Source organism: Homo sapiens, chromosome 1 (assembly GCF_000001405.40).
Source record: "Homo sapiens chromosome 1, GRCh38.p14 Primary Assembly".
NCBI classification, from domain to species: Eukaryota; Metazoa; Chordata; class Mammalia; order Primates; family Hominidae; genus Homo; species Homo sapiens.
In genome coordinates this window covers 59,131,675-59,203,763 of record NC_000001.11, presented here as the reverse complement: position 1 = coordinate 59,203,763, position 72,089 = coordinate 59,131,675, and the positions used below count along the sequence as shown (strand labels likewise).

Sequence of the window (72,089 nt, the reverse complement as noted above, 5' to 3'; positions counted from 1 at the left end):
TGTAAACCAAGCACAATGTCAAATCACCTATGTAGTTTATTTCATTTTATTCTCAGAACAGTCATATTAGATAGGTACCTTTTATTAATCCTGCTTTATAGATGAGGAAACTGAGAAAGGTCAAGGTCATACAGCTAGTCAGCCACAGGAGTTGAGATTTGAAGCCAGGTTTGCTTGGGTCAAGAGCGGAGACTGTTCTCATACAACACTCTTCCTTAGGGACCCTCTGTTCTCAGCCCCCTGAACAGTGAGGTTCAGAGAAGGGAGTGATTTGTCCAAGGTCAGCTCCTAGCAGGGCCTCTTTTCCAGGATTCCAGGACAGGGTTCTTTCTAATAGGTTACCCCAGTATGATCTGGAATTTTAAAAAGAAGTAAAAGCAGTTGAAGACCACCCACTTGCTATAATTTGAAAGGCTTGTTCTCCCCTCCCTTCATCTCTTTGAATCCTGCTTCACAGACATTGTTGTCTTTGGGACCAATACATTTCTTCTATCTGCATATCTGGGTAGAAGCTCTCATGGAAGAAAAAAGAAAAGCCCCATAGGTGAAGGGGAGTGTGCCTGCCAAGTTCCTTGTAATAACTTCACACGCAGAGTATTTTCTGAAATGGATCTGCTAGAGTCATCTCATGGAATCTTCTCATTCTTCTGGAGTCTCCTCATTTTACAGGTGAGTAAAGTGAAGTTCAGAGGCAATAAGTCATTTGTCCAAGGCAAACAGCTTAGAAAGTGGTAGGCTGGTCCTTGAATCCTAGTCATCTGGCTGCCCAGGGGAAGTGCAGAAAAATGGTGTATACCAGCTGGGCTTCTTCCTAGCCAGAGAACTCGCCTGGCCATCATTCTGCTTTTTCACCTTTTGAAAATGGGAAACTGTTGAAATTACTGATTTTGCTTTGAGGAAAAAGGGTGGGAAAAGGGAGATTCTCAAGTGCATTTTCTTGGTAGTAGGGGAAGGGGTGGTAGATGGGGAGGAAAGCAACCCAAAAAACAATCAGCAAAAACAACAAAAAATACTTTTCCTCTCAAGTCACTCTCTCATGGGACCTAGAGCACATATTTCCAAATAACCTTTCTAAAACCTGTGCCATGCACAGATGGGAGTAGTCTTCTTTCCAATGACTGGCCCCTTGTTGAGTTCAGGGGCAGATGTTAACATCTGCATGAAGAGTGGGATCAGCAATTAAAAGGGGTGGGTGAGTGGGTGGGTGGGGGACCAGGGAGTAATCCTTCCCTGCGCAGTGGATTAAGGAGGGCAGCTCCTTTGGGGGCTGGCCAGAGCCTGTCCATTGAGTAGCTAGTTTCCTTTTCCTCCCCCTATGGTTTCTGCCTCACTCTTGTTCTAATTACCCACTGTTTATGTCCTTCCCTCCAGGGCTGTTGTAGTTTTTGACAAGGTTCACAACTGGCTTATCAAAGGTAGTTATGATACCAGTTTAATGAGGATGAAAGGATTATAGTCAAAATTTTCTGTGCTCCCTTTAATTTTTCATTTCCTATGTATCCAATGGCAAAGAGTATGATCAGCACTCTCTTCCCAGCATAGTCATATAGCCATAGTCCTTTTGCTAAAACTAAGCCTCAATTTTCTCATCTATATAATAGTCATGATAATCTTTGCCTTTCCTATCTCATGTGCTATTGAAGATCAAAGAAACATGGAAACTAAAAATTCTAAAGTGTTAGATTATTGGGCAGACTATGATATATGGAAATTTTCTTTCCCTTCATGGAAAAAATCCTGAATATGAATTTGCTTAGAAAATTGTTTCTACCCAGGATCTCTGTTCTGCTTCTTAAAGAAGACCGTGAAGGTGGGTGTGGGGTTGATTGGTAGGAAGGTACTTCCCCAGTTGAATCAAAGCTCAATTTCGAATCTTCCAGCTGCCATTTGCTAGCTGTGTGATACAAAACAAACCACCCACTCTTTCTAAAGCTCAGTTTTCCAATCTGTAAAGTGGGACTCCAATGCCCACCTCACAGGGCTTTTGTGAAACTTAAAAAATAAAAATGGCTGCCAAAACTGAGCATTTGTTTTGTATCAGCTATTTGACCTCAGCACACACAGTGTCCTGGTAATCTATGTTTTATTAGACTTTCTTTAGAGTTAGAAAAATTGAGGCTAAGTGAAGTTAACCAACTTGCCTGAAATCATGAAGTAAAAAGAGCTAGAATTCTAATTCAAATCTATTCATTTCAAAATCTGGGAACTTTCCATTCTCTCACTTTACCTTTCAGTAGTATATGTGGAAATACTTTAAAACAGCAAAGAAATTGCAGAACTATTTGCTTCATGACCAAATACTTACTAAGAATATATTATGTTGAGGCCCTGGGATGCAGTCTAGTGACAGAGCCCATGGGTTCAGTATTTCCATCCTTTGGGCTCCAGTTTTCCCATCTGTAGAATAAGAAAAGACTCTCTTAGACCATTTTTAAAGTCCAATTTTGCTCAGCTTGAACTTTCTAAAAATACATATTTGAAGGTTTTTTAAAAGTAATGAGTTAAAGTAAAAATTGGGCAGAGTGAACTGATATTCATTGTGTGTATGGTATGCCATGTGCTTTGTGGTTGGTAGTATCCACAGATGACTGCTCCCAGTTCCTACATCAAGAGGTGAAGTTAACTTAAGTCTTCCCTTTGACTCTGGGCTGGCTTCAGTGACTTACCTGACCACCAGAACGTGGGAAAAATAATGATCTGTGAGCCAGGGCAAGCTCACAAGAAGCTGAAGCTTTCGTGTGGGTCTTTGTAATACTATTCCTTGGAACTCAGCCCCAGTGCTTTGGGCAACCCAATCCATGACACATAGAATGGCCATGTTTAAGTGCCTCAGTTCGTAGGCCTTGCTGATCTCCCGGCTGGCACCAACTGCCAGCCAGATGAGTGCACCATCTTGGACATGTAGCTCAGTTGAGCCTTCAGATGACTTCAGCCCCAGCCAACATCTGACTGCAACTACCTGAGAGACTCTAAGCAAGCACTGCCTGGCTGAGCTCAGCCAACCCACAAAACTGTGAGAGCTAATCATTCATTGTTGTTTTCAGCCACTAAATGTTAGGGTGGTTTGATAGGCAGCAGCAGATAATAGAAACATACATCACTTAATTACCACAATAAAATTTGTATTTTCAGCCTATTTTATGGAAAGAACACCTGAAAGTCAGAAAGGTTAGCTTGTCTCAAAGTCACATGGAAGGTGGCAAAACTGTATTCAGAAATTGAATCTATTTGATTCCAAATCCTGAATTTTTAACCTTCGTTACCAAAAGATCCTTTTGTTCATTTAGTTGTTTATTAGTAAAGCCATTAAATTGTGGTAGACAACTGAACCTAGACGCTGATATATATAATAATAACATTTGGGGGGAATTACAAAATCATAGCTCTAACTTTCCTTTATTCTGTGTTATCTACAAGATTTTAATGATATTTGATTATGACCTGTAAAGCTAGGATTATTATTCTACATTCAGTGCTATTTTGGCCAAATTGCTGGGCCAAGTCTTGTGAAGTATTTACACATCAATCAAAGTGCAAACTCCTTTCATCTCTCCCCAGTATGGTTGTCCCTGTCGCCAAACATGCAGATATCTCTGCCACCTGCTGCCTTCATTGCACCTGTTCCCTAAACCCTGAGAACTGGTCCTTTTATTCAAAACTCATTCCACAAATAACCAAGTATTGATTCTGGGCAGGCACTCTTCTTGGTACTGCAGACCCAGAAGCTGGAATCCAGACTATACACAAGTAAACAAACAGCCCTAACCCAAAGTAACGATGGAGAGGTGAGGCCTGGAGGTATTTGTTCATCTGCTCCTGATGACCTGTTGAAACACATTCCTTTCCATTTCCCTCCACTACACTGAGCAGACACTGAGCTACTTGTAAGTCTCTGACCATGCCATGCTGTTTCTCACCTTTGCCTTTGCTCATGCTATTTTTTTCCATGCTTCTTCACCTTGAAAGTCTCTATGTAGTTTTGCTACGCTTATCAGCAAACTTACCAAATTGCCCTGTGATTGTCTGCTACTTTGTGTATCTCGCCTCTTAGACTGAGTTCCTTCAAAGCAAGGATTATCTTTTTTCATTTTATTTTCCCTGCTACTTATTTTTAAAACAATAGATCAAATTTATAGCACGTAATGACCATGAATAAAAACAATAAAGCTAGATTAAAGAATACAAGACCTTTAGATCAGGTGTCACCCAGAGCACTCAATTTTCTTCTGCATTTTGTTTTGGTGGTTCAGTTTGAAAAACCTGAATTGCCCAGATGAGCAGTTACAAGACAGCTTTTAAAGAGCGGGCCTTTCAATCTCAGGAGAGTGCAGTTCACTGAGAGGGCAGGCAAATGCTCATTCAGAAGGTCGCATATAAACAACCTGGTAGCACATGAAATCATTAGATAACAATCATGCAATCAAAGAAATAAACAAGATAAGCACATGTTGTGTTTTATGTTGAAAAGGATAGAAAGAGGGTGGTGTTTTAGAGAGTAACTGGGACACAGAGAGAAAAGGAAGCTTTGGATAGGATACTGGGGAAAGCATCTTTGAAAAGGTGATATTTGAAGAGAAGAGTGTGAATAATTCAGGTATACAAAGGGCTGAAGGAAGAACATTCTGGGTAAGGTATGTGCAAAGGCCCCAGAGCAGAAAAGAGTATGGGATTCTATATGCACTTTCCCTTTAGAAAACCAAACCAGGGACTTCACATAAACCCAACTATCCTCAGTTGTCTCTTACAGATGCCTAACCTCTTTTCTCAAACAAGTGTCACTTGAGCAAAACTTGGGAGGTACTTGGCCCCATTTTATAGCTGAGGAATAGAATTAGAATGTGATGGTTACATGCAGCTGGTTATTGACAGGGCCATAATGAGGTCTCAGCAACACTCTGACTTCAAGTCCAAGAGTCCTAACCACTGCATGTCTGTACAACCCCATGCTGAGAAAGCAGAGTCATTCCTAAAACTAAACCTTCTTCCATAAGAAATCAGGGACTTCGTGCCAGGGCAGGATTTATGACCTAGTAACTGAGGACAGAAATAAGTGGTTGCATTACTGCCTGGCAACCTGAGTCTGGGCTCCACTCCGGAGGGGCGGCACAGATTGAAATAGCTGAGGCAAGTTTACTTTTCCCTGTCCAGGTGCTCTCCTGCCGCCAACACAGCCCTAATGAGCTCTGCATATTCAAAACACAAGTAATTGATAGTCCAATTTAAAGTGTGCAGAGGCCAAATTTCTTTCCAGACGCTGAAGGAAAAACACCAGCTGAGGAAGAATGAAGAACTGCCTGTTCTAAGTTATTCTCCTTCTGTGGTCATTCGAGCACCAGGAAGACCAGGTTTGCCCCATCAAGTACCTCAAGAAAGAAGTCAATTACCTAAAGAAGTCAAGCAAAGAGGAAAGGACAAAATGAAAATCATGTACCAGGGTACACGTCGAGGCTCCAAGCTGGAATGAATATGGCCTTCAACATACTCTTTATCATACAGAAGCTTGTGTTCAGGGCTTGGATTTTGAAGTCAGACAGACCTGGATTAAAAACCAATTCAACTACCTATTACATATGTGACCTAGGTAAGATCTAACCTCTCTGTGCCTCAGTCTACTCCTTTGCTAAATGGGCATTAGGAGCACAGATTTTGAGGCAGTCAGTGTTGGATTTCAACCTCAGCTCCACTACTGACTGTGTCAAAAGGGCAAGTTAATGAACCTCCAATGTTAATTTCTTCTTCTCTAGAGAGGAAGTGATTACATAGGTCCATTGAAGGACTGTTTGGGGGGCTGGTTGAGATAAGATATAAAATGCACATGCACAGTGCTCAGGAAAATTTTTGTGAACTTCTTACATATCTCCTCTTAAGCTCCAGGACAGTGGCTCTCAAAGTGTGGTCCCTGGACCAGCAGCATCAGCTTTATCTGGGGAACTGTGAGAAATGTAGATTCTCAGGTCCCACCCCAGACTCACTGAATCAGAAACTCTGAGGGTGGTCCCAGCACTCTGTTTTAACAAGCCCTCCAAGAGATTATGGTGGATGCTAAAATTTGAGAATCTCTGCTCTTGGGGCTAGTTCAGAATGCACCTGAGACTTGGCCGGGTGCGGTGGCTCATGCCTGTAATCCCAGCACTTTGGGAGGCCGAGGTGGGCGGATCACGAGATCAGGAGTTCGAGACCAGCCTGGCCAACATGATGAAACCCCGTCTCTACTAAAAATACAAAAATTAGCTGGGCATGGTGGAGGGCGCCTGTAGTCCCAGCTACTTGGGAGGCTGAGGCAGGAGAATCGCTTGAACCCAGGAGGTGGAGGTTGCAGTGAGCCGAGATCGTGCCATTGCACTCCAGCCTGGGGGACAAGAGCCAGACTCCGTCTCAAAAAATTAAAAAAAACAAAGAATGCACCTGAGACTTTCAGTCCACACACAACTGCTGTGGGTTCCCAAGAACCTGTTCAGTGCCATGATTCTTTGAAGTGAGTTCTCCGCTCATTGTTTTCTGCACCCAAACGGAAGAAATACTTCAATTCTCAGGATTTCCCTCTGACACTAGGTAACATCTTCTATATGCTTCCTTTACTCCAGGCATTCTGATAATAGTTTCACATAGATTATTTCAATTTATCTCTGCAGTAGCCCTCTATGATAGATACTATTATCACTGTTTTGCAGATAAGGAAACTAAAGCTTCATGAGGTGAAATCAATTGCCCAAAGATCTATAATTCTTAAGTGGTGAAGCCAGGATTCATGCCTCTAATATTAAGTCCCTTTCTGGAATCAATGTACTTTCTACCTCATCATACTACCTCTTTATACCAGGATGAATCAGGGATGTCTAGTTTGGTGAAGAGAAGCATCCAGGGAGCAAGTGAAAAGTGTCTTCATGTATTGTAGGGCTATTATGATCATAGGAGTCAACCAGTTTGATGTTCCAACTGCAGAATATAGAACCAGTGGGTGGAAACACAGGGAGACAGATTGTGGCTTGACAGAGAGAATAAGTCAGTAATAGTCTAAATTGCCCAGAACTGTCTTACCTTATGAGGTAGTAAGGTCTCTGTCACTGGGGATGTGAGCACAAGCTGGGTGAGAATCTGTCAAAATGTCATAGAAGAAGGATTGGTACCTTCCCTCTGATGATGCTTTAACTGAGTGGAAGTAAGTACGCAATCATCTCTCTTGGGTGGCTTTTTTTTTTTTTTTTTTTTTTGATGGAGTCTTGCTCTGTCACCCAGGCTGGACTGCACTGGCATGATCTCAGCTCACTGCAACCTCTGCCTTCAGGATTCAAGAGGTTCTCCTGCCTCAGCCTCTCGAGTAGCTGGGCTTACAGGCACCCGCCACCACATTCAGCTAATTTTTGTGTTATTAGTAGAGACAGTTTTGCCATCTTGGCCAGGCTGGTTTCAAACTCCTAACCTTAAGTGATCCTCCTGCCTTGACCTCCCAAAGTGCTGGGATTACAGGCATGAGCCACTGTGCCCAGCCTGACTTTTGATGTTTGTTAAGAAACCGGAGATATTTCACTTGCACGGAAAGAAGACTGAAGTGAGCTCTCTGGTTTAGGGAAGAGATAATCCACCTTACCATGGCCCCAGTGAGCTACATTAGGACCTTCCCTGGTCCTGTTAGCTGGAAGGGATTTTGCTTTCCTCTGCACACCCATATGATGTCATACTGATACCTCTCTTAACACTGAGCCCTGTCCCCACTCTAGGTAAGCTGTTTATAAATGGCTAGATTTCTTCTGCTAGGGAAGCAGCAAGACATGTATACATAGAGGCTAATAGACCCGAGGGATCATCCACAATACTGTTAACCTTTCTGGGTCTCAGTTTCCTTATCTATTTAAAAACTTCCTTATTGAGATTTGAAGCATTCAAGGAGCCTGGAATATGGCGTACCACATCCCCACCCCTCTCCAACCCTCTACAAATCGTAACATGTCTTTGGGGAGGGTGCATTTCTGATTAATCAAGATATCCTTTCTACTGCTCCCCACTAACCTCTAATCCCTGCCTTCCCATCAAAATGTAGATTTTCAGTATGTGGCACATGATTGGCTCTTATATTAGTCAAAAAATGAAAGGGAAAGAAAGAAGTGAAAAAAAGAAAGAGAAAAAGGAAGGAAGAAATGAAGGAAGGAAAGAAGGAAGAGAGGGAGGAAGGGAGAGAAGAAAGAAAGGGAGAAAGCAATTTAACACATGAATGCTCCATCCTACTTGCTACTGACAATCAGATAAGCACTCCATCTGGGTGGACATTTTTCTTGGACACACCATGGTTCGTGTGTGTGTGTGTGTGTGTGTGTGTGTGTATGTGTGCTTATGCACTTGGATGGAATTGTCCACAACATGCTATAGTATGAAGATATCTATGGGAGAAGAGAGTCAACAGGAAAGAATGACTTGAACTAATCTCTCTACAGGCAACTAATTGCAGTTCTGTGGCTATTTGGGGTCATTGTTCACTGTGGGATGAATGTGGCCTCCAGATGAATGTGAAACAAGCCTCATACTTGCTGATCTCCATCTTGAACCACTTTGATAGGAGCAGAATGTTTCAGGTGCAGATTCTAGAAGACTTAAAAGCAGGTCTGTTTTTAAATACACCACATATTGAACTTTCCCCACTATGGGAGGCAGGCCAAGTAGTGGGTTTTGAAGGTTTTAAAGGCTCACTGGCCCTTCAAAAAATGGCTGTTGTGGACATATGGTTTTAGAAGCTTTTAAAAAAGCCTTGTGGGCTTATTTTTAGAACAAACCTTAACCTTGTAAAGTTTCTTAAAGGAGTCACAGAGGACCCAATCACTTGCGCCCCCTCAGAGCACCAGGCAGCTGTTCCCAGAGGCTTCCAAAACAGCCTTTCCTTGTGCTTGATGTGACCCTATCTTAGCTCAGCCTAAGATATGCTACCTCATGAGAGGGTGTGTCTTTGGAGCGGGAAGAGCTGGGCCACAGGTGAGTCAGCCAAGGAGGCAGAGTTTGCTGGCCAGTGAGTGGAGACTAGAGGATCACAGACTAACAGAATTTCAAATACTCTTCTGAAGTAAAGGAACCTCAAAAGTCATCCAGTCAACCCTGATTGGATGCTAAAATCTCCCCTGAAACACACTTGTAAAGAGATGGGACCATTTGTGTTTGCACACCTCCAGCTATGAGAAGAACGCTGTCTAGGCATTCATTCATTCAACACATTTTTAGTTGATTGAATATACATTATGTGCTCAGCAGTATTCAAAATCCTGAGGATATAACAGTGAGTAAAAAATAGATGCAGTCTCAATACAGACTAAAAACTAGTAGGAAAAACAAATGGGTCAAATGATCACACCTATACCTAACTGTAAATGAAAAAAATATTATTAGAACAATCCAAAGATTTATGAAAGCCTCTGACAGGATCTGAAGGATGTGTGAATGTTAACAAGGCAAAAGGAAGTCAAGAGAGGACACAGAGGGCCAAGCAAACATCTCTGCAGAGGCCTTCAGGCAGGGAAAAGCGTGGCATTTTAGGATAAATAAAAGTAGTCCAAGTGTTGATAGAAAGTGAGGAAAGACCTTGTTTGAGACTAAGAGCATGCAAGGGGCAGAGCATGCATGACCTTGTTGGCCATGCTGAGGATTTTGATCTTTAACCTGACACATATTGGAAGCCTCTGACTCCTTCAAAGCGGAGGACAGGTAACTCATTACAGAGCTGCCAGTTCATTCTCATGTTGCGAAGTGTGGTGGTCTTAAATCAAGACCATAATTCTCCTCCTTTTAAAAGGCAAAACCTAGTTTCCCTCCCATGAATGTGGGTCAGACTTAGAGATTTATTTCTAATTAATAAAATGTGGTGGAAGTGATGCTATGTGACTTCTGAGGTTAGGTCATAAAAAGGATAGCTTCCACCTGGCACTGTTTCTCTTCAGTTGCTTGCTCTGGGGGAAGTCAGCCTCCATGCTGTGAGGAAACAAGTAAACTATGGAGAAGCCTACATGGAGAGGAACCAAGGCCTCCTTCCTACAACCAGCACCAAACTGCCAGCCATATCAATTGGAAGCAGATCCTCCAGCCCCAGTCAAGCCTTCAGATGACTGTAGACCTGACTGATATCTCAGCTGTCGCCTCATGACAAACCCCAAGCCAGAACCACCTGGCTAAGCTGCTCTTGAATTTCTGACTCACAGCAGCTGTGAGATAATAAATGTTTATGGTTGTTTTGAATTATTGACATTAGATAACTTGGTAAGCAGCTAAGGTACCTAACAAGGAATCGCAAGGTATGAGGGTAGGAAAGCTGGCACTTTGAGGTTGTAAAGACTTGTATTTGAAATCCAACTCTTCCATTGACTGGTTGTTAGACTGAAGCCATGTTCCTTTACCTCTTAGAGCTCCCATTTTTCATTTATAACATGACATCATGCCCACAGAACCTCCAAGATACAATAGTATATAGTAATTCTCAGTGTCTTTGTCTCCCTCTACTTTATATCAGTGGAGACATGCCATTTTCAAGGCTGAGAATAAAAGAAAAAACAGATTGTATTGACAACAGGTACTGCAGAGTTGGGTGTATTCATTGCCCTAGAAAGAGTCAGCCAGAGAGCTGTTAATCTGAGGTTGCCTGAGGCCATGTTTCATGGTAAGTACTACAGATTTTCAAGCCTATTCCTCACTTGGGTTAATTGGCTTTAAGAGTCCATCTCCTGCTGTGTAAACATAATTGCCTTTTATTTATTTGAAATTTACCTCTTCATAATTTCATGTCTTATTTTCTTCATTTGCAATGCAACAAGGAAATAGCTTTATGATGAGTATTCTTATGAAAGTGATTATTTAATTATCTCTTATTATGGGCCATATATATCATGAAGACATCTTAGTTTATTCTCAAAGCACCATCCCGGAATATCTATTATTTGTGACATTTTACTGATTAGAAAATAGATATAAATGCCAAGAATATTACTTTGCCACTTAGTATTATGTGACCTTGGCTTTTAGGTCCCTTTTACATCTTATTATTTTTACTATTTTTATTTTTTTGAGTTGGAGTCTCGCTATGTTGCCCAGGCTGGAGTGCAGTGGCACAATCTGGGCTCATTGCAACCTCCGCCTCCCAGGTTCAAGCAATTCTCCTGCCTCAGCCTCCTGAGTAGCTGATAATACAAGCATGCGCCACTATGCCCAGTTAATTTTTTTTTACATCCTATTATTAAACCTCCTTTACATTTTAGTTTCCTCAACTGCATAATGGAAGATAAGAATAAAACCTGTGCAAAATGAACTTGATGTGAATATTAAAGAAGTCAACATGAATGAAATACTTAAAACAGTGTCTGGTATATTCTGATAAATTACTGGTTAGTTTCTATCATTATTTTTCTAATCAGCATTTAAAAAGTTTAGAGCAAAATTTCTCTCTTGGCCATTTTGTTCCATCCATGGTATCTCTTTCCTGCAATAATATTCCATTTTACAGCATTTCCCACATCCATTTGATGCTTTCAACAATCCTGTAACTCAGCATCACTATTGTAATTTTTCAGGTGAACAAACTAATGCTCAGAAAGGTGAACGTGAATTGCGCCAAGTTCCTTTGGTTGCAAGCAACAGAAACCAACTAATGCTAGTATAAACTAAATAGAGAAATTCATCATAAGATATAAGTGTGACTTATCAAAATGAAGTTCATGAATGAGTTACAGGGAAGAGCCCTGAAAATGACAACAACTGCAACAAAGAAAGCCATAGGGAACCCAAGCAATGTGGCCTCTCTTCTTTCTCCCCTTTTCTCTACTTAGCTTTAGTTATTTTTCTCTGCAGATTGGCTTTCTCAGCTACTCAGTACATATAGTTGGAGAAATGGCAGGCTCCCAAATTCATATGTTATTATGCCAACCACAGGGTAGATTGAACTTGTACCTCTCTTTTTGGATTCTGCATTGCCACAGATGGAACTCTGGTTTGACTAGCCTGGGTCAAGAGCCTTCCCCTAATCCAATCAATCATTGTCAAGAAGTGGGGTCACAATGTACTAACATTGCTGCTGGGAACTCACTCCTGTAGATTCTTGTAGGAAGGCCATGGGCAAGTGAAAGACACTCCAGAGGAGGCCCAGAATATGAAATGATTTTCCTAAGCCATTTCAAATGTTGGAGTGGCTGAGGCAGGATTCTCTTTCAGATATTCTTTTCCCATGAGATCAGCACTTTTCCCACAAGCCTTCAGTTTCTTCCTTTCAGGAGGTCAGCACCTCCTCAAGTTCCTGCTGGAGGAGATCTGGGTACTCTTCTAACTGTAGCCCTTCTGCAGATGGAGCTAGCCTCACACACAGGCAGTGTGTCCATAGTGATTGGATATTATTCTTTACTCCTCCTCCTGGTAAAAGAATTTTGCATCCTAAACTTGACCCTGTGACTTTCAGTGTTTCTCTGGAGGAGGGATGTACTTCTCCATATTACTGACACCAGACTTGGGTATATGACTTGTTTTAGCCAATGGTACCTAAATGGGAATGATTTAGGCCAAGTACAAGCAGAAACATTAAGAACCATTTGCAAGGTTCAGCCATGTCTTTTTTTTTCTCTTCCACAATAATAGCATGTCCCAAATATGGGCTGTTCCTTCAACCTGGGTCTTGGAATGAAGAAGATATATGGAGTAGAGCCATGAACACACTGTTGCTGCCTCTGACAACAACACAAGAGAGAAATGAACCTTTGAAAAATAACATATCTGAGTTCAATGTTGAGCATGCTGAGTTGAGGTGCATAGGGGATAAATTCAGTAGGATATATTAGTTTGAATTTTAGGAAAGAGAGCTAGATGAGAGTTACATATTGTTGTTCATCTGGCCACAGATGGTACTTGAAGCTTCGAGATTCATTGAAATCCCAGGGAGAATAGCAGCATAAAAGAGGGAGGGAATAAACATTGACTCAACAACATTAAAGTGATGGTAGAGGAAGAGAAGTGTGGGGGAGGTTGGGAAGGACGGGCAGGGGAAATGGAAGCCACATTAGCTATAAAGAAAAGTGAGTTATCTTCAGCTTCAGCACTGGAATTGCTCTTGAGAAAGAAATGCCTTTGTTCTTGTCTTTCAGTAATATCACTTCATGTGAGCTTGAAAACAGCCTTGTGAGGTGTAGTTAGAGGAGAATAGACACATTCGTCTCCAAGGTAGAAGTGAGGAAACTAAGACTCAAAGGAATAAACACCTTGCCCAAGTTTTTTTAAAAATTTAATTTGAAATTGTGGTGAACAAAACCCACATAATATAAAATTTACCATCTTACCCACTTCTAAGTATATGGTTCAGTAGTGTATAATATATTCACATTGTTGTGCAACCAATCTCCAGAACTTCTACATCTTGCAAAATTGAAAATCAGTACCAATTAAACATTAACTCCCCATTCTCCTCACCCCACATCCCTGGGAAACCACCATTCTACTTTCTGTCTCTATGGATTTGTCCACTCCAGGTACCTCATATAAGTGGAATCCTATAATATTTGTCCTTTTGTGTGTGGCTTATTTCACTTAGCGTAGTGTGCTCAAGGTTCATTCATGCTGTAGGATGTGTCAGAATTTCTTTCCTTTTTAAGGCTGAATAATACTCCTTTGTGTATACAGACCTCATTTTGTTTGTTCATTCATTGTCAATGGACACTCCAGCTGCTTCCACCTCTTGGCCCCTGTGAATCATGCCTCAGAGCATGGGTGTGAGGCATTGTCTTTTTGAGGCAAAGAGGACAGAAGGGGGACCCTGAGAGCATGTTGTAAAGACAATAAAAAAGATTTCATTACTGCCCTGTATGAGGAAATGAGGGGAGTTTTGCTCCTGAAGGAGTCAGGGAAAGAAGAATGGAGAGGGGCCAAAAAGGAGAGGTGGTGAGAGATGATCCAGGGAGGTGGGGAAGGGTAGGGATTATCTGGGGTGAAGGGGCCAGTGAAAATTGTCTATTGTTTTGTGGTCAAAGAACAGAGGTATTTTGTGTTCAATATAAAGTGGTTAAAGTGCATATTTTGTTTCACTCTTCCTTCTTAGCACATTTTAGGAAAATCTCCTATACATAAATGCTCTGTATGAGTTGGTTTTTGGTGGTAACTGAAGAAGAGGTTAGTTTTCCATCCAGGTTGACATGGAATAGACAGAGCAAGTGAATGGGGAGGGCAACACAAGCTGTACACTGTCCCATGCAGAGAGGCAGTTGTTTCCAGAGGCAACTACAAGACTGCAAGCCCCCTGGGAGTTCACAGACATTTGGGGGAGGGATCTGGACTTCCATGGAACCCACTTTAGGGCTTTGAACTTCCATGGAACACAGTTGGGAGCTTTGAGTCAATCTTGTCTAGATCGTGCTTCTTAAACTTGAGTGTGCCCAAGCATCGCCTGGGGGTCTTGATCAGGTGCAGATTTTGATTGCGTTAGCTGCTGTGGGGCTTGGGATTCTGCACTCCAAATGATCTCAAGCACATAGGTGATGGTGGTGCTGCTGGTCTGTGGACCACACTTTGGGTTGACCAAACCTACAACCCGAAAGATCTTAAAAGTTTGAGAGAGTCCTGGTGGCAATCATAGCATCCCCCTTCCCCCATCATGCCCCAACATACCATTTCCTGGGAAAATAGGGCTCTCCTACCCTCTCAGAGCAAGGCTGTGACACAGAAGTTCATGAAGAGCCTCTGTTCTCTTGTTAATCATTCCATACCCCAGTCCCTCCTCCATCCCCCACTCCTACAGGGTGGAGGTCACACTGGGGTGCATTGAGTAGCCCATTCTGCATGCTTTGGCCCAGGTTATTAGAACAACAAACAGCAGGGGGGACACCAAAGACTCTTTCTCCATGATTGGCCTCAGGAGTCCTTCTCTCAGAAAGATGGACAGAGGTGAAGAAAAATTAAACACTGGTATTTTTCTTCAGAAAAGTCGCTCTGGGTAGCCAAGCATTAATTGAGTACTTGGTTGTGAGAGGGCTGTGTGGTAAACTCCCTTGTTTTCAACAGATGTTGAAGGAGTCTGAGCCAGAGTTCAGGAAAAATGTTCTCTCTACATATCCACCCCAGCCCCTGAGCTGTGATAAAGTTGGCTAAACTACATTCAGGTCAAGTCAGGCTCTGGTAACCTCACAGAAACATGAGAATTTACTGAATGTGAAGTGGAAACGTGAAGTGGCTGGAGAGCATCCAATGAGAGGAAGAGGAGGGGACCTCACTGAACTGGGCACCTGTCCTGATTCCAGCCCTGTGCTAGGAGCTTCAGGGTCTAAGAACTTCAGGTCCTGTATACATGATGAATGAATCCCCCTGCTGCTTTCCTTTGCTGGGGAGGTAGGGACAGCCCAGCTCACTCAAGATGGTCTCACTGTGGCAAGACCATCTTCACTTATATCTGAAATCTGCCCTTCTAAAATATCCATGCTATAGGCTTCTGTGCTAATGCTGCCCTTCATAGCCACAGTAAGCAGGACAGCATCACATCTCGGCAATACATTTCACAGTTAACAAAGTACATCATGGTCATATCCATTGGCCTATCTCATTTTAGAACTACCTGGGAGAAAACAGGGGGCAAGTATTCTCCAGGGCTTGGATCAGGACATGGAAACCTTAAGATGCTGCTTGGACTCGTGGTAAAGTCACAGGCACTAGAGTCTGACTGCCTAGGTTCAAAGCCCAGCTGCTCATTAGCTGCGTGTCTTTGGACAAGCCCCTCAAGCCCTGTAAGCCTGGGTTTTCTCATCTGTAAAATGGGGTTAATGATATTACATACTGGAGAGGGCTATTGTAATGACTAAACAAAAGTAAAGTGTCTTACCTCTGGGTTATAGAAACTTCTTTCTGCTATTGAGGAGGGAGAGAAGAAAATGATGGAGGTTGAGTGACTTGCTCAATGCCACAAAATGGCGGCATCATATGAAGAACGCAGATATTCTGATGTTAACTCCAAAACACTTTCCATGAAATTCAATATCTTGCATTACTAGGTGTTTCAGAGACTGAAACTCCCCAGTGATCCCATGTTGGCAGGATTTAGCCCCACACTGTACTGCTCACAATAGGTGATTACACTGTGGTATGGTCAGGGAGTAGCGGCCTTCCTTGAGTCCCCTGCAGCATGAAATTGTTTTGTTAACACTTCATGCCTAGGAGTTAGGCTGCCCTTTTCCCTTCAGTGTCTTTTAAAATGCAAACACCCTAGCAGGGTTGGGGGCTAAAGAAGGGAACCCACATTGACTGAAAGCCTGTCATGGTTCAACCATTCCACAGAAGTCAGCTCCCTGCATGCTCACAATATTTGTGCAAAGCACGGTGTTATTCCTGCTTCATATGTGAAGAGAAAAATGAAAGCCCAGAGAGATTAAGTAACTTACCTGAGGTCACACAACTAGCATTGGATGGGATAAGGATTTGAACCACAGAAGTCTGACTCCGGGGTCTACACTCCTAATCACTAGGATGCAGCCCCTAATCGGATGCTACTTCTATCTTATAGGAAGAGGAGAAGATTAGTATTTACAGAGGACTTCTCCTGCATAGCACAGTTTATAGCTGTTTTGCCCTCCCTTGCTCATTCTCTATTCCATATCAACACAGATGTGAAACTTAATCCCTTTTTCATTTCCCACCCCCTCAAAAAAAAAATACTGCATACAGAGCATTTGTGTGTAGGAGATCTTCCCCAAATATGCCTTTACACGTAAATATACATTGTCTCATCTGACCCTTCCACCAACACTACAAGATGAACACCAATTGCCCTTAGTTTTGCAGCTGGTGAAGCTCAGAGAGGTTAAGTAACTTGCTGAGTAACTATCTATTGAGTGGGAACTCAGCTAGCTCATCCTCTAGGCCACACTGCCTCCAAGCTTGCAGGCAGTGTCTAACATACACCCCGGGGGCCTTAGTCAGATTCTTTTAGGATGTCATAACAGGCAGCTGGGGCTGGGCAGGCCCAAAGTTCAGCCCCTCCAGAAAGAATTCTCATTCACCAGGGTGGGGAGGTCACTGGGGAGTAATGAGGGGTGGTGGTGGGGGTATCCAACACAGCGGGTGGAGTAGGTTTGCAGAGAGTTTGGGATGGGAAGGAACGAATGCTACAGGCAGGCTGTCAGTGTCAGGAATTTCAGCTATTTTCCAGAAGATAAGTCTGACCCACTGTGGATCTTGGAATCCAGCTATGTGTGTACCCAAGCAAGCCAGAGATTCAACAGCATATGGTCCACAATAGGCAGGTGTGCCCCACCAAGGGCAGATGATAAGGGCTCACAGATGGAATGAGGCCAAGAAAGAATCAAGCAGGACCCCTCTTGGGGTAACTGCAGAGGTCCGGGGTATCATAGTGGTTAAGAGAGAAGATTTCTGAGGCCACATCACCTGGGTTCCAACCTGAGCTTCTCAGGTTTTAGCTGTGTGTCCTTGGCAAGTAACTTAAGTCCTCCGTGTCTCATGTTCCTCACCTATCTAATGGAAATATTAATAGAATTGAACCCATAAATGCGTTATGGAGATTAAATAAATGAGAAAGAGAAAAGCACTCCCTGACTTCTCACAGGACTATGAACTGACCGAGCACTGAAAGCTAGGCCTCCATGTTGGGTGCTGGCCTGGCACTCATGGCTAGGTTGAGGTGTTCTCCCATGGAACATGAATAATCTCACAAGTGATACAAAATTTTTAAAAAGACTATTTTATAATTTTTTGCCAAGCACAGACAAAAACAGGGTCACTGTGCAAACCACAAAAATACCAAATATCTGCATCTCCCAACTAATATGAGTGATTGCTGCTTCTTTACTAAGGACTTCTTAGGCCTCCTTCTAGTCTTCTCTCCCTCTAGATAAGATTCATTAAAATACTCAATCATAGGATCATCCCCATTTTCTGGCAGCACCCAATACAGAGCAAACCCCCACTTCCGTAAACTCTCTCCATTATCACCTAACTCAAGCTCACAGCATGTAAGTGCTTTCTAATACCCTCTACTGAGGCACCCCATGAATCTCTATGACGTGATTTCTCCCTCATTGCAACACATCAATAAGCTCAATTTTGTTCAACTACAGTTGTGTTCCTGGTGGTTTTTGGCTGGAGGGCATGGACGTAAGTTAATAACTGGAAAGCGTGTAGAACAGTTCCTGGCACAGGAAAAGTACCATGTAAGGGAGGCCATCATAATTGCTGGGTAGGTTACCAAGGCAGACTCAGGTACAGGAGGGAAAGCAACAGGCAGGACAGAGGCCAAGTGGAATAGTGGATTTAAGGCCAGGGGACTTCAATTTACATCCCTTCCTACTACTCATAGCAGTAACTAACATGCTATTAAGCACTTCAGAAGGGCCAGGCAAGATATTGAGTATTTAATGTGGATGATCTCATCTATTTACTGTGTTACCAGAGGCAAGTTGCTTAACCTCTCTGAGCCTTAGTTTCTCCATCTGTAAAAAAATGGGAAAAAGAAAAATACTTACCTCATAGGTTTGTCCTAAGACAACAATGAGAATGTAAGTGTGCTGCAGGCTAGGAAATTATATAAAAATATGACTTCAATGGGCAAAATCTGGGCTACAGGCATAAGGCTGCCTGGTTATGCCAACTTAAATCCAAAGTTGGCAAGGGAGAGAGAGCTAGGCTGATTTAAAGTAAGGTCACTTAAATTCCTGTATCATTTTACATTAGTATTGTTGAGGCTGTTTGACTGTGAACTTTGTTGCTTTGCAACAAGAGGGGAAGGGCATCACTCTCAGGATTCCCTTCATGTAGCCTCACGCTGCCACGGAGCTCCTTGTTTGGGGAGACCAGGAGTGATGCAAGCTTTGTTTCATGTCCCTTACTCACATAAGCAAGAAACTTGTTCAAGAACTGGTTTCTTGGACAAAATGAGAATATAGTTAATTTTTACTCTATATATTTGTGATGAGGATCAAAGAAGAAGGTGGGTATGAGACTGTTGTAAGCTATGATGGGGACGTTATCAGTCCCTCTGAGGCTGCTTCCTGCAGAGCAGTCTCTCACTTGGGAATTCAATTGGCTGTTGAGGACTGAGTTCTTGCCCAAGGTGCTTGTTCGTGTATTGGTGTGAATTAACGCCCGCCCTGTAAAGCCACAAGCATTAGGTAGGGTACAGGGTAAGTGTACCAGGGATCCCTACACTGGACTTACGTGAAATAGAACTTTATTTCTCTCTTACCTAATAGTCCAGAGGAATGTAGTCAGGTGAGTGGGGTGGCTCTGCTCCACAGGGCACCCCATGTGACTTCCAACTTGTTTTTGCACCATTCCTACAGTGTTGGCTTCATCTCTGGTTGAGGCTGGGTTACTGTCTTATTCCATTTCCAGCCTGCAGGGAGAAAAAGAAGCAAGTCCAGCATAAGGGACTTTGTTTTTAAAGAGGGTGACCTGGAGGTTTCAGGCATCACTTACCCTACCTCACATCCCCACACTGCAAGGAAAGATGAAAAATGGAGTCTCCAGTTGGGTGACCATGTGCCCAGCTTCCATTTGGTAGTTTTATTATTCTAAGTTCAGAAGCAGAAATAGCAGAAGCAAGGAGAGCATTACAGGAAGGAATGCTAATCAGTTCACCCACTGGATCACTGAGCCAGAGCTAGTATCTGTACTGAGTAAATATATGGGTGAAAATCAGACAGAGAGTTTATTCAGATGTTTGAATTACACAACGCCAAAAGTCAAATATTTCGAGCCATTCTAGCAAATCTTTACATTTTTTTGTTTCCCTGTAGATCTTGGCACTGGGCCGGCAGAGCCTAGTTTACATAATTTACTATGTGAGCACTCATATACACCCACACACCTATAAGCAGGTATGTACATACATACATAATATATACATATACATACATGCACATATAGATTTAATATGCATAGATCTTAATCATGTACTAAAGGAATGTAAAACATTACTTACTCTCCCTCTTTTTAGCATAATAATGAAATTGTTGAAAAAAATGAAGTCTTAGGAACCAGAGATAGGGGCTCAAGTGTAGCCTATGACATTGGTACATGTTGTAACTCTGGGAAGTTATTCAATTTCTCTTGACTTCAGCTTCCACATTTGTAAAATGAGTATGATATTACCTGTTTGAAAAATTGTTTTGAAATTAAATAAAATGCCATACTTATTTGCCAGACATAATGCTTTAAGTATAGTTGGTACATAATACATATTAACTTATTTTATTATTATTATTATTGGGCAAGTGAGGCCCAAGCAAGTTAATAGTAAACTAGGAATTTTTCATCCCCTACTTCCTTCCTCAATATAAAGCAAGACCCTTTTGAAACATGTGCTGCTCTCAGGTACACTTATTTCTTTTTAAAACTTGGTAAGATTTTTAAAGTAAATTGTTTATTGAAGTATAATATCCATACTGAAAAGTACACAAATCCTAAGTGTATAGTTCACTGATTTTTTTCAAATGAGAATCTGTCTCCAGGCTATTAGCAGTTAAAAAACAAAAAACAAAAAACAGAAGATTCTCAGAGCCTAGAAACCCCTTTCATTATATCCCCTAAGTATAATTGGTATTTTACATTATAGACTAATTTTGCTGTTTTATACTTTATACAAGTAGAATCACAAATAGATATTCTTCATAACTGGCTTTTTTTTCACTCTATGCACTATTTGAGACATTTATCCATATTGTTTTTTGTAGTTATAGCTTGCTTGCTTCTTCTCAATTCTATACAGTGTTTTCATGAATACACTACAATGTATTTATCCATTCTACTGTTGATGGACATCTGGGTTGTTCCTGGGTTTTGGCTATTATCAATAATCCTGTTAACAAACATTCTTGCATGTGTCTTTGGTGAACCCATTTCCACTGGGTACATACCTGCAAGTGGAATTTCTGAGTGTTAGGATTTGTACATGTTTACCTCCTGTGGATACTGCCATGCAGTTTAACCAAGTGGTTGAAGGATCTCCTACTTTTAACTTGTGGGGACATGAGAGGCTTTGATAGTTCCATCTGCTCCCAATCTCTCCCTCACTGGACCTATGCTTCCTGGAATCCAGGAATTTTACTATTTGGACTCAGTAGCATCAGGGTAACCCAATATATTAGTTATTTATTGCTATGCCACAAATCCCCTCCAAACACAGTGGCCTTAAACAAAAATACGTATTTATTATTTCTGTTTCTGTAGCTCAAGAATTTGGGAGTGGCTTGGCTGGTGGTTTAAGCTTGAAGTCTCTAATAAGATTGAATCCGGTGTTGGACTGGGCTATAGTCATCTGAAGGGTTGCCTGAATCTAGAGGATCGACTTCCATGGTGGTTCTCTCATATGACTGGCAAGTTGGTACTGGCTGTTGGCAGGAGGCCTTAATTTTTCTGTGTATTAATCTATCTACAGGGTTGCTTGGGTGTCCTCACAACATGGTGGCTGGCTTCCCCCAGTGGGAGCAATCCTAGATCCCAAGGTGAAAGCAGCAATGTATTTTATGACATTGCCTCGACATCACACACTGTCATTTTCTGAGTATTTTATTGGCCATAAAGTAATCCTTATTCAATATGAGAGGGGACTATAGAAGGGCATAAACTCCAGAAAGTGATGCTCATTAGGATCCCTCTTGGAGGCTGGCTACCACATCATTAAGCCCTTCCTAACACCAAATAAAGATGTTTCTTTGTGATAATTGGAGCTATAAGTGATTAGCACAGGAAACAGGTAAATTGTGATAGACATGGAGAGAGAAAGAAGAGGAAATATAGAGAATAAGTTAAGTCCAGGGAGAAAGACAGGCTTGAATAAAGCATCCAAGAGGCAGCTGAGTATCTGGGCAGGAGTGAATGAAAAAATAAAGTATATGTGTGTGGTGGGGTTGGGGGATGGGGACTGTAAGTAGAGGCCATAAAGTGCTTTCATTTACTTACTAATTAGATTAGGATTTTCACTGATGAAGACTCAAATCTGATATTGTTTGGATAAAAGTATTAACCCAAAGTATTAGCAATTTTTCTCATAGGCCATGTAATTTACCTTCCATCCATTAATTTATCCATCTCGAATTAAGCATGCAGAAAAATGCCAGGAGCTATTCTAGAGGGTGATGGGGGATGCAGAATTGAGCAAATATACAAACCCTGACACGGGGGGTGAGAGAGGGAACTAATATGTATTGAGAATCTGTTGTGTTCTAGGACATTCACATTTATTGTCTTAATTCTCATAACTACTCTAGACGTTGGTATTATGGTTCCCATCATGCAGATGAACAAACTGAGGCTTGAGAGTTTAACTGACCTACTGAGAGTTAGAGCTGAAAAGTAGTGAAGCTGAGTGCACTTGTACAAAGTAGAAAGTGAGTAAGTGCCAGAGAAAAGTACAGATACAGTACAATGGCATTCAGGCAATGGCGTAAGTTCTGTTGCTTGGGGAGGTAAGAGGGAGCTTCATGAGATGGTAGCATTTTAGCTGAGTCTTAGTAGATGAGTAGGAGATGATGGAGAAAGGCCATGTGTCAGGAGTAAAGTGTATCAAAAACAAAAGCATAAAGGGAGAAATGGATAATTTTAAATAAAATTTATAGGAGGCCATTGATTTGGACTGAGCTCCTGTACCAGGTCCAAAAGACCAAACCAAAATGGAATCATTCATGTTAAATTTCCACATCACCAAGCTGAGACAAAATTGTTTATCTGACTTTCTGATAAATCAACAGAGAGAGAAATAATAGCCAAAACCTCAAACAAGCTAGTTTTAGCTGGCCTTTATAAGGCCAGCTTTGACCTTTATAAGGAAAGTAACTTTGAAACAACCAATCTGCTTTTTATTTTCTGTTTCTGCTTTCCTTGGCCCCTTTCTGTTTATAAAACCATCTTCTGCTCGGCTTATGGGAACACTGAAACTACTTTGTAGAATGAGGTGTTGCCCAATTCTGGAAACAAACGAAAGTCAATTAGGATCTCTAAATTTGTTGTAATTTTGTCTTTTGACAATATTAATATGCACAGAGAAACACACATAGATATATACAATGTGCCTGTAATGAAACATGCATAAAGAAAAGAAGTGGCTCATATGGGTGAATAAAATGGGTTCAGGCCACACAAATACTGGACAGATGCCAGACGTAGTAGTTCTTTAAAACAGCAGAGAGTCAGAGAAGGCTAGATCATTATTTTTACAACCATGAACTCCCTTTCGTCTGTTTGGATAACATCTTCTTCAAGGTTTTTCAAAATTAAATTATGAGTGCACCTCTGCATACACACAGCAAAAATCGTAAATTGACAAACTGTGTGAGATTGTCCACATTACTGAATACAAAATGAGAAATACCATTGATCAATGACAATGCCAACAAGTGTACTTTTATTAACTAAGTTGTGAAATCTTGGGCAATGAGAACCCCAGAGCGAGGAGGCCAAGAAAGGGGTAGGATATAAGTTTTAGACATAAAACAGATTAGCAAAAGAAAGAGCAAGGTATTCTAGTGGTCAGGTTGCTGCTAGTTAGAGATGAGAGAACTCCTAGAAAAGACAGCATGCCTTGGGACACTGATTTCCAGAAAAATGCAAGGATCTCAGATCTAAGAAAGGCTCAAGGAATTATTTACTCTACCTTTGTGATTTAAATATGAGAAAACTGAGGCAAAGAAATAGGAGTCACTTGTCCTTTTAGAGCAGAGCTCCTTCTAAGATACCCCAGCCTCATGAGAATAGGATGTAATCCTTAACCTCAAGAAGGCTGTGAGAGTGGACAGCTCTTTGAAAATTGCCAGGTGTAAATCATGACTGTTATGAGTAGGTGTGTGTCCTGTCCAAATTTAGAATTTGAAGACCTAACCTCCAGTACCTTACAATGTAACTTTATTTGGAAATAGGGTCAGTGCAGATGTAATGAGTTAAGATGAGGTCATAATGGAATAGGGTTGGCCCTGATCCAATATGACTGTTGTCGTTATTAAAAGAGAAAATTTAGACATGCACACAGGGAGAATGCCACATGAACATGAAGGAAGGCAGAGATTGGAAAGATGCATCAATAAGCCAAGGAATGCCAAAGGTTGCCAGCAAACCACCAGAAGCTAGGAGGCAGGCCTGGAACAGATGCTCCCTCATAACCCTCAGAAGGAATCAGCCCCATGGACACCTTGACCTTGGACTTCTCATCTCCAGGACTATAGACAATACATGCCTGTTCTTTAAGCCAATCTTCTTTGTGGTACTTTGTCATGGCATCTCTAGGAAACTAATACAATAGCTGTAAGAAAGAAAGATTACATAGGAGCCACAGGAAGTTGGCAGTGTGAAGGAAGGAACACTACATTAATAAAATGTTAAGCCATGCATTAATTCATTCAAACACTGGGTGTGTACAAGGCACCTAGCTTGGTCCTAAAGCACATACATGTAGAATTAGAATCAGACCCTTCCTGCCTTTGAGAAGCCCAAAGTGAGGCCCAGTGAGGCACATAACACAAGTAAATGTTATGGGGTCCTAAAGGCATGAGATGGAAAAGGTTTGAATGTAGAAGATGACATCTGAGCCAGGCTTTGAAGAATGAGTGTGTTTGCTTGCTGGTTGCTTAATAGAGCTGATTGTTTCTGCCACCAGAAAGGGCCTCCTAAAATCTCCTGTCTGGTCCACATAGATTTTGCCATCTAAAGGGCAAAATCACAGACATGCTAAGTTTGTTCAATCCAGCAGGTCAAACAAACAACTCCAACAACCCAGGCCAATTGCCTTGCTCCCCTGCCCTAGTTGGACTGCCATTTATAGGAAAAATGGAAACAGAGATGCTGACCTCTGGCTGCTCGGGCCTGAGTCCCCCTGGAGCTTCAGGCTCGTGCAAGAACTGGCTTCAGAAATTCACCCCTGTGGGGGGTCTTCCTATTCTGGCTGCTCAGACCTCTCTGCTGTGCTAAAAAGTCAGATTGTGTTATTTATGTATTAAAAACAACAACAAAAATAACCTTTTCTTTCCAAATGTCCCATGTATGGAAAGCCAAGCCTTCAGCAGCTCATTAATATGTTGATGTTTTAAAGGACTAAGCTTCCAGGCCCTGAAACAGGAGCCAGGCCTGCTGGCCTTGGCCTTGAGATCTCTTGGCTCTCCCTATTAAGGCCCCCCAGGCTCCTCAACTTTAGCTCCTGGCGGTCACTGCTCTGAGCAATGCTGCTAGGGAACACAGTGAAGAGCAGAGCCAATTGCAACTGGAGCCACGTCTGCCTCTGTGATGATGTCAAATGTGCTGAGGAGAGGGAGGCCTCTCTTGACTCAAATTACCTCTCCAGTGGTCTGACATATTCCTTGAAATTCCATTAAGATGATGGAACCTATCCTCTATGTTCTTCTTTTTCTTTTTTCTTTTTTTTTTTCCTTTTTTTTTTGTTGTTGTTGAGACAGAGTTTTGCTCTTGTTGCCCAGGCTGGAGTGCAATGGCACCATCTCAGCTTACCGCAACCTCCGCCTCCTGGGTTCAAGTGATTCTCCTGCCTCAGCCTCCCAAGTAGCTGGGATTACAGGCATGCGCCACCACTATGCCTGGCTAATTTTGTATTTTTTAGTAGAGACAGGGTTTCTCCATGTTGGTCAGGCTGGTCTTGAACTCCCAACCTCAGGTAATCCACCCGCCTTGGCCTCTCAAAGTGCTGGGATTACAGACATGAGCCACCGCACTGGCCTCCCTCTATGTTCTTAAGGGAGAACAATGGAACGGGATGGGGGCAGGACAGAAACCAGCAGTCTGCTTTGCTTGGCTGATTACATTGGTTAGGGCCTGCAAACTCATTTGCCCCAGGTCCTAAGCTCCCTTGGGGTATTGCATCAGCCACCATCCACTATGGTTGTTGCCTGTCTGGCCCCTCCAGGCATTTGTTTTTGTATCTCTTGCTCAACCCATCCCTACACATGGTTTTGACCACTACCTGGGTGGAAATATTTCAAAAATTTCCATCCCTGGCCCATGCCTTTTTCTTCAAGCTCATGACTCTTCTAATTGCTTGTCCCCAAGTGCTTCATCCTTAATTAACTCATCATCATTCCTCATAAAACAACCCCTCTCTAGTTTCCCAAGTCAGAAACCTGGAAAGCATCCTTGAACCTTACCTTCTAGCATATCCAATTAGTCACTACATTCTACTAACATTACTTCCTAAAAGTTTCTCATAACTATTTCCTCCTCTCCATTTCTTTCTAATACTACTCTAATTGGTAACTACATCATCTTTTGCTTAAACTATTACAACAGCTTCTAAAAGGTCTCTCAACTATCAGCTCATCTCCACCCAGTCCATTCTCTACTTGACAGCCAAAGTATTTTTGTAAATGTAAATCACACTATAAAACTGGAATAGAAAAAAATACCTCAACGTAATTAAGGCCATACATGAAAAACCCACACCTAACCTCGTACTCAGTGGTGACAAACTGAAAGCTTTTCCTCTGAGATCAGGAATAAGAAAGATGCCTGCTTTTGCTACTTCTGTTTAACATAGTAGTGGAATTCCTGGCTAGAGCAATTAGGCAAAAAAAACAAATAAAAGGTATCCAAATTGGAAAGGATGAAGTAAAATTGTATCTGTTAGTGGATGAGATATGAACTGATTTAGGGAAAACTCTGAATTCCACAGGACACTGCTAGAACTAATAAATCAGAAAAGTTGCCAGATACAAAACTGATGCACAAAAATCAATTGCATTTCTATAAACTCAACATAAGTAATCTGAAAAAGAAATTAAGAAACAATTCTATTTGTAGTAACATCACAAAAATAATAAAATAGAAATGAACTTGACCAAGGAAACAAACAACTTACACACTGAAAACTATAAAACATTGCTGAAAGAAATTGAAGAGGACACAAATAAATGGAGAGATAGCCTGTGTTTATGGATTGGAAGACTTACTATTATTAAGACGTTGACACTACCCAAAGCAATCTATGGATTAAATGCAATTTATATCAAAATCTCAATGACATTTTTTGCAGAAATTTTTTGGATGTTTTTCCTAAAAATCTGTTCTAAAATGTGTCTGATATCTTGAGGAACCCAGCTAGTCAAAATAATCTTGAAAAAGAAGAACAAAGTTGGAGGTCTCAACTTCCTGATTTCAAAACTTATGGTAAACTATAGTAAAACAGTGAGTGCAGGGGTGGTGGCTCATGCCTGTAGTCCCATCAATGAGGGGGGCTGAGTCAAGAGGATCCCCCAGGAGTTCAAGGCAGCAGTGAGCTATGCTCATGCCACTGCACTCTAGCCTGGGCAACAGAGCGAGACCTCGTCTCTTAAAAAAATGAACAAACAAAAAGCACATACAAAAAACAGTGATGTACTGGTATAAAAGTATAAAGATAGACATAGACAAATGGAATAGAATAGAGAGCCCAGAAGTACACCCTTGCATATATGGTCCAGTGATTTTCAACAAGGGTGTCATGACCAGTCAATGGGGGAAAAGACAATCTGTTCAACAAATAGTATTGGGAAAACTGATTGTCCACATTCAAAAAAATGAAGCTGGATCCTTACCTTACACCATATTCAAACTTAAAATTGATCAAAGACCTAAACAAAAGAGTTAAAAATATAAAAGTTTTAGAAGAAAACATATGAGAAAATGTTCATGACATTGGATTTGGCATTGATTTTTTGGATATGACCTCAAAAGCACAACAAAAGAAAAAATAGATGTTAGACTTCATCAAAATTTAAAAACTTTTGTGTGTGAAAGGCCAGTATTAACAGAGTAAAAAGGCAACATATAAGATGGGAAAAAATACTTACAAATCCTATATCATATAAAGAACCAATGTCCAGAATATATAAGGAACTCCTACAACTCAGCAACAAAACAACAATCCAATTTAAAACTAGGCACAGAACTTGAATAAATATTTCTCCAGAGAAGATATTCAAAAAATGAATAAGCACTTAAAAAGATGCTCAATATCACTAGATGTTAGGGAAAGGCAAATAAAAGCCACAATGAGATATCACTTCACACGCATTAGGATGGCTAGTATATGAAACCCAACCAACCAACCAACCAAACAAACAACCAAACCAACAAAATCAAAAAAATTCAGAACATAGGGCCAGGTGGGGTGGCTCATGCCTGTAATTCCAGCACTTTGCGAGGCCGAGGTGGGCAGATCATGAGGTCAGGAGATCAAGACAATCCTGACCAACATGGTAAAACCCCGTCTCTACTAAAAATACAAAAAAATTAGCTGGGCATGGTGGTGCATGCCTGTAATCCCAGCTACTTGGGAGGCTGAGGCAGGAGAATTGCTTGAACCAGGGAGTCGGAGGTTGCAGTAAGCCGAGATTGTGCCATTGCGCTCCAGAAAAAAAAAAGAAAAAAAGAAAAAATCCAGAACATAACAAGTTTGGCGGGAATGCGGAGAAATTAGAATGTGCACTGCTGGTGGGAAAGTAGATTGTGCAGCCATTGCGGAAAGCAGTATGGTGATTCCTCAAAAAATTAAACATAGAATTATCATGTGATTTAGAGATTTCACTTCTGGATGTATACCCAAAAGAATTGAAAGCAGCACTCAAACACATATTTGTACACCCATGTTCACAGCAGGATTATTCACAATAACCAAAAGGTGGAAGCAACTCAAGTATTTACAGACGGATGAATGGATAAACAAAATGTGGTATACACACAATTACAGAATACATGGAAAATGTGGTATATGTATAATGGAATATTATTCAGCCTTAAACAGGAAGGAAATTCTGACACATGGCTACAACATGGTTGAATCTTGAGGACATTATGCTCAGTGAAATAAGCCAGTCACAAAGAAAGAAACAATGTTGATTCCATTTACATGAGGTACCTATAGTAGTCAAATTCATGAAGACAGAATGTAGAATTGTGGTTTCCAGGGGCTGGGAGGAGGGGAGGATGGGGAATTAGTGTTTAATGAGTAGAGCGTTTCAGCTGGAGATGACAAAGTTCTGCAGATGGATGGTGGTGATGGTTGTATAATAATGTGAATTTACTTAATGCCACAGAATATTATACTTAAAAATTGTTAAAATGAGAAACTTTATTATATATATTTGACTACATAAAAATGTAAATCTGGTATGTTACTCCCTTGCTTAAAATCCTTAATGTTGTCCCATCACCTTGTCTTTAGCTCACAGACAAGGACTTTCTTCATCTGATCCTGTGTATATCCTCATCTCATAACTCCTTCTATTTTACCTTTCTTGTTTCAGGAACAAGTAAGTTCTAGTAGTTTCCCAAAGAGGAAGGTGGTTTAGCCAACCTGAACATACTCAAGCAGTTTCTTCTGCTGATCTTCATGGTCCCTGATTACACAATAAAATCAGCCAGAGAGCTCAAATCAATACTAGTGCCTGGGTACCACTCACAACCAATTAAATTAGAAACTCTTCTGGAGAAGACCCAATCATTAGTATTTTTTTAAGTTTCCCAGATGATTTGAATGGATAGCCACTACTTTAGAATATAATTTCCCACATGTCAGAGCCTGGCTAGTTAGCTCATTTATTCTTCAAAATTCAGCTCAGGCATCTCCTCCCCCAAGAAATCTTCCCTGATGCCACCTGCTAGGCTGGGTCTGGCACCCAGGCTCTGGGCTTCTGCAGGCCCCTGTTGCAGTTCTCACACTGTATTGCAGGTGTCATAACTTCACTCTCTCCTACCAGGCAGAACTCCTTGAAGGCAGGGATGATGTTTTGCTCATCCTGGTTGTCCCTGTTCCAGAGCAGGATCAGGGCCAGCAGATGCAAACTGTCTTCCCTTTCCCTTACTCACTTCCCCTTGATAAAGGTCTTCACATACATTTTCTCCTTTCAACAAAGGCCCCCCCAAAATGAGAACATTTGTCCAGTGAGTCACAGCAATGTGGCAACGGCAGAATTAGAATGAGTTTCTCCATTAGCCCAGTCCTGGCCCCTTCTTACTTAACAACCTAATACTATATGTGAAAATCAACAAAAGCATCCCTTAAGGACTTTCCCAAACTCTCCCTGAATCAGCAGCTGGAGGATAACTCATCCTCAGGAGTACTAAGGGGGCTTATCTGGAGGGTGAGTCTGCACACCTAATGGAAATGTGTGGTTCAATGCATGGGATTTGAAAATTGGGATTTAGAAATTAGGAGGCAAGAGTTTTGGGCCTGGCCCTCATATGATTTACTTGAACTTTCACAAATGAAAATGCCTCTTTGAACTTCAGTTTCTTCATCTATTAAGTGAGGATAGCAGTACTTTGCTTTCTAGCTCACAGGGTGTTTTGAAAGTCTGAAATCAGCCCATGAAGAATAAATAAATGGAGGTATATTCACACAATGGATATTATACAACAATGTGAATGAACAGACTATAATTCTATGCAATGTCACAAACATAATGTTGATGAAAGAAGCCAGACATAAAAGAGTATAATAACTCTGCATGATTATACACATATAAAGTACAAAAGTAGACACAGGTGGTCTATGCTGCTAGAGGTTAGGTTAGTGGCATGGTGATGGTGAATAGTGACTGGAAGGAGGCATGAAGGGGCCCCGGGATGCTTCATCTGAGTGCTCATTGCTAAGATTTATTCACTCTGTGAAAATTCATCAAGCCATATCTTTATATGTGTACTTCTCTGTATGTATATTATACTTCAATTAAAAGTCTTTTAAACTCTAAAACAAATGAGGCTCATAAAACATACAACACTATATAATGACAATACATAATGATAATGACTATATAGGTATATATAAAGATATATAAACATACGTATGTAGTATCTACACACACACACACACACACACACACAGACACAATCTACTTTTGTTGATGTCTTCTACTGAAGGCACAGTGGCAAATACTTTACACATGTTATCTCATTTAACCTTTACAGAAATTCCATTTAACAGAAGAGGAAACTGAGACCAGAGAAAATAAGAAATTTGCTTAAGATTATTCTGATCTTGGGCAGAAACAGGCTGTTCTCAGAGTCAGATTTCTGGCCAATTCAAAGTAAATAATTAAATAGGGTACAGGCTTTAAGATCAGGAAGAACACTCACTAACTCTGTGGACTTGGACAAGTTTCTTAACCTTTCTGTTGATTCAATCTCCTCATCTTTTGCACGGAGATAATAATACCTGACCTTTTGCAAGTCACAGGTGGTGAGGACTAATTAAAAAGAAATATAGGGGGAAAAAAAGAAGAGAAAGATCTATGACTCAGTCATTCAAGCTCTCCTGAAATACACAGGAAAGTCAGAAAACGACCTGCTTGGAGGGGTAAAACCTACTTTGGAAATGGAAGGAAACGGAAATGGAAATAGAAATAGAGAAAGAAAATGAAAATGGAGGTGAACTCTATAAGAAACTGACATATGACAAAAGATTTTGGAAACTCTTTTGTCTCATTTATTCATGGGAAAGGAATTATAAATATATGTATCATGCAAATTACCTTTAAAAATAATTTTAAAAACAATTTCTAAGGCAGTATGATATAGTAGAGAGAGTACCCTGAGTTCTAATTCTGATTTCACAACTTCAAATCCATAGTTATATTTGGAGATGTCATTTAAATGCTCTAAATATTTTGATCCCTATCTGTAAAACGGGACTGTTAAATACCTACCTGACTTCCTGGGGAGAATAACTTGAGAAAATACAGATACAAATAATTTGAAAGGTTAAAGTACCATTTGGGTCCAGCTTAAAGTCACTTTTACTAGCCATATGACTCAAATCATTTCACATTTCTGAAGCTGTTTACTCATCTGTGAAAGGCATGAAGATGAGCCTGTGTCATAGAATTGTTAAGGGGATTAAATGAAATAATGTAGTTAAATGCTTAGCATAGTGCCTCGCATGCATTAAGGACTCCGTAAGTGGCTGTGTTTATGACAGATATCAATGACTACAGCAATAGAAACATTACTGCTGGGAAATTTTTTTAAAGGTAAGATATATCAGGCGTTTTAGAGAAAAGAAGAATTCATAAAAAATGATAAAGTTCGTGTTTCTCAGACTTTTATATTTGTCCTTATCCTGAGAAACTACAACAGAACGGCATGCCCCAGGTAATGTGCTTCTCTGTGAATTTTCTTTGACTCTACAAGGTTAGAAGCCTCCCATCTCCTGTGATTGAACACTCCCAAGACATTGGATCATTTCCTGAACTTCATTTATTTAATAACTAATCTTTTATTGCCTCCTCATTTTTAAAGCTGGCCAGTCTTGTTCCCACCCCCACCCCCTTTCAAGGTCTCACCTCTTTAATCATTTGGATAATGCTGAGACACACTACAAAACATTTTAATGGAGGGCTGATAAGTGAAGGCCATTTTTCCTCCCGTCTGCTTCTCAACCAGCAGTATTTCGGATGATTTTCAATAATCCCAGCAAATCACTCATGTCATTCTCCCACAGCCACCTAGTTAATATTCCCAGTCAACAGGTTTCTTTTGGCTCTTTTGTCTGGGAAAGGCTGCTACACAGGGCCCCAGAACACCAGAAAAATGAGTCTGTACCTAGAATTTGCAGAAACCAAGCCCTCAACTTCAAGATGAACATTTTCCCAAGTTAATAATAATAGCTACCATCTCTGAGCCATAATTCTGTGACAGACACTGTGCCAAGCACTGTACCTGTTTTATCACATTTGATCCTCATAAAACCTGCTACAGAATACCTCTCACGTTCATGTTATGGATGGGGAAACTTAAGTGCAGGACAATGTTACTCAAAGTGTGGTCCTCTGAGCAACAGTATTGCCTGGGAATTTGTCAGAAAGCAAATTCTCCCGCTCCACCACAAACTTATTGAATAAGAATCTCTAGGGGTGGTGTTCAGAAATCTATGTTATAATAAGCCCCCCTGGTGACTCTGATGCAAGCCAAAGTTTGAGACGCTCTGGACTATTAAAGGTGAGTAATTTGCCAAGTTCACAGCGCTAATGAGGGGCAGAGTGAGGCTTGGAAATCAGAGCCTGACTGACTCCTAAACCAAAGTTACAGGACTATGGAATGTGAGGGCTCACAGAAGTTTTAGAATTTGAAGTAAAATTGCCTTGTATAATAAAGACAGCTATTATTTCATTTAGCAAGATGGGCAGAGGTAGCTCAGTTCCAGGACTGGTTTAATTCAGCAGTTCAGTGACTTGTGACTCCAGATCAACAACATCACTCTCATTCTCTTGGCTTTGTCTTCATGGTCACAGGAGGACTGCAGCAGTTCCACGCATCGTATTTTGTTCCTCAATGCCAAAAGGTCTGAAGGTGGGGGGCAGGGGGAAAGGCTCTGTCTCTTCTTCCATATTTTCTTAGGAGCAATATTTTTTTTTCCTAAGAAGTGGTTTTCCCCAACTCATGCATTACTGTCCAGAGAGAAGAGTTTCCCCCTCTCATGCATTACTCTCCAGAATTCCATCCAACGCTCATTCCCAAACCAATCATTGGGAAGAAAAATGGAATAACATAGTTCAGTAAGACTAAACAAGATTCACCTTACCTGAAGCACGTGGTTACTTGAATTAACACAGAGGGTGGAACTGCTAGTCAGAGCAATGGGTACAAATTATGAAATGGTGAAAAATGTTTGGATTCATAGGATGAGATCAGATGATGGAAACCCATAAGAAATACAGAGCCTGTAAATGTTTGAGTAGGGGAGAGGAACACATACAGGCACACATGCAAAGAGTCTGCTGGTGGTATGCAGGAGAGGTGGGCACTGGATGTGGGACTGGGAGTCTATGTGAGGCTGTGGAGAAGACCAGCTGTTGCTGTGACCTTGGTGGAATTTGCAAAGGGCTTGGTTTAGAAGTGGCAGTGGGTATGAAGGATGGGTAAACATAACGGTCTTTTGGAAGGAAAATTGGCAAGAGTGGGTGGCTGACTGGCCACAGAGAGATAAAGAAGGGGCTGAGTCAGGTTTCTGAACTATTTCTATGTCTATGACCAGTTGTTCTCTGTCCCTCTGGAGCCAGGATGGAAAGAAAAGTGCCAAATCCTGCAAAGAGACTTTAGGCAAGTTAAAGGAAAACTGGGAATTGTATGATAGGTTATTCAGGGGTATGTGCCTGAGTTCTTAAATTTGGTGCTTGGCTCTGTGATGTAACAATAACAGTGCCATTTATTGATAGTCTAATATGGTCTTCTGTTTTTTATTTATATTTATTTTTATTACAGGCAATTTCAAACATGCACAGAAGTAGAGAGAATGGTATCATGAACCTGCATTTACTATTAACAAGCTTCAGCATGGTGAAATCCTAGTCAATCTTGTTTCCTTTATTTGCTCACCTACACTCCCCTGTCTCACCCTTACCCAGGTTATTTTAAGAACAGCCTTTCTGAGACATAATTCACATAATATACAATTTATTTATTTAAAATGTACAATTCAATGGTGTTTAGTGTATTCACAGAGTTGTGCAACCATCACTGTAATTTTAGAGCATACATTTTCCCCAGAAGAAATCCTGTATCCTCTATTACCCCCATGACAGTTCCCTCCCCCTAGTATTAAGCAACCAGTAAGCTATTTTGTTTCTATAGATTTGCTCATTATGGACATTTTACATAAATAGAATCATATAATATGTGGTCTTTTATGACTGGCTTCTTTCTTTTTTTTTTTAATTTTACTTTAAGTTCTGGGATACATGTGATGAATGTGCAGATTTGTTACATAGGTGTACATGGGCCATGGTAGTTTGCTGCATCTATCAACCTATCACCTAGGTTTTAAGCCCTGCATGCATTAGGTATTTGTCCTGATGCTCTCCCTCCCCTTTCCCCTCACCCCCTAACAGGCCCCAGTGTGTGATGTTCCTCTCCCTGTGTCCATGTGTTCCCATTGTTCAACTCCCACTTAATGAGTGAGAACATGTAATGTTCGGTTTTCTGTTCCTTTGTTAGTTTGCTGAGGATGATGGTTTCTAGCTTCCTCCATGTCCCTGCAAAGGAAATGAACTCCTTCTTTTTTATGACTGCATAGTATTCCATGATGTATATGTGCCACATTTTCTTTATCCAGTCTATCATTGATGGTCATTTGGGTTGGTTTCAAGTCTTTGCTATTGTAAATAGTGCTGCAATAAACATACATGTGCATATATGACTAGCTTCTTTCAATTAGCATAATGTTTTTGAAGTTGTAGCATATATCTACTTCATTTTTTTATTGCTGAATAATACTCCATTGTACAGATAATCTACATTTTATTTGTCCATTTATCAGTTGATGAACATTTGGGTTGTTTGCACTTTTTGGCTATGATGAAGGCTGCTATGAACATTCATATACAAGTGGGTATATTTCGTTTATCTTGGGTATATACCTAGGAGAGAATTTTCTGCACTATATAGTATATCTGTTTAATCTTTTGAGGAACTACTAGACTGGTTTCCACAGTGGTTGCACCATTTTACATTCCAACTAGCAGTGTATATGTGTTCTGGTTTCTCTGCATTCTCTCCAAAACTTGTTATTATCTGTATTTTTAATTATAGCTATCCTAGTGGTTGTGAAGTGGCATCACCTTGTGATTTTTGTTTGCATTTCCCTGGTAGCTAAGGATGCTGAGCATCTTGTGTTATGCTTATTGGCCATTTGTATATATTTTTGGCAGAAATATTTATTTAGATAATTTGCACATTTTTTATATTGGTTGTCTTATTATTGAGATGTATAAGTTCTTTATATATTCCAGATACAAGTCCCTTATCAGATACATAACTTGTAAATATTTTCTCAATTCTATGGGTTGTCTTTTCTCTTTCTTGATGGTGTTCTTTGAAGCACAAAAGTTTTTAATTCTGAAGAATTCCAAGTTATCTGTTTTTTCTTTTGTTGCTCGTATTTGTAGTGTCATATCTAACACATACTTGCCTAATACAAAATCACAAATATTTATGCCTTTGATTTTTAAGAAAAGTTTTATAGTTTTAGCTCTTACATTTAGTTCTTGATGAATTTTGAGTTAATTTTTGTACATGGTATGAGGTAAGGGTCCCACCTCATTCTTTTGAATGGGCACATCCGGTTGTCCCAGCACCATCTGTTGAAAAGAATATTATTTTAAATGATTGAATTTTCTTGACTCTCTTATTGAAAACTCAATTGACTTTTGCTGCAATTCCTTTTGGCATCTTCCTCATGAAATCTTTTCCTGTTCCTATGTCCAGAATGGTATTGCCTAGGTTTTTTTTTTCCAGAGGTTTAATAGATTTGGGTTTTACATTTAAGTTTGTAATTCATCTTGAGTTAATTTTTGTATATGGTGTAAGGAAGGGATCCAGTTTTAATATTCTGCATATGGCTAGCCAGTTATCCCAGTACCATTTACTGAACAGGGAATCCTTTCCCCATTGCTTGTTTTTGTCAGGTTAGTTGAAGATCAGATAGTTGCAGGTGTGCAGCCTTACTTCTGGATTCTCTATTCAGTTCCATTGGTCTATGTGTCTGTTACTGTACTAGTGCCATGCTGTTTTGGTTACTGTGGCCCTGTAGCATAGTTTGAAGTTAGGTAGTGTGATGCCTCCAGATTTGTTATTTTTGCTTAGAATTGCCCTGGCTATTCAAGCTCTTTTTTGGTTCCATATGAATTTTAAAATAGGCTTTTTTTTGTTGTGTGAAGAATGCCAATAGTAGTTCAATAGGGATAATATTGAATCTATAAATTGCTTTGGGCAGCATGGCCATTTTAACGATATTGATTCTTCCTATCCATGAACATGGAATGATTTTCCATTTGTTTATTTCATCTCTGATTTCTTTGAGCAGTGTTTTGTAGTTCTCCTTGTAGAGATCTTTCACCTCCTTGGTTAGCTGTATTCCTAGGTATTTTATTCTTTTTGTGGCAATTGTGAATGGGATTGTGTTCAAAAGCAAAAAATGAAAAATGGGATCTAATTAAACTAAAGAGCTTCTGCACAACAAAAGAAACTATTAACAGAATGAGCAGACAACCTACAGAATGGGAAAAAACTTTTTCAAACTATGTATCTGACAAAGGTCTAATCACCCAGCATCTATAAGGAACTTAAAAAAATTTACAAGAAAAAACCCAAACAACTTCATTAAAAAGTGAGCAAAGGACATGAACAGACGCTTTTCAAAAGAAGACACACACACAGGCAACAATCATATGAAAAAATGCTCAACATCACTGATCATTAGAGAAATGCAAATCCAAACCACAGTGAGATATCACCTCACACCAATCAGAATGGCTTTTACTTAAAAGTCAAAAAATAACAGATGCTGGCAAGTTGCAGAGAAAAAGGAATGCTTATACACTGTTGGTGGGAGTGTCAATTAGTTCTACCATTGTGAAAGACAGTGTGGCAATTCCTCAAAAACCTGAAAACAGAAATACCATTGGACCCAGCAATCCCATTACTGGGTATACGCCCCAAGGAATATACATTTTTTATTTTAAAGAAACATGCATTCGTATGTTCATTGCAGCACTATTCACAATAGCAAATACATGGAATCAACCTAAATGACCATCAATGACAGATTGGATAAAGAAAATGTAGTACATATACACCATGGAATACTATGCAGCCATAAAAAAGAATGAGATCATGTCCTTTGCAGGAACATGGATGGAGCTGGAGGCCATTATCCTTAGCAAATTAAAATTTGAACAGAAAACCAAATGCTACATGTTCTCACTTATAAGTGGAGCTAAAGATAAGAACACATGGACACATAGAGGGGAACAATATACACTAGAGCCTATCGGAGGGTAGAGGGTGGGAGGAAGGAAAGGATCAGGAGAAATAACTAGTTTAATACCTGGGTGATGAAATAATCTGTACAACAAACCCCCATGACACACGTTTCTGTGTAACACATCTGTACATGTACCTCTGAAGTTAAAAAAGAAGTTAAATTAAAAAAACAAAACAAAACAGAAGGAAAATCAATTGTCTATCTCCACCAATTACTTTGAAGCAAATCCCAAACATCATGTCAATTCACCTGTAAATACATCAGTAGATATCTCTTAAGATTCAATGCTTTTGCACTGTATTTATCTAATCCCTGATCCTCACAACAACCATCAAGATACCAGTGTTCACATTTAACAGAAAAGGATACTGAGGCTTGGAAGTGCTGGGTAACTTGTCTAAGATTATGCAGCTACTGAAGAGACAGAGCTAGATCCAAAGGCTATGCCCTTCCTATGACACCGTCATCCAATGCAGCCAAAACACAGTGAAATATAGTAATAGCAAGGGCAGCATGACTCAGGCAACCCTTGTCTTCAGTTCCTTAAAGGTATCATTTAACTCGTTTACTTTCTTCACTGGCATCATCACCATTTTTATTTGCCCTTCATCTAGTATCCTATTCATCAGGAGGCAGAAAGACAGCTCTCTAGAAATCTGTAAATTACCTCTGCAGAACACAGAGAAAAAAATGTGAGCTAGAAAAATCAAAACCTTGGGGCAAAAGTCTGTGAATTTGTATCAATCTCAGAGGTGATACTCTTCATTCTGAAGTGAGGAATGGGTTGAATAATCTTAATTTTCAAATAGAATTTGAAATTTTGCTTACTAGAAGGAAGACTTGAATTACCAAATATTAGAATTGAAAGACATCTTCAGTAGTTTGACAGAATTTTATTTCACACATGTCCATTGGCTTTTCAAAGGTAATACCATGAGTTAGTGGTGGAAACGGGAGTCAAGGGCAGGTGCTCTGATTCCTCTATTAGGGAACCTCAGATGTTTGGGGGTGTAGAGCTTACTGGGCATGAAGTGGCAGATGAGCTGCCCTCACCCCGTAAAGGATAATCTTATGAGACTCTAAATAAATTGCAGGAATTCAGAAAAGGGAGAAAAATCACTGATGATTGGGATTTTTCTGAACCTGCCCATGAGGCACAGTAATTTTCAAAGATCTATAAGGTAACAATCAATTCATCTTCTGAGTCAGAGGTAAGATATATAATCCAGGAATTGGAGAACATCAGGCAGATTCTGTCATCTTTCCAATAAGGCAAAGAAAGAGTTGGGCTCAGACCCAATTTCAATGTACTGCCTAGGACACTTCAGAAATACTGTAGAGAGACCGTGGGTTTGAAATAACTGAGGTGAAGAAGAGAGGTATAGCCTACGCAAGAATGATTTAGGAGCTACACCAGAAGCCAGATTCCCACCAAGGAGGGCAGTGTAGAGGAGGGGACATCAAATAATGACATCACCTTTTGGACACTTTAGTGTCTTCCACCCAGCCCCTTTCTATACCTCAAGCAGCAGGTGCTTCTGGGAAAGGTCCTAATGGCACTTAGTGTAGGTGTTGTAGCAAGGCTTCAGGATCAGCTAGACCAATGTTCACATCCTAATTCCTTTACTATCTAGCTATGTGATCGTAGGCAAGTCATTTCACCTCTCCGAGCCTCAGTTTCTTCCTCTGTTCAAAGGAGAATGTTGTGAGGATTAACTGAGACAATAGTATAAAGCACGCAGCACAGCTCCAGGCACATAGCAGATGTTTCACTTGAGATTTTTTTTCTGTCCCCACTCCTTAGTCTTTAACAGCTTAGTGTGAGTTTTGGTCTTCATGTCCCTTAAGACCTATATCTTTCAGGATAGAATTAGGTATTTCATTCTCCTATTGAGAGATTTTAGACCTAAAGGGGCAGCCCTGCTGAGGAACCTGAGGCCAGAGTACTCAGGGCAGAGTCAATGTCTGGACTCTCCATTCAATGCTTCCTCCTGGGCGTCACTGTGGTGTGCCTGGGATGCTGGTTGCCATGACCACCTAATTATTTCCTCTAGGTCTGACCACCATGACAAAGTGAAATACTTAAACACTTGCCAAACTCCCAGCCAAACAAGCAGCAGCTGTCCAATTTGAAAAAACATCATTCCTGAACAATAATGTTTGGTTTCCCATCAATCATGTGGACTCATCCACAGAAATGGCTGTAGGGAGAGGCAGCTGTGGGGAAGCCAAGAATAGGAGCCGGAGAACAGAATGGAGCCAGGCTTATGTTCTGTGTCTCCCGTGGATGAACCATGCAGGAGTCACTCTTTGCCCACATGACATACTGATTAATTTATGGAGCCACTAAGTATGTTCGATTGGTCTTAGGACAAGCTCTGACAACTATCCAGTAACAGTGGAGGGCAGAGAGAATGGCTTTTTGAGTCAGACATCGGTGTCAATACCACTTTTGCCTCTGACTTGCTGGGTGACTTTGCCAAATTCACTTCTCTGAGGTTTAGTTTGCTCATATAAAATGAAGGTAGGAATGCCTGCCCCATGAAGTTGTTGTGGGATTAAAGCAAAAAGCTTTAAGGATTTGGACAGCTTGGACCTAGTAAGCCCTTGAAGAATGCTAGCTATAAATTTATTTTTGAATCACAACACAGTCTAATATACCTACTCTTCCACAGTGTATCAAGATTAATGACTAATTTTGAGAAGTACCGAATCCCATCCTAACAAATGGTCTCTTACAAATTATTTAGTACAACATTATTCTTTTATGGAGGAAATGATTGTGATCCAGAAAGGCTCAGACATTTGCCTGAGATCACACAGCTAGTTAATGGCAGGGCTAGGGTTAGAATGCCAGGTTCCTAACATCCAACCTAATACTTTTCCCAGCATCCTTCAAAGTTTAGAAAAGAGAAGGAGGGAAGAGAATTAGCATTTACTGGGGAGCATTTATTATTCATAAATCTTCCTCATAAATGTTGTTATTTAATCATTATAGCAACAATAGAATGTAAGTGATTTTATCCTTATTTTAAAATGAACAAACTAGAATTTAAGCTGTAAAGAGCAAGAACTGTGTCCTTCTTTTTTTTTTTTCTTTTCTGTATCCTTAGCAGGCAGAACAGTGCCTGGCATGTAGTAGGTGCCCAGTAAGTATTTTTGAATAAGTCAGATAGCTAATAAATGTTAGAGCCAGGACTTGAAATCTGCCTGACTATAAAGCCCATGATTTTATTGAACTGGCCTTGAACTAGGATGTAGAAAGGAAGAAAGAAGAAAAGGCTCAAACGACTTTGAGAAAGGTTTTAATGTAGGTGGGTTTCAATGTATTGAACTAGGCACATTTCTAGAAATTATTTCATTTATTTTTCACATCCACCAAGGTTAAGTGCTTTCTTTTTTAAACATATGAGGAAACAGAGATGCAGAAAACTTCAGTGATTCTTCCAAGGTAAAACAGTGAGTCAGAAAAATAAGGGCTCAGATTCCAGTTCCAGACTTTCACCTCCATCCTGGGCTCTTCTCATCCATCACAGTGGCTTATAGACTGCATCCAGAAGGAGGCTTCTGATGGGCCAGGAACATATCTGGCCTGCCATACAATGGGAGGCAAGCATTGCCCCTCCAGGCTTGCCACTGAATGTTGATCAGGATGCCCAGATCTGTGGTGGCCCTCTAGGACCAGAGGCACAAAAATAGAAAACCAGTAAGTTGAGGGTGGCTGGATACTTGGGAATTCTGTTGGGGCTAGCATCAAATCTGGGAGCTCTCTGCCTCCCCACTCCTAAATTCAATACTTAAATTCTCTGTTTCTTAAGATTTTATTAGTTGACATTCTGTTATCTGTAGCCAAAACCACTTCTAATATGCTGTACTTCTCTGGAGTGAGAGTGCAGTAAAGACTGTGGCATTTATTGTCCATTTTCTAATGAACAGGTGCTATGGTCTGAATGTTTGTGTCCCCCCAAAATCCATATGTTAAAACCTAACCCCTATGGTGATGGCAGTAAGAGGTAGGGCCTCTTAATTAGGTCATGAGGGCTCTGCCCTCATGAAAGGGATTAGTGCTCTTATAAAAGAGGCCTGAAGTGGCTTCCTCACCCCTTCCGCCATGTCACAACACATAGAAGGTGCCATCTATGAACCAGGAAATGGGATCCCACCAGACACCAAACTGACGGGTACCTTGATCTTGGAGTTCCCGTCCTCTAGAACTCTGAGCAATAAATTTCTGTTGTTTATAAATTGCCCAGTCTAAACTATTTTGTTCCAGTGGCAGTCAAGCTAAGACTATCTTAGTCTTAGCCTAAGACAACAGGCAGATCTTATTACTTCCAGAATTCTTAGTGTTCATATTTTTATTAGTGGGAGGTATTTGTTGGTTGAAAGTATCAGAAAAGAACTGAAGCTAACTTGTAAGAATGAGAGGAAACTGTTATAGGAATAAGGGGTGTCTCATGACACCCTTATTATAAATACAGGAATTTAGCTGAGCCTTGCAGTGGCCTAAAACCAAGATCTCAAATGCATTTGGCAATCTGTTTCTCTCCAATGTTTGCTGTTCTGTGTGCTTCATACTTCTCTATCTTTGAAAAAACAGACTTTTTTTCAAAGTCTTTGAAAAATAGACTTTGTCATCATCTATATTTATATGTAACAAATTTAACCACCAGGGAAGAGACTGAATCTTAAGCCAATACAAATTTCTACAAGAGCAGATGTGATTGGCCACACTTGGATCTTGTGCCCACTGGTGTAACAACCAGCTCTGTGCAGATCACAGAAGGATCACAGAGTATGAACTTGGCTTCTTAGGTCTGATCCCCATACATCATGTATATGATGAAGCAGGGGAGTTCTGAGAATAGAGGGGCTGGGGAGACAACCCAGAAGGTATCTATCATAAAGTCTTATCTCCTCTGTCTTCTTGAGGCATTCAGTGCTAGTTTTGGCTATTATCAAGGCTAAGTGGCAACCCTGCCTTTACTGCAGTTTGGTCACTCATTCATTTAACATTGAACAGGCTGGATTCCAGACATCAAGCATGGAGCAATGGACTAAGCTGGGAGTCACTGCCCTCAGAGGTCTTATGCTTTCCCCCTTCAGGTATATATGGTCTCCTATATCCTTCTAATAAGTCATCCCTTTACCTAAGCTTATTTCAGATGGGTGTTTGTCACTTCCCATCAAAGGAGTTTTGACTAGTAGAGAAATGGGTGCTGGAAGTGGAACGTTCCCACTGACAGCCCCCCATAGGGAGTTGTTAGGATGCTGCCATATGGAATTGGGATATTTGCCATCTTTGTTAGGTGGTATGAAAATCAGTTGGTTAAAGAATTGTCAGTTGTCTGCTAAACTCAGCATTTTGTGAACTCAGAGCATTATTCATAAAATAGGAACATTAGGTGACCTGATAGAAAATGTCAAAATATTTCCTACTTCTAATAAGTTATTGATTTTGGCTCATTTGATAGCAGATAGAGAATAGCTGGGTAGGTTTACAGCTTTGTTTAAAGAATTAATTTGTTTCTGTCTGTAGTTGGCAATTTGAACTATAGAATCAGATAAGCAAGTGCCTTAAGAATACAGCCTCAATATTTGTTAGTGCATCGATTAGGATATTGGATGTCTGGGAGGATTCGGAAGAATCAAGGAGACCTGATGCTCCAAAATTGCTTCAGCACTCTGCTCTTGTATCCTTGTGTCTGGAAAAGTTGAAAATGCACATTTAGATGAATAGTGAAATGGAGACAGCAGCCACATGGTAGGAAATATTAGCTTTGCCCCACTACTCCAGCCTTTTGTTCTTCAAACTTAGAGGCAGAGGCCAATAAGCTAAGAGTTAGAGAGATGTACAGAGTCCTCAGATTTGATGCTGAGAAACTGACGCTACAAAAGTAAGATCCAAATTCAGAAATGAAACTTTGCTAATTTTTCTGGTATTGGCTGCCAGCAAACAGTCCATGTGTCTTCTGTGCCCTCCCCATGCAATCAATAGGTATGGATGACAAAGGACTTAAAACAATTGTACTGCAAGAAATGTTCAAGCTTGGTAAACAGAGACCTGTGGTTGTTTGTTCAAACATTAAAGCTGCCCTTAGTCCACATTCATGATCCAAATAGAAATGAATTACTCAGGTGGTATAGTCTTCTATAATGAAATCCTCCTCAATTTTCCTCTTGGTTTGGGCACTGATTGCACTGGCCAAAGGAAGTTTTCCCAGGGGGGTAGAACCCAGGGTGGCCTGAATGACTGGTCAAGGAACAAACAGATATCAATGAGAGTGAGTGATCCAACAGAATCCAGAGGACACTCTGTCGTGGTGACTCAGTATCATGTTGCTTCCCCGGCCCTCATTAAGAGAGTCTTCATATCCTTTATTTTCATGACCTTTGGATAATTAATATATTGGGTAGTTATTATTGGGTGCATTATTTATTATGTAGGCTGCAAAATTTCAAGAAGTCTCAGTGAGCTATGTTAAAGAGGAAGAATCAGCATTCACCAGACAACTTGGCTTGAAAATCACTGGCATCTGGAGTCGGCAGCTGGATGGGGATTTAAGTTTTCTCCTATTGGGAAACTATTGACTTTGGATGAAATGAAGTAATTTGTGTGACAATAATAATAGCTAATATGTATTAATTCCTTACTATATGCCAGGCGCTGGTCTAAAGCTTTGTGTTCATGAGTCATTTAATTGTCCCAACTATCCGATGAAGTAGGTTCTATTACTATCTGCATTTTAAATAGGCAGTTAAGTGCCTTGCTTAAAGTTGAACTGAGAATCTATGGTTTGGGTTCTTACCTACTATACTGTATTTCTTTTTAGGTAACTTACCTTACAGGATTTTGCTTTTTTCCCCCTCCTATCTCCTACTACTGCATCTTCTTGGCAGCCTACTTCCACCAATATTTTGAGGTGCAACTTACATACAACAGCCAGTTCAAATTGATGAGTTTTGACATATGTTTACATCCATGAAAACATCACTGCACTTCAGATAAGAAGGAACATATCCATTACTCCCCACCCACACTTTTCTCATGTTGCTGTAATCTATCCCTTTCCCTTTTCACTCCAATCCCTAAGTGATCACTGATCTCCTTTCTGTCACTATAGATCAATTTGCATTTTTGAGAATTTTATGTAATTGATAGCATACAGTATATATTCTTTATTTTCTGTCTTCTTCCACTCAGCATAATTATTTTGAGATCCATCTATGATCAATAATTTGTTTTTATATGTAACTATTATTTCATTATATGGCTGTTCCTATGTATGGTGGTATACATCACAGCACAATTATAATTGCTGTGAATACTTATGTCCAAGTCTTTATGTAAATATGTACTTTAAATAAATATCTAACAATGCAATGTCTGGGTTGCATGGTAGGTGTATGTTTAACTTCTTAAGAGACAGCTTAATGGTTTGCCAAAGTGGTTGTTTTATTTTACATTTTCACCAGCAGTGTTTGAGAGTTCCAGTTGCTCTGTATCCTCACCAACACTTGATATAATTAGTCTTTCTAATGTTAGCCATTTTAGCAAGTGTGCAGAGGTATTTCATTGTGATTTTAACTGGTGTTTTTCTAATGAATAATGATGTTGGACATCCTTTCAGTGCTTGTTTGCCATCTACATTTCTTCTTTGCTTCTTCAAATATTTTGTCCCTTTTATCTACATTTGGTAGTTTCATTTTATTATTATTATTGGTTCTAGCTCTTCCCTTTGGAATTTGCTTCCTTTTCTCAAAGAGGATATTCTACAAATTAGAACACATATGAAGGAGGTACACGTGGTTTAGTAGACAGGGCACAAGTTTGGAAATGATCAGGTATATCTGGACATGAATTCTAGCTCCACTACTTGATAAATTATGTCTCCTTGAGCAACTCAGTTAATGTTCCTAAGCTTTAAGGTAACTTGTCTGTAAAGTGGACCTAGTGAACCCACCTCCTAGTATTTCTATAAAAAATAAGTGAAACACTCTTCTTTAACAAATGTAAGAATGATTAGAATCCCTTCAATGCCAGTTAATCATGTAAAATATCTAGAGTGGCATCGTGCTTATTATTTCCTATTTTCTCTCTTCTTCCCTTTTGTACATACAATATATACACTTTTCTTTTTTTTTCTTTTTCTTTTTTTTTTTTTTTTTTTTTTTGAGATGGAGTTTTGCTCTTGTCACCCAGGCTGCAGTGCAATGGCATGATCTTGGCTCACTGCCAAGATCACAACCTCTGCCTCCCAGGTTCAAGCGATTCTCCTGCCTCAGCCTCCCCAGTAGCTGGGACTACAGGAGTGTGCCACCTATTAAAAATTAATTAATTAAAAATTAGCATGCCTGGCTAATTTTTGTATTTTTAGTAGAGACAGGGTTTCACCGTGTTGTCCAGGCTGATCTTGAACTCCTGACCTCAAGTGATCCGCCTGCCTCGGTCTCCCAAAGTGCTGGGATTACAGGCATTAGCCACCATGCCCAGCCTTAAATACACTTTTTGAAAGAGGTTTATTATACACAAACACACCTGACACACCCCAATAATACCATACCCCAATACTACCTGCTGTGGTACCAGTCTCTCACCAGGGATTCAGGAACCCTCTGATCTGAGGCTCCTCTTCTTTGGACATCCTGTTTTTTCCCACTGCCCTCATCCCTTTCTGAGTCCCTCCTTGTTTATATCTTGCTCAGACAGAAAACAAAAACAAAACCAAAATGGTCATTAAAAAATGTGTGTTGTTTTTTAAAGCAATGGTAGAGAATTCCCAGTCTCTCTGTCCGCAGGGGCTTAAGATACAGATGGTCATCAACAGCTAACAAGAAGGTTTGTTTCCCTCCATTGTGCAAAAAGCTTAGTAGTAGCTCTCTGGATCTCTACTCTTGCCCGTGAGTTTCCATGGGAGCTGAGCTGCCTTTGCTGTGTTCTTGGTGGGGGAAGGGCAGGGTTGGGAGACTCGGGCAATAGCTATTGCCCCTGGCTCTCTGACAAGAAAAGAGCAGCTTCCAGACGGGGTTCAACCTGAAAAAAGGCTCCCCTGCTGTGCGGGAATTATTCACTCTAGGTTATGCTTCCTGTGCAGTAACATCAAATATTCCCGGTGGCTGCAGAAGTTCAGGATTTGACAGCTTAACTGTTTCATGCCCAGTCTGCATGAGCTACAATAGCCCCTGCCATACAATGCTGTGCATGTAATGGATGCCCTGTCATGGTGGTTTTCTTCCTCATTCTGATTTCCAGCCTCAAACAGGTATTGGGGCCATCTCTTGATGTTGCTCTGTGGTTGATGTCCCTGAGGTTTTATATGTGTCATCACTACAATCCTCCCAGGGGCTACTTCTTCATGCCTTTAATTCCTGTGAGGCTCATTCCCTGAGTCCCACCCATCCTGGACGAGCCCAACAGCTGGCTTTGTAGAAGGGTCCAAGGGGTCCTTGAATATCATAGTCTCATTTAAAACAACAACAAAAAAAACGCATTGTCCTCCTAGTGTTTTGGGGCTTGGGCCTTTTCCGTAGAATTTTGGTATTCTCTACTCTGAGGAAATATTGTATTGAAAAGGTCAGTGAGATATCTGAGACAGCCATTTCTCTCACTAAGTGGAAATCTAGTTCCTTTCGTGGAGAAATTCACACAAAAAAGGCATAGATTACAAAGGGCACAATGGCAGGAGAAGTTGCATTAAACCCAGAGTCCTGCAAGATGCCACAGAAAGACTGGCTTAGACTCAAATGCTAATAGCCCTGCTGATGAGCATAGACTACATGAATACACAGAGACTGCGAGGACAACTTATGCACTCTCTCTCCAGCTGGCAGGAGCAATCTTCCTGGAACAGCTCCCTTCTACCTCCCATCCTCTCTGTGCTTAAAAACTTCCGGGAATCTTACTTCCTGCCCCAAACCTTTTCAGACAAATGAATGGATTGAGAAATTACCCTTCACAGAAACTTCAGTGCCTTACCTTCAGACAAAATAATGAAAAAACAAAACAAAATATTAAATTAAAAATTTTTGAGACAGGGTCTTGCTTTGTCACCCAGACTGGAGTGCAGTGGTGCAATCATAGCTCAGTGCAGCCTGGAACTCCTAGGCTTAAGTGATCCTCCCACCTCAGCCTCCCAAGTGGCTGGGACTACAGGCATGTGCCACTGTGCCTTGCAGTAAATTAATATTTTATAGAGCAAAGTGGGAAGACTAGAAATAATACCAGACAGAGTTTAAGGCACATCCAGAGAGTGAGGATAAGAAAGAGGACTTGCTGAGGGCTGAGAAAGTGCCAGGCCCTCTCTATGCTAGGCCTAGTCTCACACATCTTCCCCTTCAACCCTCATGACAGTCCTTTGGAATAAAGATTATAATCTTCAGTTTATGAGTGAGGGGATAGAGGCTCACAGAGTTTGGAGAATTTGTCTCAGATAACAAAGTGATTTGTACAGACCTAGGATTTCATCACAAGTCTGTCTGATATCCAAAGCTCATGGATTTTTTCCTGCATGCTTTTTAGCAACCTCTCTGGTCTCCAGCTATGTGTGCGTCAGACCCTGAGGCAGTGCTAGGCCCACCCATACTTGTTTTCTCCATTCTTCACAGTTTTTCTGAAGAGACTCATAAGCTGGTTGGAGCTACTCCTTGGGGAGGTGGAGTTTTCCCTCTCCTCTCCTGGACTCTTGACAGGTCCCCTGAGGGTCATGGGCCCTTGTAGAGGACAGTACCTCCTTACCATGCTCCCACCATGAGGAGCAGGGTCTGAGTCTTCCTGTTTCAGACCTGACACTGCTGGTTCCAGTCATTCCTTCAATTCCTATTTTTTGTTGTTTTGCTGGTGGTGTGTATGTTTGCTGGTTTGTTGGTCTGAGAGCAGCTCTGTACTCAAATTTAATTTGGTGAATGAAGATAAATGACGTGCCCTGAGTCCACTGACAAGCCTTCTCCAACTTAGGTTAGTGGTCTGCCCACTTCTTCTTCTTTTTTTTTTTTGAGATGGAGTCTCCTTCTGTGGCCCAGGCTGGAGTGCAGCGGCGCGATCTCAGCTCACTGCAAGCTCCTCCTCCCGGGTTCATGCCATTCTCCTGCCTCAGCCTCCCAAGTAGCTGGGACTATTGGCACCCGCCACCACGCCCAGCTAATTTTTTGTATTTTTTAGTAGAGATGGGGTTTCACCGTGTTAGCCAGGATGGTCTCGATCTCCTGACCTTGTGATCCGCCCGCCTCGGCCTCCCAAAGTGCTGGGATTACAGGCATGAGCCACTGCGCCTGGCCAGTCTGCCCACTTCTTTAAGGGGTTCACTTCCCAGAAGCCTCTCTTGGCAATTTTGAATAAGGGGTTCATTTCCCAGAAGCCTGTCTTGACAATTTTGAATACTAAGAATACCAAGATAAATGAGTCACAGTCTTGGCCTACTACTAGTTCCCAAAGAAATGGGAGCCATTCTAGGTATTTCAAGCAGAAAGGATTTTAATAGGGGGATTAGATGTTTATAAAATCATCCCAAGGGCTGGAAGAGTGGATTGTAGGCTCTAGCAAGGACTTCCAGAGACAGCTACTACCTGCGCTCCATCAGGAAGGGAGAATGTAGTAGCCCAAAACTGTTGAACTACTGAGTTTTAGATTCTTGAATCTGTAACATACCACATACTTGCATTCTAAGAATCAGCAATCCAGCATAGGAAGCTGTTACTGCTGCTATTAAAACTAACTCTTGACGACTGTAAAACTGTCGATTTGTTACTAGAATATGATGCAAAAAAAAAATTCATGTCTCCACAACTCTGTTCACCAATAGAAAATATCTGAAGCAGCAAGAAACTTTGCTTTGCTTCATATCCTGTATGTGTGTAACTGTTGGTGGAACTTAATTTGCATCCAGAACCTTATCTGCAAGGAAGTCTGGAAAATGGACTCATAGCGTAGAAGATGAGAATGGATATTGGGGGAATATCTAACAGTGTCTGTCACAAACTTATGCACACTATGTAAGGCATGGTAGGTCACAAAGAAGGAAGAGACCATTTCTATCTGGAGATTCAAACAAAGTGCAGAGAAAACACTCAGATTGGGCCTTGAAGAATATCCTGTAGAAGTCTGCCTTAAAGAGGGCTAAAGGACATTTAGGGCAGAGTAAACTTATGTGTTAGACAAGGCAAGCATAGTGCACCTAGAACCATCCTGCACTTCCAGACAAGAAACAGAAGGGAGAAAAAGGAGCAGAGTGAACAATGCTATTTGAGTGGGGGCAGGGCCCAGGTCAAGGCAGGCCTCATATAACATCCTCAAGAGCCCAGACTTTCTCCTAAGTGATGGGAGACCTTTGGAAGGATTCATGCAGAAGGACAACAAAATGAGATGGTGTTTTAGTCCGTTTGTGTTGCTATAAAGAAGTACCTGAGACTGGGAAATTTCTTAAACAACAAACAAAAGCACTTTGGGAGGCCGAGGCAGGCGGATCACGAGGTCAGGAGATCGAGACCATCCTGGCTAACACGGTGAAATGAAACCCCGTCTCTACTAAAAATACAAAAAATTAGCCGGGTGTGGTGGCAGGCGCCTGCAGTCCCAGCTACTCGGGAGGCTGAGGCAGGAGAATGGCGTGAACCCAGGAGGTGGAGCTTGCAGTTAGCCGAGATCATGCCACTGCACTCTAGCCTGGGTGACAGAGCGAGACTCTGTCTCAAATAAATAAATAAATAAATAAATAAATAAATAAATAAATAAAAGGTTTATTTGGTTTATGATTCTGCTGGCTGGAGGACTGGACACCTGGTGAAAGCCTCAGGCTGCTTCTATTCGTGGTGAAAGGCAAGAAGGAGCCTACATGTGCAGAGATCAAATTGCAAGAGTGGAAGCCAGAGGGGAGTGAGCAAACTCTTTTAAACAACCAATTCAGAGCAGTAGTAACAGAGCAAAACTCATTCACCTCTCTCCATGCTGGAGAGCATTAATTTATTCATGAGCTATCCACCTCCCTGACCCAAACACCTCCCATTAGGCCCCACCTCCAACATTGACCCCCAACATTGAGGATCATATTTTAACAGGTTTCTGGGGACAGACATCCAAACTATAGCAGATGAGTTTTAGAAGGGTCACTCTGGATCCTGTCTGGAGGACGCATTGAGAAGGGGAGAAATCAGAATAAAGGGAACACTTGGGAGGATATTGCCATATAGTAGACTAGACATAGTACCTAAACTAGATCTCTGGATGCTGGGATGATGTAGAGAAGTCCTGGAATATATCAGGAAGTTGACTCAATAGGAGTCAATCAAGCTAAAGAAATTGGGAACAATTATTGCTTTTATACTATGCACCAGACTCTATTCTATGCACTTTGCATGTACGAACTAAGTAGGTTCTATTGTCATTCCAAGTCTACATATGCAAAAACTGCAGCACAGCTCACAGCTGGCAAATGGCAGAACCAGGATTTGAAACCAGGTAGTCTAGTTTTACAAAACAAATGCTTACTTTGCTCAATCAGTTCCTCTGATTAATGTTAAAATCTGCTTTCCTATACCTTATGAATCTTCATCCCACTTATTAATTCTGGTTTGGGCCAGAATCAGAAGTTTTCATTTTTAACCCAGAAGTTCATGGATGAATTTCTGCAAATCTAGTGAACCCTGAAATTGTAAAGAAATTTTAATGATTTTTTAGCATTTGTGTATTATTTACTGGGAAGTGGTAGAAAAGCTTTTCGACAGATTCTCCAATGGGTCTTTGATCTAAAAATACACTTGTGAACATTGCTTTAGAGCAGGGGTTCTCAAAGTGTGATCCTGGAGCCAGCAGAATCAGCATCTCCTGGGTATTATTGGGAATGTAGGGCCTATCCCAGACCTACTAAATCAGAAACTCTGGGAGTGGGACCCAGAAATCTGTGTTAATAAGTCTTCCAGATGATTCTGATGTGTGCTCAAGCTTGATAACCACTGCCCTAGAGCAAACATAAACATGAATAATGTGGCAATAGGGTCTGTTCACTGGCCTGGGTGAGACATTCATAGTGGATGTGATATCAAGGAGGGGAGAGCAAAATCACAGAAGGCTGAGATCTTCTTTGGATACTCTCAGGAAGGAAACACTGAGACATAAACTTTGAACTGAGCCAATATTTTGGACAAGGCACTCACGTAGGACTTCCATGGAGCTCAGAACAGGCATTTCTGGGAGATGCTGAGCTCTTGACTTGCAGCTTAGAAGATGCAACCTGTAGAATCATGCATCATTCCCAAATCCCTTGGAGGCTAGCCGTCCCCCTCTCATATACAGTTTCTTCTAGGGCTAGAGTTTAGATATCTTGTTTCATCCAAGGTACACAGACCTCTAATGACATTTCACAGAGGATATTTTCCTGGACTCCCAGGGCATTTAGTATCACTGACACCCTAACCACTCACTGTAAGGTGCCAGGGCCCTGGCCCATACATTTGCCCGGCAACACAACAGCTGTGCACTCTGTGCAGGATTCATGCCTGCAATGCCAGTCTCTTTCAGCATCTTCCTTGAAACACAAAAAGGTCCAGAAACAACCTGCAGTGCTTGGCAATGGAAGCGGTGAGGATCCCTGTGCCCTACTCCCTTGCAGCCTGTCCTCTCCCAGGATCCAGGCTCGGCCTCTTTCTTTCCGCTAAGTCACAAAGCTGGAAAGTGCTGCGGGTAGGGAGAGAGCCTGTGCCTGCTGGTTGGCTTGGAAAGGTTCTGGGAATTCATTATGATCTAAACAACTATTCCAGTTATTCATGTGACTCAGCCCCTGAAATCAGGATCATCCTGTGTCCACAGGGCCGGGTGTTGCTGACTCAGTGCTGAAGAGGGCACCTTGTCAGCCCTCCTAGGCTCCCAACTCCCCCTCTCCCTCCCCTTCCTCCCCAGAGGACACTGAAGGAAAGCAGATGCGTGAGTAAGCTTCTCAGCCTGTTCAGTTTCATTTTTAAACAAGCAACCAACCTCCTCCCATTCTAGCTTCTCACCGCACACATCTGTCAGTCTTCTGTGCATTTTGGTGGGGAAGCAATCACAGTCACTTATGCATCATGCATTCACATATGCATTTAGCACAGGTTTAGCCACACCTACTGTGTGTGCAGCTGATTGCTAAGGGCTCAGATCCAGAGATAGACATGGGCTATATCTGCCCATAACATTCAGGGGTCTAGTGGGGAAAATGCATTAATGGACATTAAGGATGTAATGGAAAAAGCCCTGTAGCAGAGTGCTTTTAACTCTATGGAGAGCTTTGAGATTGCTGAGCTGCAAGTGCCAACCCTTTTTAGGTGTCTGGCATTCCTCTTCAACAAGCAGCAAAATTCATAGACTGTGGTTGGGAACTACTTCATCTATGAGAACTAGAGAGAGAAGAAAATTCCAGGAACCAACATGGCACAAGAGAGGGCTTTCTGGAAGAAGGCTGAAGAAGGCTGAAAGGGTGTGGAGACTAAAGTGGCAAGTTTTACAGTTTTCCCCAAGGGCCTTTCTTTCTTTTTTTTTTTAATATCTACAATTTTTATTTGTAAATTTGAAACACGTAAAATGGAAAAGGAAAATAGGAAGAGAAAAAGAAAAAAAATATATATGTATATATATAACCTAGTGTAATAGTTTGAGCGTTTTTTGTTTTTGTTTTTGTTTTTTGTTTGTTTTGTTTTTCCCTGAATATCTCCTTTTAGGTGAATTCCATCCATCCAGTTACTCCACTGTGGTACATCATACCTCTCTAGATTTGCAACACAGATGATTTCATGAGATTCCCCTTCATCACTGTCTTGGGTTGTTTCCACTCTTTTCTCCATTACATCTTCAATCTTTGTTGTTTTATTCCCCAGTTCCACTGGTGGTGGAAGGTGGGGGGGAATCCTCAATATATGGTCAAAAGTAGATAAGTGGCAATAAAATTAAGAGTTAAATTATTTTTTCTTAAACATAGAAGCAGTTTTCCCATTGTCTTTTAATTGCCAGTTGGAGAAATTTTTTTAATAGTTTCATTCTTGTCCTTTTCTTAAGTCTGATACACACTATGTACTAAGCACGATGGCACAATTTTCCCAAAATAGTAAACTGCTTGAGCTTTCCTTCCTCATTTGATGGGGGAAAGGTGGAGTGAAAAAAAGAAAGATCACATGCTGTTGAATGAAAATTAAAGAAAATATTACATGTAAAGTATCATATCTCATTAACTACTAAAAGAATACACACGCGCACACACACACACACACACACACACAGTAGGTACAGAAAGCTTAAGTAGCCTCACTGAGTGTGGCTGAGCCGAGATTAGGGCCTGTGTTGTTGCCACTTACAAACTTACTGTACATGTAGGTACATAACGCAACGAGATGCTCAGATCCCATTTTACAGATGGGAAAACTGAGACTTGGAGAAGTTGAGTAACATCTCCAAAGCCATACAAATAGTAGGTGAGGTGGCAGGCCTTCAGACCCAGGTGTATCTGAATTCAAAGTCTGGGCCCTTTCTGCCACACCATCCTGTTTTTGTCTTTTTTTTTTTTCTTTCCCTTTGTGAGACCAGATTTCATTTCTCTTTAGGATCTAGTTTGAACCTCTATAAACATGGAATCTGATACCATTGTCATCCAGGATTATGATTTTAATCCATTGCAACATTAGAATTAGAATGCTTAAGCTTAACCCCAAGCATACTTCCTTATATTCATTCATTCATTCAATACATTTATATTGAATATTCATCTGTTTGTGCCAGACCCAGGTCCCAAGAAAAGAGCAACGAAAAAGACAGGCAGGCAGGGTCCTTTCTCCTTGTGGACCATTGAGCATAACAGGGAGAGAAAAATGTGAAGTAATAGTTACACAACTGATCAGTTTATTACAACCGTAGTAAATGGTATTATAATGATAGCTACACTTCCATTGTTTACTATGTGCCAGTACCTATCCTAGGCAATGTACATATATTAACTCATTTCATTCTCATAGGCATACGAAGGAAGTAGAGAAATCAAGGAAGGCTTCTTGAAGGAAGTGTCAGCTCAGTCTGGAAGCAGAAATTATATTAAGGAGAGGGAGTTGGGGAGGAACATGAGTATCCTAGGACTGTGCTGGCCAGGTAATCCTTAGCTACATGAGGCTATGACACATTTGAAATGTGGCTAGGCTGAATTGAGGTGGGCTATAAATGTAAAATACATACTAGGTTTCAAGACAGTATAGAAGAAAATATGTATGATAGTGTGTTAATTTTTTATGTTGATTACACGTTGAGATGATATTTTGGGTATATTGGGTTAAACCAAATATGTAATTAATATTAAATTTACTTGTTTCTTTTTACTTTTTTAAATGTGGCCACTAGAAAATTTAAAATTAATTATGTGTCTCACATCATATTTTGATTGGACAGTGCTGCTCTAGAAATCTGGGAAGCTTCAGGGAGCAGGTACGTCAGGGGAACAAGAACCCAGAGGAGGTATGGGGAATGATGAGAGAAAATTAAAAAAAAATGCTGAAAGCAAATATGAATTACCAACTCTCTAATCTGCAGGTCAGAAAGGGTCATTGCAACCTTTGCAAGCCCCAAATCTGAGAGGTTGGGGCCCACCAACTTATGAAAATAGTATCATTCTCAAAACAAGCTCCAGCTGTGAGCCAGGGGATGGTTAACGGCTGTTTTTGAGGCAGATTTTGTAGATGGACGAGGCAAGAATCATTAGGGCAAAACAGTAAATCAAATTGGAGGGTAAAAGTCAATCCTTTAACAATGGCTGGGCCAGACCTCTAACATCTTCCTGCCCGCCCTTTTACCTCTCTGGCCTCATCTCCTACTCAGCTTCTTCCCCATCCCTGCCCCTACTCCAGTTACAATGGCCCGTTTGATGAGCCTCAAACACATCAGGCATGCTCCTGACTCGGGACCTTCGCGCTGGCTGTTCCCCCTGTTGGAAACGCTCTTCCCCTAGCTATCCTATGGCTTAATATCTTAACTCACCTCATCAATAAGGCCTACCTGCCCATCTTATTTAGAATTGCAACTCCAATTGCACTCCTTTACCCTACTCTTGTTTTTCTTTTTGTAACTGTTACTACCTTCTAACATATTCATTGATTTACCTTTTATTGTGTTTACTGTTAATCTCCCTATTAGGAAGTATGTTCTCCAAAGACAGGGATCTCGGTTTTATTTCCTTCATTATCCCCCATACCAAGTCAGTGCCTGGCATAGAGCACCTGCTGAATTAACTTTGTTTTTTGAATGAACGAAAGCGTCAATGGTGATGCTCAGGGCAGGTTTGGTCAGTGGACAGGCATCCTCTGTGTACCCTCTCCTCTCCGGAAGAAAAGGACTCTTTTTTCCTCTCCTGCAGTTGGATTTAACTAACCTCGCTTCCCGTTCAGCGTTTACTACTCAGGGTTCTGCCCTGTTCTGGATCCCACACATAGGCTCCCAAGAGAGTAAAAGAAGCAGTGAATGCAGAGGAAAACGCCCTGGATTGGAAGCTGGGATTCCTAGGTGCCCTCCTGGCTTAGCAGCAACGCACTTGTTTCCCCAGCTGTCAAGGGTTCCAGGCTCAGTGGGAGGCTGAACAAGGTGCTGACCGAGTTCAGAAGAAAAATGAGGGGAAAATCGTTACCTAAAGGGCAGTGGCTCTCCAGGGATGGTCCTTTGACCAGAGGAATCAGCATCACCACCCTAAACCCACAGAATCAGAAACCGTGGAGGGAGCCAGCAACGTGTTTGAATACAGCCTCTGGGTGATGCTGATGCACTCAAGTTTGAGAACTGCTACTCTGGGGGAAAGAAGGACTTTGTTGGAGCCTTGGAGGCAGGGACGGACTTCATAGGTCAGGCGAGAGGACAGGTCCCCGCGAGGGCGGACTAGCACTGGGTTGGTTCCCTGCATCCAAGGCCGCGCAGGGTGGTCCCAGCCCCAGTCTGACCTGGGAAGTTGGAAAGGCCAGGGCTCCTACGTGCTCACACCTCCACCCCAGGAAAGTCCCGGCGGCGAGGCCGTGACCCTCCGCCGGAACGCCCGCCTCCCTGCAGCCTCAGCCCCGCCCGGGAAAAACCGCTGCGACCCGGGGCAGGTCCGTTCCCGCTGCTCGCAGCCGGCGGTCCCTGGCCCGGCGGTCCCTGGCCTAGCGCCCCCGCGCCGCGCTGGTGGGGAGCGCGGCCCCTCCGCCCCGTGGCAAGTTCCCTTCTCAACTGCCCTGCGCCTCCGCTGGCCCGCGTGAAACCCTCTCTGCTGCCTCGACTGACTGTCGTTTCCGTGTCTTGATTGTGGCCTCTGCCTCTCCCCCTTCCGATTTCGTTCGACTTCTTTCTACAGTTACTAAGCGCCCACTGTGTGCCCTGGAAGGGACTAGACTCAGCAGGTAACGGGAAACGAAGGCACCTGCCGCTCTGAAGTTTCTCCGCATCTCCCTCCATCCTCTGTTCCATCCCCATTCTCAGCATTTGTCCCCTCCCTCCTCTTCTTTTTTTTTTTTTTTTTAATTTAATCTAAAGGAACCTTGCTTCTGGAAGACCTCACAGTAGAATTAAAAAGCCTACTTTTATCTGACTTCTAGAGAGTTGCAATTAAAATGTACATCTTACCTTGACTCATGCCAACAAGTTAAGCTGTTATCAGCTATTAACACCTCAACCAGAATTAGTTTATTAACCTAAAGCAGACAGCTTTATCCTATGGAGGTCGCCTACTTGAGATAAACTATTATTCACATACTTTCACTTTTGTGCCACTCACTCATTCAAAGAAAAATATTCAGTCGTTCAACTATTTATTGAGCACCTAGTATGTGCCAGCATTGTTCATGACTAGCACTGGTCGATGGCAATAATATTAACTACATACGACATTTTAAATTTTCTAGCAGCCACATTAAAGAAAGTGAAAAGACATAGGTAAAAGTAATTTTAATAATTTAACCCAATATGCCCTAAATATTATTTCAATATGTGATCAATATAAAAATTATCAATAAAATATTTTACATTTACTTTTTTTTTAATGCTGTGTCTTTGAAACTTTGTGTGTATGTTACACTTCCAGCACATCTCAGTTCCTGCTAGGAACATTTCAAATGCTTAATAGCCACATTGGCTAGTGGCCACTGTGCTAATCACTGCAATTCTAGACACTTGGAGAACAGCTATGGAAAGACAAAGGTAGAAAGTCAGTAAACTCATGAACAAATAAAATAATCATAAGTAGTGTTCAATGCTAGGAAGAAATTAAAACAAAGTAATGACATAGAATGATGGACATTACCTCATTTAACCTTTTCAATTCCCCCCTCAAGTTGAATAATAGTATATAACAATGTTATAGGCCGGGTGTGGTGGCTCACGCCTGTAATCTCAGCACTTTGGGAGGCCGAGATGGGCGGATCACGAGGTCAGGAGATCAAGACCATCCTGGCTAACACGGTGAAACTCCGTCTCTACTAAAAATACAAAAAATTAGCCAGGCGTGGTGGCGGGCACCTGTAGTCCCAGCTACTCAGGAGGCTGAGGCAGGAGAATGGCGTGAACCCAGGAGGTGGAGCTTGCAGTGAGCCGAGATCCCGCCACTGCACTCCAGCCTGGGCGACACAGCGAGACTCCGTCTCAAAAAAAAAAAAAAAAAGAAAAAAAAAAAACAATGTTATATAACAATTTTATAGCTATGAAAACTGAGGCTGAGACACAAAGAGCAACTTGTCCAAGTGCTTACAACTGGTAAATTCTATGTCCAGGATTCAGATCCCAGCTTGACTGTCTTCCATGCTCATTCCCATTACCCTACAAGGCCAGGTCATAAAGAAGACAGAGGGGAGGGAGGAGGAGTTGAATGGCTTTTGGGGTTTAAACTTTTGAGCACTGAACTAGGAATTTGGTGCTGCTGTGTGTTATTGATTAGGTCTCATGACCTCTCTGGGCCTTCCTCGCAGGTAACATGGAAAGCTTGGCCTTTTTCACTGGACCATTCACAAAGGGAATAAAGAGTTTTGAATAAAATAGTTAAACTTTTTATCCTCAAATGTACCTGCTTTTACACAAGTTTTGTGAAAAGCTCAAAGTATTTTTTTCCTTAGTTCGGGTGGACTAGACTAAAGACAATGGAGACAACATTGCATAGTGCTAGAAGCAGGGGGCTTTGAGTGGTGGTTGGCTGGTCATCCTAGCTATGGGAACTTAACTGTTTTGAGTTTCAATTTTCTTTATTTTAAAGCAGGTATCTACCTCATGGCATATTTGTAGAAGGGAAATGAAATGTTGCATGTAAGCATTTAACATAGCAACTAGCACATAGTAATCACACAATAAATATTGGCCATTATATTAACAGCCCCCATGGGTATTATACATTTGGCATTAGAAAGACTTGAATTTGAGTCTTAAATCTATCACCTACAGGCTGTGTGACTTAAACAAATCAATTAGTATATCTAGTTCATCTGAAAAATGGGAACAAGAACATTATTTGTACAATCTGCCACAGTGTCTCCATAAATGTCAACTAAGATTCTGTATGTAAATGTGCTTTGCAAGCTGTGAAGTGCTGCACTCATGTTGATTAATCTTGGTGGTTACTTTTCTGTCAAGGCTTCATATCCAGTCCTTTGCAGATCTGAGCTGCCTCATCATTGCCTTTGTAGCAGAAAACTGAGAACTCAATCTTATTTTTCTTTGTACTAGCAGCACTCATCAAAATGTTTTGTGTGCCAGTGTGTCCAGATTATTAAAGTTAGGAGTCAGAGGATCTAGTTTGGCCTCTGCTACACACTGGAGGTGTAATCTTAGACCAGTCATTTAACTTCTCCAAGCTGTTTTCTTAGTCCCAAAATAGGAATAGTCTTAATATTTGACTTTCCTACTTGTTGGGGTTATTCAGGATGATAAAAGAGATAAAAAGCCTGTTGAACACCATATATTTCTATAAAGGCTGAGGGGAACATTCCTAAGCATTATTCCCAGTAGGCAGCATGTCTTTCCTCCTGGCAGCTCTTAGCCTTGCAAAACAGCCTGATAGAACTACTAATGGTTTCCTGCCTAGGTCCCTGCTGTTTCATGCCTCGGTGCTTGTGCACTTTGCACAGGCTGGTTGCTCTGCTTGGAATGCCCTTCTCCTCATTTCCTCATCTTTAAACCTCACTCCTTATTTACGGGATGCCTAAGAAACTCATTTTCCAAAATCCAGCTTCAAAGAGTCTTCTCCCTAAAACCCATTTAGACCCATTCAACCAAAGTCAATTACCACCTCCGCTCTGTGTCCCACAGTAACCAGTAAAGACTGCCATCATATCTCTCATCACCCTGCAGTACAACTATTGTTTAATTATTCATTTAACGGCAGCAGAATAGCACAGCAAAGAAGCACATAGGCCCTAGAAACTGGGTTCAAATCCTGGCTCTGATACTTAACTAGTTGTGTTGGGGAAGTGACTTACTATCTCTGTGCCTCAGTGTCCTTAACTGTTAAGCAATGATGATAATGATACCTCCTTCATACAATTGTTGCTTGGAAGAGACACATTAAACCCTTAGAATAGTGTCTGATGCATAGCGGATGCTCCGTAAATCTCAACTTTTATTAATGTTTCTGTCTTTCTTATTTGACACCAAGGACTTATCCTCGGTGCCTAAAACAACCCCTGACACACAGGAAGAACTCAACAAATGATCGTTGAACTTATGACTCAGAGAATCCCACATGCCATGAATTCCTGTGTCTCTATTCAGTCCTCTCCCTTACCCCCTGGATCCTGTCCACTCTCCACTTTTCCTTAGAAACAGGTCTTGCAGCTTCTGCTTTCCATTCAGCATCAGCACTGCTTTCTTGGCTAGGAGTTCCCCTATCTCCTGCCCTGTTTCCTATTTGGCTTTCTGACTCAGATTCTTCCTGTTCCACCCAGCTAAGAGCCCTGCTTCAGACCCAACCTGCTAAGACATTGTTTTCTCCACTCATTCTCTGCTTTGAACCCTCCAGATCCCATACTTTCTACTGATTATATCAGACGTCTTCTGCCAGGAGTGTTAAGATCCCCCGTGACCACTAATTTATCTTCTCACTGCTTGCCTGGGCCTTTCTCTGAGCTTGGCAACCCCTTCACCATCTTATCCACCTACGTTATCCATCCACCCATCCATTCCGCCACCCAAATTACCCACCTATCTACTACCATCCCTTCAACTACCTACTCACCCATCCACCTCCCCACCCACCTTTCCATTCATCCATCCATTTGTCCACCCAGGCATTAAATTAACATTCACCGTGTATTTATCACCCTCCAGTCACCATATAGAACACAGACTTGGACAAGAAGAAAAGCTGGTCTCCAACTCCTTGTAATTTTTAATCTACAAACGGAAATCAGATAACTGAAGAACTGTACTTTGTGGCAGAAGATATTTTGTGTCATATGGGTGCTATCACAGGCTTCTAAATTAAGCTTCAGGGAATCTGAACTTCTTAAAATCATAAGCAAAATTGTGTGGGTGAGAGGGTGTGTGTGGTGCCTCTTTATATATATATGGGCGTTTCTCAAAGGAGAGGCTCCACGGCTCTGTGATATTGTCAAAGGGGTTTTCCAGGAAATACCAGGGGCCGGGTAAGGAAAAACCCAGGGAAGAAATAGCTTTAGTTTAGGGCTTTAAAGGGAGGAAAATGGAAACTAACATTTATTTCAGACCCACTATGTGCCAGGTAAAACTTCTAGTGTGGCAACCCTAGATATGTCCTTGTTTGGAATATGGGAATGGGTGGGAAACAAGTTGGAGGAAGCTAGCCTTTATTGAGTACTGGGCCAGGCAGCATCATTTTATTTAATGCTTACAGTAACGTTTCAAAATAGGTACAGTCATGTGCCACATACTGTTTTGGTTAGTGGCTGACTGCATATATGATGGTGGCCCCACATGATTATAATACCATATTTTTATGATTATAAGATTATAATACGTTTTCTATTAATTTATAGATGCATGAATATTATTGTATTATAATTCCCTATAATATTCAGCAACGTAACATGCTGTATAGATTTGTAGCCTAGGTGTGTAGTAGGCTACACCATCTAGGTTTGTGTAAGTACACACGATGATGCTTCCACAACGACAAAGTCACCTTAAGGACACATTTCTCAGAATGAATCCTCGTTGTTAACTGTCACATGGCTGTATATTATATGTATCTTACGGAGGAAGACACTCAAAGAGGTAAAGCAAGGCCCACACCCCACAGCCTCGAGGCGTAGAATAAAAAAGATTTGAACTGAAGTCACTTGGGCTCTAGGGCCCATGATCTCTGCATCCCTCCCAGGGCTTCCTGTGGATCAAGCATGTCACTGTGTAAGTGCTTTACACTGTAAAACACCACTCAGTGTAAGAGAAGATGCTGTTGTCTGTGCTTTGAGAACATTAAAAGGGTTTTACAAGCCTAAGGAATTGCTGTCATTAAATTTTCAACAACCTCCAAAAAGAATGACCTTTTCCTGGAGATTCAGCCTATGTAAAAGGTCAGCGAATCTTGGTTCTCACCCAGAGAGTGTTATCACAGCAGTTTCCAGGAACAAGGCTGGGTACAGGGCAGTCACTCAGCAAGCACTTGTGGCTGGGTCTGTTGGCAGAAAGGAGCCCTCAGCCTCATGCCAGCCTCTGTGCCCCCCGACCCCTGCTGGGGTTTCTGCCTGGGGAGGGCAGGAGAGTGCTTCATCATAGCCAGCAGAGGAAGTGTCACCTCAAAACCACCCCTTTGCCTGGAGCCATGGGCCTGGCCAGCAGAATACACACTTCTATGTCCGGAAATTTCTGGAACTTTGAGAAAGCTTGTGTCCCATTCAGCTGCCCACCCAGAGTATTCCCCCTGCTGCCTAATATTCACCCACTCCTTGTGTGCATGAAGGAATTCAAAATCCCTGGACTTCTTGCAAGGGGAAAATTGAACTAAGTGACCTCTAAGTGTCCTTCTAGTCACAGAAAACTGGGATGAATTAAGAGAGAAAAGATTTTTTTCAACTAAAATTTTTTTCTCCTTCAAAGCAAGGACCATATAATTTGTTGATTTGGCCTCATCACACCCTTTACCCTCATGCTCCTGTCCATCTCCACAGCCGCCACCCTCCTCCAGAACACCACTATTATTGCCCCAAATCACTGCTTCAGCCTCCTAACAGCTCTCCCTGCATGTATCTTGTTATGTCCCAGCTGTTCTCAGAAGCCAGATTGGTATTTCTAAATGGATCTCCTATCTCGGGCCTGCTTATAATTCTTCCATTGCCGTCCTTGATGGATTTCAAGACCTGAAGATTTTTCCGACTGTTTGGCTCTCCTTTCACCTCTTCACACATTGTGCCCTTGTACCCTGTGCTCTGGCCACCTCATCCTCACCCACCCACCTTCCCTGGCTCTTTCCATGTGCTGTTGTCCCTGTTGCCTGCATCTCCAAACCCCTCCCTGCCGTAACTCTTTTTCAGCCTGCAGGGCTCAGTCACTAACACAGAGATGCTTCCCTTGAGCCCTCCCCGCTTTGTTTCTTTTTTTTGAGAGGGAGTCTCCCTCTGTTGCCCAGGCTAAAGTGCAGTGGCATGATCTCGGCTCACTGCAACCTCCGCCTCCCAGGTTCAAGCAATTCTTCTTCCTCAGCTTCCCAAGTAGCTGGGATTAAGGCACGCACCACCACACCCAGCTAATTTTTGTATTTTCAGTAAAGACAGGGTTTCACCCTGTTGGCCAGGCTGGTCTTGAACTCATGACCTCAAGTGATCTGCCTGCCTTGGCTTCCAGAGTGCTGGGATTACAGACTACAGGTGTGAGCCACCATGCTGGGCAAACCCCTAACAGAGGAAGAGGTGCCTTCCTCTGTTGTTACTGCACGCACAGTCCTCTTCACCCCATATTGTAATTTTCTGGTAAGTTTTCTGTCTCTGCCACCGGCTGTAAGCTCTGGGCAGGCTGCTTCTCTGTTTGCTGGTTTGTCATATTCTCAGGGTCTTGCCCACAAGGCCTAAGACCCTCACCTTTAAGAGGTACTCCATGAACACGTTTGCACTCCACAGAACAGGGATCTACTCAGAGCGCTGGTGAGGTTAGATTTCTTTGCCCCAGAGCTTGGAAGGCCTCACTGCAGAGGGCCCCAAATGTGGAAACCATTAGTGCCTCCTCCCTCTGCTCTTAGTGAATTTGCTGGGAAGGCAGGGGGCCATGGGAGGCACCTGAATCATATTATAGAGCTTGGAACCAAAGGAAGGCATAACTGAGTGGCCTTCCCTACCCCCAGCCCCTGTTTTTAGCCAGATGACCAGCACCCTGCCCCCTCAGGCACCCTGCCCACCTCTCTGCCAACATGTTCTGGCTGTGACAGCACCACCACCACTGCATAGGCAGGGGCAGTCACATTCAGAGTGGGTGAGGCAGAGAGTCACTTCAACCCTGACATTCTATCTGTCCCTTGTGACTCAGGTTGCCACTTACCCCTGGGGCTTCAGGACACAAGCAGGGATCACCCTTTCAGTAGATATCAGTGATATGGGGAAAAGGCCAGACAGTGGGCTGGGCTGCTGAGTCACTGAGAGTGAGTTTCCCTGCCTTCCGCTCTACCTGAGTTTGCCTGTCTATCTCAAGGGGCGTCTCTTCCCCTCTCTGAGGCCAGTGTGATTCCTGGAATGGATTTAATTCACAGCATGCAGTGGGGATATCCCTTGTCTACCTTTTTCTTTTCTCTCTCTCTTTTTTTTTTTTTTTTTTGAGGCAGAGTCTCGCTCTGTCGCCCAGGCTGGAGTGCAGTGGCATGATCTCGGCTCACTGCAACCTCCGCCTCCCTGGTTCAAGTGGTTCTCCTGCCTCAGCCTCCCGAGTAGCTGAGACTGTAGGTGCACACCACCACACCTGGCTAGTTTTTGTATTTTTAGTAGAGATGGGGTTTCACCATGTTGGCCAGGCTGATCTTGAATTCCGGACCTCAAGTGATCCACCTGCTTTGTCCTCTCAAAGTGCTGGGATTACAGGTGTGAGCCACCACGCCCAGCCCCTTGTCTACGTTTTTAAAGGAAGATGATCTAACATGGTTGGGAAGAAAGCAGGCTTTGGAGTCAGACATGCTGAGCTGAATCTCAATTCTGTAGTCTACTAGCTATGGCACCCAAAGCAAGTTGCTTAACCTCCCTGACCCTCAATCCCTCCTCTATAATGGGAGGATAATGCTACCTAACTCGTAGGATTATTGTGATAGTAAATGCAGTAAAGTATGTGAAAGGCTTAGCTGAGTCCTTGGCAAATGGTGAACAGTTCCTAAATGGTACGTGTTATTATTTATACAAGCTGACGTCTTCGTAAATGCTTGATCTCTGGGGAACACCATGTCTCTCCATAGACCCCAGGCTCTGGCCTCCAACTCTGCACATCCACAGTCATATGTTTGTGGCTTTGGAAAATTTAGTTGAAATGTGGTGAGACAGGAAGAAAAGAAAAGGAAGTAAAAGGGTAGTGACTTTTTTTCTTAACTGTCTCAGATGCACAAACTGCTTCCTCAACTCAAATAACTCCTGGCTATGTTTGTCTGAGCAGAAGCCAGATGCACAAGAGAACACGGGGGCTGTATAGATAGTCCGGAGAGCAGGGTTTTACTATGTCAGGCTTTCTGTCTCAGACAACTAGAGAAAGCAGAGTCTGGTAACTGAGACTTTGAAATACATGCACTCCTTTACTGTCCGCTGAATTGAGACAGGTTCTGCGCTTTGGCTCTTGGTTCAATCTCTTTTCTCCTCTTCGTCCAATGCTTCTACTCCTCCAAATAGAGGAAAAACATCAGTGTACTCTCTGGATCAACATGGAGAAGACCTAATTTGCTCAGTGTCATTTGGCAAGATGTTTAACCTCCCTTGTAACCTAGCTATCTTTAGCTTCCATGATGCTATTTTGAAATGTCAAACTAGCAAATACTGCTTCCAGAATGGTTCTGATCTGGGATGTGACAGGATGCGTGGGGGTTGGGGGAGCCAAGGAGGGGGTGGGGAGAGCCAAGGAGGAGGTGGGGATGGTGAAGGAGCCTGCTGGTAGAGGGTGAAATAATGTACCAACTTTGCAACCACCAGGATTCTCTCCCTTCTATGGCCTCTGCCACCTCCTCCAGGGGACTGACCCATTTAAGGGAGACATAGGGCACTGAGTCTCACCTGGGTCTAACCTAGAGGGATGTGGGCCCAGGAGTCTGCGTTTTGAGCAAGCACTCAGGCATTCTGATGTAGATAGTCCAGGGTGTACGAGAAACCTTAGCCTGCAGTAACAACTATTTCCTAAGTAAGCATTATCCCAATGCTGAAAGCCTGGGATATAGAAATACCACCACACACCTTGAAGAGCTCATGGTTCACAGTCTCCAGAAAGTGACAAAGAATGCCATTTTAGGGTACAAAGTACTTTGAAAGCAGACATACAAAGTGCTTATAGGGCTGCAGGGAGGAGGTATCTTGCTCCGGGAGAGCTAGGGATGCTTTTTTTTAAAGAAGGGATATTTGAGTTAGGTCTTGAAATATAAGAAGTGTTTCTCAGATAGAAAAAGAGTAGGTGCAGATTGTACTTTCCGAAGATGGACTCACCAAGATATATCTCCCATCCCACATGCTCTTACAATGGGACTGGCATGCTTCCCACAGAGAAGTGGGGGGGTCTGTGTTCCCTTCTGAATCTGGGTGGGGGCGTGTGACTTCTTCCACCCAGACAGTGCAGCAGAAATGATGCATGAGACTTCTGAGGCTGGGTCACCAAAAGGCCATAAGGCCTCTGCTTGGCTCTTTCTCTCTCAGGATATACCCCTCTGGAACCCTGAGCCAACATGTGAGGAGTCCAGCAACCCTGTAGCTGCCACATGGAGAAATCATAGCAATAGATGGAGATGGTGGATAATTCCAGCCCCCAGCCCTTGAGCCACCGCAGCTGACACTGAGTGTCAGCTGTTCCCTCTCAGCCTGCCTGAACCACGGATTTTTGAACAAAATACATGGCTTTTTTTGTTTGTTTGTTTTAAACCACTACATTTTGGGGTGCCTTGTTACACGGCAGTAGATACCTAGAACAGGCTAGAAGAGCAGTTTAGGAAGAGGAAATGACAGCAGGTGCAAACGTATTGAGTGGTGAAAGGGGCGTAGAAACTATTTTTGAAATTTGGAGAGAATCAATATCCTCACACAGAATTTAGAAGTCTTGCTTCACTGCAGACTGACACATGCAATCAAGCTGCCTGTGTGTTTGCCCAAGAGGTGCAGGCTAAGCTCTTTCCCTAGGCCACGTGACCCACCAATTTGGTGCTGCCTCAGATTGGCATACATGATTTTAACTGTCGTGCCTTTGCTGAGATGTAATTTTAAGAATGTGGGCAGCACCTTCTCAATCCCTAGGAAAAGATTCATTAGATGTTGAAACCAGTGAGTCAGGCATCATCTGGTCTTCCTGCCTAAGGTCTTATGGTGCCAAGCACCATGCCTGGCACGCAGAGGGTCATACAATGGTGACTGAGCCTGCATGTGAATAGTGGTATCAGCCCTAGAGCCTATGTCTCTGATTTGTGGGCTCAGAGTCTTGGGAATGGGAGGATTCTTTACAGAATCCCAACCATTCTGCCAATATCAAGGATTCAGTTCTGCTCACATACCTCTTCTAGCCACCTATTCTCACTTATTATGAAGTTCTTTCTTCAAATGGGTCTATATCTTTTCCTCAAAATTCCCACCCATTAAGCCTTATTCTGTCTTTGAGGAATAGGAATTTGCTCCCTTTTCCTTATGACTACTGTGAGGGCTTTGGGAAATAGAGGAAAAGCATCAATGTTTTGGAACATAGAGGAAAAACATCAGCTTGGCTAGGCCAAGCCACCCACCCCAGAATTCCCTCTCTTGTCTGTTTCTTGTTAGGGTGGGCCATAAGAGATAGTCTTCCATGAGAGTTGCAGGTTGGATGGGAGGCAGAGACCACTTTATAGCATATGCACACCATCCCCCAGGGATTCAATCACACACTAATCTAGGTGCTGCAGTGAAGGGGATTTGCAGATGTAATTAAAGTTCCTATTCAGTTGATTTTGAGTGTGTCAAGTGCAGCTGGACTTGCAATTGTTCTCTCTTCCCTGTGCGTCTTCCCTTCCTGATTGTTTTCCCTGTGGCTTAGTCAGCTTCCCAAATTGCATAGGATAATTAATAATACTTGAAACAATAATAATGATAAGTTATTTAATTTTATTTAATTATCTATGCATTTATCTATCATTCATCCTTTCATTCATCTATCAGCCAATCAATCAGTCAATCAACCAACCATCTCTCCTATGATTCTGCTTTGCTGGTTAAGCCCTGACTGATACAACCGTCTTTCGGAAGACCTCAATGCCCCAGTCTTCCATCGCTAGTTGTGTGGCCCGACTTCCACCAATGTGCCTTATGCAATGTGGTTTTGAGTCCCATTACCATGCTGGCCTCTTTCCAGACATGCTACGTTTTTATGCCTGTCCCTCTTACAGTTTATCCATTCAGGAAGCATTTATTGCATTACTGCTGAACGCTGAGGATCATCTGGGGGATACAACAAGAAACAAGACTCACCAGTTCCTGTATTCATGGAGTTTGGGTCCCTAATTCTGAGACCTTATTTTCTGTAGGGTATACTAGTCTTACTAGCATTGGAGGAGGAAGTTTGTTTGACCATCAGTACCATAAGTACCACTCAGTGCTAAGGATAATGTCAGCATCATTATTTGATGACAAGGCTGGACAATAGTTCTATTAACTTCCAGGCATTTAAAAACTAGTCATTCCATATAACCTTCCTAGCAATCATATGATATAGACATGATCCTTCCCAACTCTCAAATGACCCAGAAGACTACATGGCTTTGTAAGTGTGGAGTCAAGCAGTGACCCCAAGTGTATAAGACTCCAAATACCATGCTTGTGGTTGAATGACAAAATGTGGCCTTTTCCTCCAAGGGTCTCCTTGAAGACAGCCAGCTGTCATCCATCTGGGACCCAAGTTTTTTTTTCCAGGTTCTCTTGTTCCTGCGGCTCTAATTCCCTGACAATCTTACTTTAGTCTCTAGTCCACCCTACAGGGAAGACCCTTGTGCTCTTCAAAGGCTCAACAAGGCAACTTGCTCAGACAGGAATAAATTATAAGTGATACTGAGAACAATCCTTTCTGTAGTTACCAATTTGGGCCTTTGACATATGATGAAATATGAAACATGGGCCACTGTTCTGCTAGGCCTATGGGATTTTAAGAAGAGCCATGTAGCAGAGGACAGGAACTAGCAATTGTGAGCACCCACTATGAGCCAGGGTCTGTGTCAATCATAATGATAAAGATAATTATTATTATTAATTGTGTACTTTTGTGCCAGATATTATTTTAAACTTTTTACATATATTAACTAATTTAATCTTTTTAACAACTACATGAATTAATTACTCTTATTATCCCCTTATTACTGATGAGAAAAAAGAGAGACTTAGACACTTCCTTACATGATATAGTTAGTAAATAATTGGGATTTACTAACAAAGTTGGAATTTGAACTCATGCTGTCTGGTTCTAGAGCCTGTGCTCTTGTAGAAATCATGGTGGCCCATTAAAATCATTTATCTAATTGAATCCTAAGAGCCCATGTATGTGAAATGCCATCTCAGCTCTGCTAGATCCTCCCACAGCAAATGCTTTATTGTGGTAACATGTCAGTCCCTGCCTTTACTCAATAAGCTTCTGGTGGGTGAGGGTAGGGGTGCACAGGTACTGTGTCTGTCTAGTTCACTGTTGTGTGTCCAGGGTTTAGCACGGCTCCTGGCACAACAGCATAGCAGGCCATCAAGACACAGAAAAGAGTACACATATTGTACAAATGAGGAAACTGAAACAAACAATGTGAGGTCAAAAAGGTAATGAGTGACAGAACTGAAGTTGAAGTCCAGATTTCCATGAGACTGAATTCCATCAAAAGCTGTCTTTTGATCACATTTTCTTTCCTCCTGCATATTGAGCTCACAGAGCAGGCCCTGTTACATAGTAGGTGCTCAATAAAATGTGCTATTAAATGAACAAAGTGCCCTGTTCTTCAATTCTTCCAATATCCCATTCCTCCACTCTTTATCTTAGAATTTTCTTTTCCATGATGCCAACACACAGTCTAAGACATGTTTTCCATGCTCACCCTTAACCCTGACCCTGTTATCTCTAGCTACTCTTTAATAATCTGACATTTTTATATCATGTTCTGCATGTGTCCCCAGCCCCTTTTGGAAATGCCTGCTGTTTGAGTTTGCGCCATCCTTCAAGATAATGAGGCCCACCTACATTTTCCCCCTTCAGAACCTCTCAGTATAGTTTTGGTTTGATTTCTTGGAATCCATGTGCTATAGATGGGGGAGATTTTTTCCAACCTACTAAGGAATCAAAGAGAGAGAGTTTCTTGGGTTTTTAGGAGTTGGGGAGCTTTAGCCAAGAGAAATATGGTAACTTCTTGGAATAAGTGGAGCCATGTCATACCCAAAGATTACAATGGGAGAACCTCAGGTAAATGATAAAGTCACAGTAGAGAAATTAAAATTCTTGTGGGTCAGAGGTAGTTTGAATTGCTGGAATGAGCACCAACCCAAAGAGGCAATGCCTGCTAATAAAATGAGCTGTAAACCCATGTTCTCGGTCCTTCCTTCCCTCTTCCCTTCCTCCCTTTCTCCCTTCTTTACTTCCTTCCAGGAAAAACATCCAGGCAAGTGGACAGCATTTGCAACAGCCCAGCAATAAGAAGGACCATATTCTACTTGGGAAAAGGTAAAGTCGTTTCATATGGACGGAGGTGAGTTCAAGGGGGAAAAGAAATGGAACTTGCCAAGTAAGTGGAGGCTGGCTCTTAAAGTTTGTTCTTCAGGCAATGGGGAGCCATTGATAAGATGTTAGTTAGAGAGTGCTTATGTTAATTCTCAATTTATTATTAAAATACTTTGAATATTTTAGGAACATATTTCGAGCTCTACACATACTTCTTGTATTTTGGTGGTCTTGAAGTCACAGGGCAGAGCTAGGAGTTAATTTCAGTTCCAACTCATGGTATGACTTAGCAAGTAAAGTCTTATTTTAGGTCCTTAGTTTTCTCATCTCTAAATGAAGAAAAAGAAAAGCAAGGGATTGGCAAGCTTAACATGCTCAATAGTTTTTCTTTGCTGAACTATTCCCGGAGGGTCAACCAGCCTTCAATAGGTGTGATTAATAAGTTACAAAAGATAAATAGAGTGTCTTCAAAGATTTTATGTTCCTTATTTAAATTTTACCTGTCTTTACAGCCTGCCAGGAAACCTGTCATTCAACCCTTTGCAATAAAACAGCTCCTCATGAATGAAGCAAAATAAATCAGAAGTTGTGGGCTTTTAAACTCACTAAATGAAAGCACAGCATGCATGCAGCCTCCCTCCAAATTAATCACCAGATTAAATGCAAGATGTGCACACCAAATCAATAGCTTGTGACGGGGACCTCCTGCCTGTGCTTCAGGAAAATTCCATTTCCTTTCAGATGTTGTCGCTTGAAATGTCAGGAAGTTTCCATTCATCACCCGCCCTTGAAAATGCCACCATCACCATACTTCATGTTTCCTTGCTTTCTTTCTTCAGAGGAATCCAAGCACCTTGCAGAGGGAGCCCACTCCTTGTCACAGACTCTCCTGGAGGCTGAAACAGGGGCAGTCTGCACAGAGGAGAGGTGTAGAGAGGCGCGATTTAGAAATAAGAAAACCAAATCGTAAAGAAGCCTAATGTCTTGTTGCAACATCTGAAAGAAACAAGATGAATATATTCCACTAGGTGGGAAGCTTAGGGTAGTGGGAAGAACATGGATTCAGGACTTTGAGAAACATGGATTTAAATTTTGATCCCCAATGCCTCTCTGCACTTCACTGTTATCTATAAAATAGAGGAAATAAAAATACTATACATTCAAGTCTTAACACCAACAGTTAACTAGTTGTGTAACCTTGGACAAGTTATGTGACCTCTCTGTCTGAGCATTGTCATTTGTATATGAGATCATGGAGGTTAAATGTCCAACCTGTTGTCACTGTGCACCTCAAAATAATAAATAAAACATTTCATCTCTCAATCAAGGCTAAATCCACTTTCTCTGCTCTTCAAAACTTGACCCTGCCAGCACCTTCTCCAGTAACCTCTAGATTGAGTGAGATCCCTTTTTGTAGTATAATAATAATAATAATAATACTTAAGAAAAACAGTGATAATAACACTAAAAACTAACACATTGATCACTTACTACACAACATGCTCTGGGTACTTTATTTGGATAATTCATTTAGTACTCGTAATAACCTTATCAGTTGTGTTATTATGTTCTATGTATTACAAA

The 72,089-nt window shown here is 41.7% G+C and overlaps 1 long non-coding RNA gene across 1 annotated transcript, besides 4 other annotated features; it reads left to right on the top strand.

Annotated features, from left to right (window-relative positions):
- Positions 56,799-56,948: a silencer, noted in NCBI's record as "silent region_939". NCBI's record gives its function as "represses an Ori minimal core promoter by ATAC-STARR-seq in GM12878 lymphoblastoid cells {active_cell/tissue: GM12878}" and the evidence as "EXISTENCE:reporter gene assay evidence [ECO:0000049][PMID:35858748]".
- On the top strand, positions 56,957-71,828 carry HSD52 (uncharacterized LOC729467). Its single transcript, NR_027120.1, has 3 exons — positions 56,957-57,088; positions 70,434-70,533; positions 71,018-71,828. It is a non-coding gene; the product is annotated as an uncharacterized LOC729467 (long non-coding RNA).
- Positions 57,069-57,128: an enhancer, noted in NCBI's record as "active region_1107". NCBI's record gives its function as "activates an Ori minimal core promoter by ATAC-STARR-seq in GM12878 lymphoblastoid cells {active_cell/tissue: GM12878}" and the evidence as "EXISTENCE:reporter gene assay evidence [ECO:0000049][PMID:35858748]".
- Positions 63,486-63,985: an enhancer, noted in NCBI's record as "H3K27ac hESC enhancer chr1:59605451-59605950 (GRCh37/hg19 assembly coordinates)". NCBI's record gives its function as "activates a minimal SCP1, AML or CMV promoter by ChIP-STARR-seq in primed H9 embryonic stem cells {active_cell/tissue: H9 hESC(primed)}" and the evidence as "EXISTENCE:reporter gene assay evidence [ECO:0000049][PMID:30033119]".
- Positions 63,986-64,487: an enhancer, noted in NCBI's record as "H3K27ac hESC enhancer chr1:59604949-59605450 (GRCh37/hg19 assembly coordinates)". NCBI's record gives its function as "activates a minimal SCP1, AML or CMV promoter by ChIP-STARR-seq in primed H9 embryonic stem cells {active_cell/tissue: H9 hESC(primed)}" and the evidence as "EXISTENCE:reporter gene assay evidence [ECO:0000049][PMID:30033119]".
- Positions 71,829-72,089: the final 261 nt, after the last annotated feature.